Source organism: Cavia porcellus, unplaced genomic scaffold (genome assembly GCF_034190915.1).
Source record: "Cavia porcellus strain 051 isolate PalLab524CR breed Dunkin Hartley unplaced genomic scaffold, mCavPor4.1 scaffold_5, whole genome shotgun sequence".
Taxonomy (NCBI): Eukaryota; Metazoa; Chordata; class Mammalia; order Rodentia; family Caviidae; genus Cavia; species Cavia porcellus.
The window spans coordinates 41,181,494-41,253,582 of NW_026947488.1; the positions used below are offsets into that span (position 1 = coordinate 41,181,494).

Genomic DNA, 72,089 nt, shown 5'->3' on the forward strand with positions numbered 1-72,089 from the left:
CTGCATTATGTTTGCCAATATTTTATTGAGAATTTTGGTATCAATGTTCATTAGTGAGAGTGACATGTAGTGCTCTTTTTTCGTGGGATCTTTCTCACATTTTGGTATTAGAGTAATATTTGCTTCCAGCAATAAATTAGGGAGAATTGCTTCCCTTTCAATTTCACTGAGGAATTTGAGGAGTGTTGGCATTAAATTTTCTTTGAATTTCTTGTAGAATTATGCAGTGAATCCATCTGGACCTGGGCTTTTCTTTGTTCGTAAAATACATCTATAGAATGTAGAATGTATTTCGTTAATTGAAAATGGGTTATTCAGCAGTTTTACAACTTCTTGACCCAGCTTTGATACTTCATATGTTTCTAGAAATCTGCCCATTTTTTCTGTGTTATCAAGCACAGTACAGTAGAGGTTTTCAAAATAGGTATTGATTACATTTGCCTAGGGCCTTACAAATTTTATTTATTATTTTAAAGAACCATCTGTTTGACTCATTGATTTTTCATATTGTTTTCTTAGCCACTATTGCATTTATTTTTGCTCTGACCTTTGTAATTTCCTCCTTTCTTTTGGCTTTGTCTTTGTCTTGCTCTTGTTTTTCTAGATGTTTGAGGTGTAGCATCAGGTTGTTTATTTGTGTTTGTTCTGATGTGGGAATTCACCACAACAAATTTTCCTCTGAGGACTGCTGTCATTGAGTCCCACAGGTTCCAGTCAGATGTATATGTATTTTCATTGCTAATAGATATTGTTTAACTTCTTTAATTTTCTCTGTGATCCACTGATTGCTGAGGAGTGTATTGTTCAATTTCCATGTGTTTGTGGGGTTTTTGCAGTTTTTTTGTCATTAATTTCAAGTTTCATGGTGCTATGATCTGATAATATGCGTAGGATAATTTCAATTCTTTGGCATTTATTTAACGGTCATCTGTGAACTAGTATATGATGTATTTTAGAGAATTTTCCATGTGCTCCTGAGAAGAATATATATTCTGATGTTGTTGGGTGGAATACTGTATATGTCCACCAAGTTCATTTGTTCACAGTTCTTTGCTGATTTTCTGTCTAGTTGAGCCTTTGTATCAATGGCACATTAAGGTCTCTTGTTATAATCGTGTTATTGCTTATTTGATTTTTCATTTCTGTTAATATTTGTTTTGTATAGTTGGGTGCTCCTGAATTTGGTGCATAGATTGTTATCTCTTCCTCTTGAAGTTTTCCCTAACTAGTATGTAGTGATCTTCTTTATCTCTTTGGATCATTTTTGGTTTGAAGTTCACATTGTCTGCAAACAGAATAGCTACCTCTGCTTTTTGGGGGGATCCTGTTGCATGGAATATTGTTTTCCATCCTTTTACTTTCAGTCCATGTGTTTCCTTTTGGGTTAGATGGGTTTCTTGTATACAGCATATAGTTGGATGTTGTTTCTTGATCCATCTTGTCAGTCTGTTTCTTTTAATTGGTGAATTTACATTAATGTTTGCAACTAGTATATGTTGGTTTACTTTTGACATGTTATCTTTCTGCTGCTGATTCTTTACCTTTTCACTTTGTTTAATTGTTTGCCTTGCTTAGTCATTTTTCCTATGTCTATCTAGAGTGTTCGTTAGTCTTCTTTGCAGGGTTGGTTTGGTGGTCATTAAGTCCTTCAACTTTTCTTTATTTTGGAAGTATCTTATTTCTCCATCGATTTTGAAGGATAGTTTTTCAGGGTACATCACTCTGGGTTGGAAGTTGTTTTCCTGTAGGATCTGAAATACTTCACTCCATGTTCTTCTTAACTTGTGTTTGTGTTGAGAAGTCTGCTGTGATTCTGACAGGCTTTCCTTTATAGGTGATCTGTCTCTTCTCTCTAGCAGCTTTTAATGTTCTATTCTTATGTTGGATTTCTGGAATGTTGATTATTATTTGCCTGGGTTTAATTTTGTTTTGGTTATGGCTATTTCTGAGCTCTATATGCTTCACTGATCTGTATGTCAGTTTTCATTTTCATGTTTGGGAAATTTTCAGCTATTACTTCTGTAAATAGAATCTTGATATCATTTGTGTTGTCCCCTTTTTTGTTTATATCTATCAATCGTATGTTGTTTTTCTCTGCATCATCTTGCAATTATTGAATTGTTATTTCCTGATTCCTTGTTATTTTTAAAATATCTTTCCTTTCCTATTCACTAGCTGCAATCTTGTCTTCAAGGTCTGAAATTCTATCTTTACTTTTGTTCAGGTAGTTTTGCCAACTTTCAATGGAATTTTTGATTTCCAGTATATCTCTTTAAATCTGCTTCATGCATTTTGTTTGTTTCTTATAGTGTTCATTCAAGGTTTCCATCTTTTTGCATTGTTCCTCTAATTTTTTAAACTATGTCTTCTTTAGATGTGTTCAACATTTCTTTCATTACATTTATCATTTTTTTTTAACCTGGGAGATTATTTCTGATCTGAGTTCTTTTATAGCTCCCTGAAGTTGTTTCTTTATTTCAGTTGTTATCATTTCAGATATTTCAGGTGTATGGCTTCCATTTTCTTCTGTGTCCATGTTTACTAGGCTTGCTTGGATTGTGCTGGGAGTTTGAAATTGCATTTTGCTCTTTTGTTTTGTCATTTTCCTATATTTCTGCTTTTTGATTCATGTTTCAAAGCTTCCCCCACGTGCTGAGAATCACCTCATCCACTTTTGACTCCTGGGGAAAACTGCAGGCAATTGCTAGCCACTTGGAGGTCACTGGGCCTGGCCCAGTTAGGCCTCCAGGGACTTCTCATGTGTCCTTTGGTGATTTGGGATGCTGCTCATGGTTTTACTGGCTGGGAGCAATGTGCCAAAGCTTTCCTGTGTGTTGGGATTCAACTCACTCACGTTTGGCTCCCAGAACAGAATTGAGGCCCTTGCTATCCACTTAGAGGTCACTAGGCATGACCAATGAATTTTTTTAGTGGTCAATACAGTGAAGAATGATATGAAATTCATCTCCTTTGAATGAGATCATTGTAAAGTCATATTAAATATTTTATATATCTTTATTTTATTTGTATTTTAAAGAAAGCAAATAAAGCAGAAAAAAGCCAATCAAAACAAACCAGTGTAAGTGACAGGGACTTCAAAACAATACAAAATCAACAATGTTTAAATTATTGTCCTCAAAATGGCTGCAGATATCTTCAGACATAGTAAAAATCAAACAAAACAGAATAAAATATAACCAATAAAAGCAAAACATTGAATGCAATAAAGGACTTCAAAACAAGACAGTAGTAAATCCAAAATGGCTACCATAATATATTCTGTTATTTTGAAATAGTTGCCCATGCCATCAAATATAATAAAATGAAACAAAACGAATTAGAACAAAACCCAACCCAACAAAATGATGAAAATGATACAAGGCTTCAAAACAAGACAATAGGAAGTTAACAATGCTACCACCTTCAGAAGAAAATTCCCCCATAGATGCTACATTGCTTATTGTTATCCTCCAAATAGTTGATCAGACAACTAGCTTTTGCAAAGGCAGTGAAGCACTAAATATTACAAACATTAAATTGTATTTTACCTCATTAGCTATCACTGACGCATATGTTTCTCTGGATGAGCAGATCACTTCTGAGGTGGGGTGGGTTTTGTGTTGGCTCTTCTTATTTCCCAGCCTGAGCACCTGAAACAACTGACATCTCGTTCTTCCCCTACAGCCCTGTGCATGGTGCCAGTTACCAGGGAAGACTTGCTTCTTAGTGACTACTTATTCTCCCTTTGCATCCCAGAATCAAAGTAGGTTACATACTGAAAATAACAGGAGAAACCCCAAACTGAATTATACTGAATAAGAGAACAGGAGAGATTTGCCTTCTTCCTCCTATTTATCTTTTTTTCTCCTGCAACACACTTTGTCTTTGGGCAACTTTGGAATGTTTATTATGCCAACTGAATGATCTCAGACTTACTTTACATAGTTCCAAAACCAAAGAAGGTGAGATATTTTCAGACTTAAAAACTCAAGGTGAAATTTTGATGGATGAGTCCAGTTTCACACATGCAAAAATCTTGAATATGTTATTCACAAGGCATCAGTGAATGCCAAGCTCTTGCATAACCAAAAATGTCCAGATGTGAGACACCCATTTTTCTCATTTATGAAAGGAAAATTTGTTGTATATGAAAATGGCTTGTATATATCATGAAAATACTTTCTTGAAAATCAGTGAATCAAGGTCTCTGATAGACGAATCATTCTTTGCAAAATTAGAAAAAGTTTTAAGGATTCATTCAAATTCACACCACCAGAGTTTCAGAAATGCTTGTGGCATTCAAGATCATTTTAGCAGACTGAAGTGCTATGCTTGTCACTGAAGGGATGAAGTTTCTCATGTTGCTTCATTGCATAATGCCTGAGATGAAACAAAATTGAGAGGAAGTAGTATGGCACTCAGTAAGAAGTAATATTTTGTTGGTGGCTGTGGAAAGTCCTGGTTGAGTCTCAGACCTATACTGAGCACCCTTAGGAGAACAAATTTTTGTTTTAGTTTTACATGGTTCTTTTGTAATTACATTCCTTTTATAGGAACATTATTTTAGTAATGATGGATATTGCTGATGAGCAGGACCCTGAAGTCAATTTAGCATTTTAGTTTGGTTTTCTCCAAAATCAGTTTCTGAGAGAAGGATTCAAAAGCAAGAGGTTTATTGAAGAGGTGATCCTAGGAAAGCAGAGGCGTGGGAGGTAGGATATTAGTGAAGCTTAGGTTATCAGATAAAGGGGGCAGTGGAAATCCAAGTCATTGAGAAATTCTGGAAATGATGTAGAATATGCCCCAAAGTTATCCTTCATGGAAGGGCAAGGAGGATATGGCAGAAGGGAAGCAGCATGCCATGAAGGGGCATGCTGCAGATAGTGACATTGTAAGGACAGAATTACTTTCAGGGAAGCACTTTGGAGAGGAGAATGAGTCTGGAAAGGGTAAGAAGAAATCCTGCACACAGGAAGATAAACAGGAAGCAGCAATGAGAACCCTAAGGATGGAAGAACATTTGAAGTCTTGATTCAATGGTTATGGGAGAGCACTCAGTTAATCATAGCCACCTATCATTGCCAATTGTCCAGTATCCACAGAATGGTTAAACATTGATTTTCAAGTAAATAACTTTCCTGTTGCCCTCCATTTGATGCTATCCTTGATAACTGCTCCTGGTGGACCAAGAAACAAGAAAGGAAGACAAAAGAGAGGAAGAGGACAGAGAGGAAAAAGAAGAGGAAATGGAAGGAGGAGAAAAGAGAAGTGATTAAGAAGGAAGAAAAGGGTAAAAGACAATGTAGAGTAAAAGATCCCATGAGGGTCCCAAGTTTGTAAGAGTGGCTCTGTGGATTAATGCTAAATTGAGTGTCTTAGTCACTTTGCCATCATCGGACACCAAACCTGATACCCGCAATTTAAAGGAAAGAAGGATTAATCTGGCTCCTAGTTTAATCCATAGTCAGCTGATTCCAAGCAAAAACAGCAGAATGGAAGGGAAGGGTGTGGATGGAGGACAGTGGCTCATCTCATGGCAGCCAGGAAGCAGAGTGTAAGGAAGAAGGCAGAGAGGGATATTTCTTGTTCCAGGTCATTCGTGCGCCATGATCTACATCTTCCAATCAGACTCACAATCAGTACAGCACCAGTGTGATCCAGTCACTTCCCAAAGTCCCTCCTCTGCACACGTGAACCTTTTAGGGAACAGTCTAGATCTAAAACCATAACTCTGAGCCAAGTGTTTTCCTTCTATACCACATCAGAAAAGGGGAAATGGATGTGAAAGTGACATTTACACAAAGCTAAATTTATTCTCATATTCCATTTTTTAAAGATGTTGATGTTCAAATTTTCTTTCTGTAGCAGTAGGAAAGCCAGATGTAATATTTGATGGTATTTTTAAAACTACGAAATACTCTCTCAGGCCAAAATGAAGAATTTGAAGCTTCATGTTCTTCACAGCAAAAATCAGAGAATATATTTTGCTTGTATGGAAAATTCAGAGCCCTGGAACCACTAATTTCATGGACTGGCATGTTCCTTACATCATTCTGAAGAGTCAATAATTTCGACTTCGTCATCTTTAGCTGCCTTTAGAATGCTGAGAGTATAGTAGAGTGGATCAGGGCCCAGGCTATAGAGATGCTCTGACTCCCTTTGTGACCCCTTAGTGTCCATGAGAAGTTTTTGGGTCGTTTAAACTTATGTCTCAATTTACTCATCTGGAAAACAAATGAGACAATGTTAACATTTTCCTCATCAAATAAGTGAATATATATGGAGATCAATGTACATCTGGAACAAAATCTGCCCCCCCCCATTAAAGATATAATAAGTGCTACAGTTAACTAGAGATCCTGCTGTGCATTACTGGAAATACCTGAATCATACAGCTAGAAATTCCCCGCATTAAATTTCTTTGTGAAATAATTCCTTGATATAGACTTATTTGTTCTCTATACATAAGAACAGATAAAAAAGTTTTTAAAGTAAGGTATTCAATGACTAAACATAATTTTAGACACTGAGGGCAGGGATAATTCTAGAGATGAAGACTTTTTAAATTTTTAAATTGTTTTTATGCATTTAAAAACAATTTTCAGATGAATTCTACTGTAGGGGATTCACCTTTGTAGGAAAACATTTGTAAAATATTTAAATTTCAGCTCTTTTTCTGACAACTCGTTTTTACCTGCATTTGTTGTAATTGGTATGGAAAACAATGCCATTTTCTTATCAAGATACTCTGAAAATTGTAACTAGCTAACATAACTATATACTATTGTATTATAGCAACTGCATTACAAAGTAATATTCAAATAAAAAAGGTCAATTTTTGTTTTCAGAGATTTTTCTGTGGTTCCTATAACATTTTACTGGGCAGGAAGTATGTAAGAATTTAGGAGATGATAATATTTACACCATGAGTGTAAATTTAGGCAAGAGATTGTGAGACACAAAGTAAGCGCATAATTTCCACAAGCAGAAAAATGAAAGTAGAATTGATGTGCATGTGCTAATTCTGTAATTTCAGGTGGAGTTTTTTCCATATCCCACAGCTCCTCAGTAGGAAAAGATATTGTATCTGAAGTCATCACTTAAAGTAACATGGACTTCTTTCCAATTATCTTAAAGGAATCTTGGCCAGGTGTGAGGAGAGAGGGAAATCATACATGTCTGGGCACGTGAGCCTCTCTGTCTCCTATTGGGCAGGATAAAATTCGATTTAAATTCCAGGCAAAATCACATTAGCTGAATTGAGCAGAATTCCCCAAACACTTACCAGCAATCACTTCTCAAGTGGTCTTGTAGCTGGACTATCATCACAAGTGAACAAGTTTCCTGATTCACTACAGGAGGTGGCTATGGGACCTGAGAGAATGGGGAATGAATGCTGTGATGTTAATCTTATCTTATGGATTTTTGTTTTTGTTTTTTGGCTGTTGTTGTTTGTTTGTTTTGAGAAGGTCTCACTCTGCAGTCCAGGCTGGTCTTAAACTTTTGATGATCCTCCTAATTCAGCCCCTCTCTCTGTCTTTCTCCTTTTTTTTAAATCGTGGAGAATGCAGCTACTTCTGATGAACTACAAACCTAAAATACCTAAGCTATGAACCTTGGAACTGAGAGGAGCAGGGATTTCTAAAAGCGAGCATGGCCTCATCAGCACATTCTTTCCTCCTCACAAGCAGTGTCAAACCACGTGCCCACTGCATTTGGTGAGGAGTCAGAAGGGCTGTGTCTATAGACCCCGTCTTCCACTTCGTTTCAGTCTGAGACTCTTGTCTTCCTCCTTGTTGGAGGAATAAGAGGCAGCAACTGGAAAACCTACCAATGCTGAACAGATTATTCCCTTCACCTTTTCTGCTTGTAATCCACATCACAATATTCACTGTTTGGTTAAAATTGCTGAGTTCCACAAACTATATTTTCACTTTGACTTATGAAGGCTATTTGGCACCTTTCCACAGTATATAGTGATCCATAAAATACTAGTTGCCTTCATATAAAGTAAATATATAATATTTTCTGAGGGAACTGAGCCAGACACTACAAGAGGATGAAATCAGAAGACTGCTGCTTATTGCTGTATCACATATCTCTTGACACCAGGGATTTTCTCTCAGAATTTAGGCATTGGAAGGTTAACTTTGCAACTTCTCCACAAGTTCTTCAGGGGAGCCCCAACAGTAAGTGAAGTGGAGAGACAGGATCAAGTTTCTAATGCAACAATAGTGAAATTAGGGGCTGGATTTTCCATCAAGGCCTTGCACTGAGTAACTCTTAAAAACATCAAAAATAGGTGCTAGGAAAAAACATAAACTTATGAATCAAGAAAACAATTTAAAATAGTAAACCTATGATTTACACTCAGCAGTCATAAAAGCAGGGTAAATATTAACTAGGATTTTCCACGGTGTTATAAATTGCAGATGGCATTTCAGTGGGTTTCAAACACTTCTAAGGTGAACTCCCTTTTCCTTGTATCTTTTACTTAGAACACTAATAAGTAATTCAGGAAAATAAATTCTAAAGAAAAAAATAAGAATGACCACCCCATTTTCCTCTCACTGTTTTTAATAGGCATGTCTGATTACAACTGTGACCGCAAATCAGGAAGGTTAATTAACTAAAGCAAATATTTTTTCCTTTATCTTGTTCTTAAAAATCATTTTGGGCCAGAAATGCAGCTCAGTGATACAGCACCTGCCTGGTAAGTGCAAGGTCCTCAGTTTGATTACTGGTACTGGAAGAAAAAAAGTTATTCTTACTTTTAATATATGATCCATGCTTATGGTTAAAAAGCCCAAGAGCACAAAAAAGAGTAGACATTAGTGGTTTCAGGAAGGAAGCTGACAGTTTCCACATGTCTTCTCTCTTAATAAATCACCCCAAACAAGACAGAGAAACAGAAGGGAAATCTCCTTTAAGACAGAATTGGAGGAAATTAAAACACTGAGTCAGAGTGAGTAGGAAAGGATTCCTCAAAGGTACCGGACAAGAGCACCTGTCTGTTAGCTCCCCTATTTTGTCCCTGAATCATAGTGTGGGCCCCCAGTATGCTTTATTGTGCTGCTTTTAGAGATAATTTGTGCAATTACAAGCACAAATTCGTACTTCTTTTTCTGTGCTAACACCTTTATACACCTTTACATGCAATTCTGCGCTTGCATACTTTTAAATGTTCCCTTTTCGTATTAGTTGGAGTCACTTTGCAAGTTTTCTTTACTGGGTGTGTTTTCACCTAATTCATGTTGACATAGTCACATGGGGCGTTTATAATAATTCAGTGCTACAAGTGTTACTCCAAGGAATAAGTTGTGCACCCATCATTGAACACTTGCTTAAAGAAAAAATAAACTCCTATAAGGAGAATTGCCATTTTGACTGGTGTAATTTTGATACAAAACTTAATACATCATTTTCAAATGCATAAAAGTTGCTTGAATTAATAATTTAACTGACAATGAAAGAGTGAGACTCTTTACACTTGATATTTATTGAGCATGTTTTAAACTTTATGACTTTTCCTAATCTGTTAAGGCTCATACCAAAGCTTAATTTGTGGCTGCCCTACCATAAATGAAGCTACCATTTGTAATATTTTTGCAATGAATATGTTACATGTTTTGTTCATTTTTTCTACTGAACCATCTATTAAAATTGATTTGTAGAAACTTTGTTAATTATCTGTGATATGAAACTCAAATATTTTCATGAGTTTGTTTTAGGTTTTGAACTATTTTTATTATATTGTGAACTATAACACAAACATGGGATTTATACAAAATATAAATATACTACTTAAATAATTGAGCACATGCATAGCCAACATTAGATTGAGACAGATGTCAATGCCTCTGTATTCTCCTTGCAATAAAAACTTTCTCCTCACAAAGCTAATCATTGCTTTGACTCTTCTTTATTCTTTGTGCATTCTTAAACTCTAGAATTAATGGTATGCTCTTGAAGTGTATAGAAATGACATCATCTAATCTTTTGACCTTGGAATCTTTCAAGTCTGGAGTCTTTTATTCAGTAGTGGGTTTTTATTCAGCATCCAGTCAACTCTGCTTTGAATGTAACCATAACTTGCTCATTTTGGGCATTATGTGGTTCATATTTTATTGTATAACATACCATCATCTAGGTGGTTGATATTTTATTATATGACATAACATCATCTTATCATTTACTTTCTATTCTATTTTTGATGGGCATTGCCTTTTGCCTTTGCAAATAATATTGTTTGCCTTGAGATTACATAAAACTTTTATTTTACTAATTTTTTATCTTTATTTGCTATAATCAATGCATTTTTATCAATCTTTGTTTTGTTTTAACTTTAAGATCTAAAGTTTTGTATCATAAATTTATCATATATGTATGAAATTTGTGCACAGAAATCTACTAAACTTTTGTATGGTATTTATTAAATACACTTCTCTTTCCTTACCCAAAATTGTAGTAACTTTATAACAGTTTAATTGTTATTTGTATATACACATTTATGTTCTTGTGGTATTTTTCTGTGATTCATGGATCACATTATTCAAATTATTTTGGCTGTATAATACAATCATATATATATATGTATATATATATATATATATATATATATATATATTTGTATAGCATAGTCCCCTATTCCTTATTTCTTTACTCTTAATATTCAAGGATATGTTTGCTTCCTTATTTTTCTGTGTGAAGTTTATAGAGAATTTATATCTTTCCAAATAGAAGACTACAGTATTTGTCTATCAGTATATTTGATTTTTAGCATATCATTGATGATGCTTAAAAAGAAAGTTTTTCATATTAAATCTTCTTTTTTAAGGTCTAAAAAAATTTAAAAGACTGCATATTTTTTGCAGATTTATTGTACTTGCTAATCTACACAGTACCTGTTGGTCCAGAAGAACTTCCGATTATTTGAATGTATAAAGGCTACTGACTTTTTCCAGTACTTTGAGGGGTCAGAAATGGTTTGAACTTTAAAGTGTTTATAATAGTTTTGACCTAGATTCTAATTTTTTATATAATATTTGGGCATAATTATTTCATTTCCTGGTTTTTTCTTATCTTATTTTTTGTTGGGATTTCTGAAACTATATTATGTGATAGCAGTTATAGCAACTTATTATTTTATTCCTGATATTAATTAGAGTGATATTTAGTGTTTCTCCAGTGAATTTAGGCTATGATTATTTATGTTTAAAAGTATTACTTCATTCCTACTTTATTGTGTTTGTCTTTTACACACAAGAATAGATTAAATTTTTATACAGTTATATAGCATGAATGTTTTCTTTTGATTTGCTTACACAGTAAATTATATTAAAGAATTTGCTATTATTGACATTTTTTGAAATTTTAAATTCCATGTTGCAGTTCTGTTTTATTTTCCAAATACACTATTAAGTTTTATTGGGATGTTTTAAAATAGTATGTCTCATGATGGGATTGACCTGGAGCTTTATATTTTTATATTAACTGTAAGCATTTTGGTAGCTGTATTATAGCATTTCCAAAGAAAGAATTTTCAAGGTCTTTTTTTTTTTACCTTTTCTTGTGCTTTAGACATATTTAAGATATTAACCATTTAAATTAACTATGCTTTAAAAGTTAATCAAAATTTCCTGGAAAATCTGTGCTTTATGCTTTTGAGGAAGGCAGGTGTTTGAAACATACCCCCAACCCCCCACTTTTCCACCCCTATGTACCCTTCTCACCTGTTGCTTAAATTCTCTGTTTTTACAGGAATTTTGCTCAGCAGTGACCACTGAGAATCAGTTGACAATACAGAAATTATATTTTTAGAAGCACTGTTGACAGCTCATTGGGTACTTTACATTCCTTGGTTGAGCTTTTGTAAAGTTAAAGTTACAAAAATTGCAAATTTAAAATATGTGTCACAGCACTTCTAAGACAAGCTCAGAAGAGTGCTTGACGGTAACTGTGCCACTCACTTTCAACCACGGAGTTTGCAGGAAGATTGGAGTGACAGGAAAAGACGAGGAAGGTTTTCAAAGAGTGCAGACAACATTCAAGATCCTTCACAGTGTACACACACACAAAATAAGAGTCTCATCTGCGAGAAAGTTACTTGGCCGAAAGCAATTTACCACTTACTGTTCTAAAACTCGGTCTTTCACCATTGAAGATCACAAATTTCCAGATCTTCTTCACTCAGCTTCACATCATCATAACTATAACACCCTGACCTTTCCCACCAATGCCAGCCCTCTTATCATTTTGGATTATGGGCTCATACATAGTGTTGATCTTTTGCGTTACCCAAAATGTTTTGTGCTATACAAGCCTGTAGCTGAAAGTAAGTTAGACAAATGGAATGAAAGGCAGAGCAGAGAAAAAAAAATCATTTTAGATGGCCTACTATGTACATGGCAGGATAAATTATTGCATGTTATGCAATTTAATTTTTACCATTTCTATTGCACAGAGAACTAACAACTTCAGTGATGTTAAGCAGTTTTCCTAAACACATCTCATTAGTGTATAACTGAGCTGCTGTATCAACCCACTTTCTTTGTGGTATATTATTCTGTAACTTGAATGAGAACAGGAAGAGCTATGGGGAGAAAAAGTGCCATTCTTAGACTAACATAGCAATGACCCTAAGGAAAGGGTTTAAGAAATTTTATAGACAGTTAAAGCTAAGGTCACCCAATTTTCTCATTTTAGCCAATTATCTTTGTTCCTATTTTATCAAGACTTTTCACACTGGGGAGAAAAAATACCATTCTTATTAGTTGCTATTTTAAAGTTGTCAGACACATTAAAAAACAAAACAAAAGAGAGAGAGAGAAAGAAAATTATGATTTTCTTTTTAGCAACTTTCTGGTCAGAGTGGTAATTTTCTAGCTTGGCAGTTAGTTCCTGAGTGTGAAGGCTGCTATTTTGGTCTGATTTAAACATTGGCCAATCATCCACAAGAAACGTCTCAGAACCTTTGCTGTGAACAGGGAGACTTCACAGTGGAGTACAAAAGCCACTCTCTCCCTATGGTTTCAGGAACTAAATTTCAGTGAGGAAATAATTCATAACAGTACGACACTCATGGCCCACTTCTTGATGGACTAAAACAAAACAGGTATTTCAAGTTTTAGTTTTAATTTACACATAACCCTCAGTAATTGCCATAGAACTCAAAGTTTATACCATTTGTCTAACTGATGTGTTTCTTAGCATATTTTTTTTATTAACAAAACTATCCCTTTGTGATAATCTTGGTATAATATTGCTATAGTTAAAAATGTGTTTAGGAATGTTGGAAATCTGTCTCTCGGTGTTTCTTGGACACATATTAAAATCCTTAAAAATCTTAAAGAAACTCGTCTAACTTTGTTTGAACAAGAAGTTTCAAAATTATATTTGACCAACAGTTTATTTTTTCATAGAATAGCATCAGTTTTTCATGTGATTGTATATTCTTTGTACAAGTATTTTCTCTAAATCAAAGGTTGGCAAACAGTAGCCCGTGAACCAAGTATACTCAGAAACTCTGTAAACCCTAGAGTTAAGACTGTTTTGCACATTTCTAAGAGGTTATTTAAAAAGCAAAAACTATAGAAATGTATATCGTGAGAATTTGAATTTAAAGATAATCCCTACAAAGTTTGCATTCTTTGGTTCTTTATAGAAAACTGTGGCCTATTTCTGTGAATCTAAATTTAAAAATCTAACATAATTTAAGTAAATAAATAAATATATAACAATGATTAAAAGTTACACAAAGAAATAAAAAGTTTGCGTACTAAATAAGGTAATAGTTTATGTTTAATATTACTCTTGTATGTAGTACAAAAGTTTAAAATTCTCTTCTAATTGTTCTGAAATATGTAATTCAGTAACTATAGACACCAAGTCATGCAATGGAAGAACAGAATTTATTTCTTCTAAATAATACTTTTTATCTCTTGACCAAACACCCCCTTCCCTGTGAACTCTTCTAATCTTTGATAATCATCATTCTCTTCTATACTTCTATAAGTTCAATACATGAGGTCCCTCATGTAAGTGAGAACATATAGTTATTTGTTTCTCTGTGTGTGGCTTATTTCACGTTACAAAATATCCTCTAGATTCACTTGTATTGTGAAAAGTGACAGAATTTTCTTTATGTTCTTGAAGGCTGCATAGTATTTTTCCCTGTATACATTATATACTGCATTGCAATCCATTCATCTCTTAATGGGCACCTAGATTATTTTTACATTCTAGGTATTGCAATACTGCAATGAATGTAAGAGTGAATATATCTCTTCAACCTACTGATTTTCACTGACACTTCTAATAAGTAGTCTAATTTGATTATTCCACTATGTACATATGTAGCAAACCATCACATTGTACTATATATATATATAATTATTTATCAATTAAATATAAGATAATTAAAAATATTATTCCTTTAAATAATTCAGACTTTAATTGTTGAAAGGCATGACAATGAAAGATTAGATGGTTTAGAAAGATCTTAAAAGTTGAAGTCTTCATATTTCATGTCCAAATTCAGAAGCAATATTTCATGGGATAAAATAAAGGTTAATATTACTCGGAAATAATTTTAGGATAGTGGTACACATAAGCCAGTCCCCAGGAGGCACTGGTGGAAGGATAGAAAGGGACCAGCCTGTTCTACTTACTGAGTTCAAGGCCAAACTGAGATACATAATGAGATCTGGTCTTATATCAATCAGTTAATCAATAAAATTAATAAGACAAAATCAAACAAACAAACAAAAAAACCCCCCAAACCCTGTGCTAACTGAAGAATTTATATCCTCATGAGGTCACTTGCTGCCTCCTATAGTCACTTGTAAAATAAGCACTTTGAAATCATTGCTTAGTTTAAGAGGGAAAGTTTCAAATTAGCTGATAATTTAAATACTTATAATTCTTAAGATGAACTGCAATTCAGTCCTGCATTAACTGTATATCTAGGGAAGTAGCTGGATATGGGAACCTTTTCAAGACATGGGTCTTTTTGTTAAAGCCTCCTTTTTGAGATGCAAAACTTTTAAGTACAAAGAAAGTCCTATATTTATAGTTTGATAGCTTATGCAGGGACTCTTTTCTGCTCTTTGCTTTTCCCTTTCTTTCCATTACTGTGTAACAACAACCCCAACAATGTAATATACCCGTATCTTCTTATGTCTTATGGTTCTGTGAATTAATTGAGATTCATGGGTAGTTATCGTTCTGTACCTTTGATGCAAACTAACCACACTCGCAGGCATGTCTAGTGTGCTGCAGACTTGTCTCAGCAGAACATCATAGAGGAATAGTTCCTAGCCTTTGGATACCAAAGAGAAACTTTTTGTAAAGCAATTTTCATATTGACTAGTCTGCAGAGATGATTTTGATATAATTTAAGTCAATTACATTTCACATACGCTTTATTTCTATTATTATTCCAATGTAATATACAATTAAATGATGATACATCTCACCATAGTGTAGGACTATCTGATCTTGTTTTCATGCAACAAGAGGTTCCCATCTGGGGGTATTGGAAGACAGTGACATTTAAAATGCGTTGTTTTAAATCCAATCTCCTTTATAATCTCACTTTGGGTGCTGTCATTGCAGAAAACCCTGCTTTACAAAGATTGAATTGTGGAAATGTAAGCAGGCTCTTCAGTGCTTTTGTGACAGTATGATAATATTTTATCTTGACTTTATTTTTTATCATATGTGTACTGCACATAATGATTACCTTCATCATGGGGAGTTGATATCTATCTTTTAATCTGTCTTTTTTCTCTTCCTTCCCCTCCCCATCTCTAGTTCCCCTTCCAATTTGAACATTTTCTTTTCAGTTCCCAATATCTATCATCCACTTTGGTCCTTATTTGTGCTTTTGGTTTCTAACACAAGAGAAACAATTGCTATCTAAACATGTATGTTTAATCATTCCACTTAGGTTTCAAGTTGCATCCATTTACCTATAAATATCTCAAGTTTATTCTTAATGGCAAAGTAGTATCTGTATGGAGATTCTGCAAAAAACAAAGACAAACACAAAAACAAAAACAAAACAACTAGAAGTTTCATTGGACTCAGGTATTCCCCTTCTTGATATCTTCTTAAAAGAGTTAAACACATCGTACCACAGCAATATGTACATGACTATGTTTAGAAACACCTATTACAATTTGTAATAGTCAAATCTTGGAAACAGCCTAGATGCTTATCAACTGATGAGGGGATAACGAAAATGTGAATTTTATATACGGTGTATCTCTGTTCTATCTTCTTTAATGCTGTAGGTATGGAGATTTAAAACTGTCTTGTTTGTGTCTTGTAAAGCCACATTTATTTGCTCTTTCCAGTAGTTTATCACATTGTAGCACAGATAAACTCGAATCACCTGGCTTATTCACAAATAGGTCATGGACTCATTTCTCCCAAGTTCAGAGTCCTTATGTGTTTAGAAAGTAAAGCTGAATCTTTTTTGAAAGCTGAGATAGGTTAATCTTGCTCCAGCTTGGAGAAAGAAGTCCCTGGTATAGTCTCTTTCTAAATCTCTCATAATTTTTGAAACATATCAAAAATCCCAGTTTCATTTGTTGCCTGCATAAATTGTTTGGTTTTAAATTCAGCCACTTTACCTGCAAATTTGAACATAGTTGTTGTCCTCTAAATTGACAGTTTGGGTGACTGAGCAGACTGAGGTCACTGAACAGATTGTCACACAAGTAAGGAAATTTTGGGATTCATTCTTTGTCACTGAAATGTTCTGCAAAGTGGTGTTAGGTTTTCAAAAGAAATCTGTGGATAGATCTTATAACTCAAAATCTCTGGTCAGTTTTCTACTTTAGGAAAACTATCTTGCTTCAGTGCATAAGAGAAGATTTTTCTCTGAGGCCATCTGCTTACAGACCTGCACAAACCAATGTGAGTTAGGGCATGTACTTAAATGTGGTTGATAATTTTAATCACATCCTGCCAGATACTGTTAAATTCAGATGACATTTTTCAGCTATGTAGCACTTGTCTACTTCTCTACGAATGACACAGTGCTACATTCACACTCAGAAGCAATCTCTTTGATGTGCATGTATAAACCAGAAAACCATCCAGTCATTTGACCAACTCAGTCTCTCAGATATGAATCATTCAAAGACTGGAATAATTGTATTGCTGTGGTGTTGGGTGGCAACACAACTGCATATAACATATAATGTACTTTTAAACTTATCCTGCTAAGATGTATATATTGCACAAAAGCAAAAATTATTGCCATGTTGCAAATATTGGTAAATTCATCAGCCTGGATTGGATACCATGGAAACTCATTCATCCTCTGTAGCAACTGTATCTCAATTCTTCTGCTATTTCATTAGTTCATCTAGTTATGATGCTACCTGCAATAGGAACATGTGTCACCATGTGAGCTGGAGCCTTACTTAATGTTTCATGACAAATGTCCTTAGCAGCAGGCCAAACGAATTCTTAAATTTTAAAGATCACCTTAGCTTTAGAAATGTAGTTAATCCTGAGAATGATGTTCTTAGTTCAGCTATACTTTATAAAGAGGTAGCCTTCAATAATTGTTCCTATTCTTTCTGTTCATGTTTCTTTTCTTCGAAATTCTCCAAAGGCTTTTCTTTTTTTGTACAGTGCTTGGTCCTCATGTGACAAAGAAGTTTTGAAGGTTTCACTGTTTCAATAAGCCCATAACTTAAGTAAGACTCCAGTATTTTCTTCTAAATATTTTCTTCTAAACTTTTTGTTGGTAGTCTTATGGTATTTTGTAATTGAATCTTTCTCCCTTTTCAAGGAAGCCTTTCAATATTCTTTGTTTTTAATCATTTTGGCCAAGATTAGCATGTGGGTTTACCAAAACTGTGACTAATGTGACAAACATGCAGTTAGGGAAAGTGGTAAATAAAATAATAAGTGGACTATACATAGGCTAAAATAAGTGTCAAATTCTGATTTGACAACAAATATAACCATACAATTGAAGTACCTCAACTCACTTGAGAGTATAAAGCCTACCATACAGTTTAATTATCTTTTGCCCCCTTTTGATAAAGTCTGCAAGCAACTGATTTAGTAGGGTCTCTGTGTATTCAGACCTCTCTCTCAGTGTTAGTCTGTGCTTGCATCTGCTCCCCAGTGCTGACATCACCTCCTCAGCTCCACCTGAGATCATCAGGAAAGGCTCCTCATCAGGAGTGCAAGCCTAGATACCCAGCTTGAGCTTTTGTAGTAGGGTTAGTACTCCAGTAGGAACCAGATGCTGCTGCTTATCTGACTGAGGAGGTGCTCAGGTGATAAGGTAAGTGGTAAGGAGTGTCTGTGAATAAAGATTCACACTTATTCCTTGGCATCCTGCTCACTTCCTGCTGTGTGTTCTTAAAAGGTCCAGAGCGAGAAGGAGACCTTAGAAGGTTTACTCCCATGGCTGGGTTGATGCTAGAAGTAGACTGGGAACTGAACTGAAACTTCAGGCTTCAAAGCCTGCAAGCAATTTCTCTGTGCAACTTGGACTTCTCATCACATTCACAGGGAAGAATGTGATTTAGAATGGATTTAGAATGTGAGCATGTAGGAGACGAGGAATTCTGAGGGGACTTTTCCTCAGAATTCTGGAGTGTCATTTCTATAGCATCCCATGGTCAAACAAGTTTTGAGGGTAGGAGATTTAGCTCCCACATCTGGGAAGAAAGGGGAAGTCTGGGGGTTCATCATCTTTGAAGTCCATCTTTTGTATTTATTCATCTAAAATGCTTTATCATTCCAACACAATGGCAAATACCATGATGAAACATCCTTCTAAATTTCTTATTGCAGGAGATTGAGGCTCTCACTGCAGTGGCAGAAAAGAAACTAAAAACTTAACTGAACTTTCATTTTCTTTTAAGATGGAGTGCATTAGGATGGCAGAAGGTTGAAACTGCTTTTATTTTTCATGGCACTTTTCGCTCATGTTTTAGATGACTTAGGTAACCATGGAATGTCATGCAATCTAGGTTATACTCTTTACATTGTTTCTACAAATCTAAAATTGATGTGAGTCTGCAAACACAAGCAGTATATTCAAATAGACAGTGTATTTATTTGGGGTAGGTATTTAGAGCTTATTTGTTTATACAATTAATTAAAAGCTATATTTAGATAGACTGGTTCATTGTTTAGGAACAATTCCGAAGGCAGTTGATTATTTTAAGTGTGTGTCTGCATTTATGCAGCCAGATTGTAAATTCTTCCTGTTTTGTAGGCTAAAATGAGGGGTAAATTAAGGAGACAGAGGACCATTAGGTCATGGCTTCACATCTATGAAACATCTTAAATTTAACACTAGAGATTGTTCTCCAAATGAAGTTATACAGTCAGGGAGATAACCAGATGCAGATGAAAAAGACCCTCATTTTAAAATAGTAGAACAGAGTTCTTAGTTCAATTCCTAGCTTGAAATTCATTGAAAATCTTGTAATATTTGAAGTTGTTTTTTCTGTGCTGGGGATGGACACGAGAGCCTTGTGTATGCTAGATAAATGCTTTGCTAGTGAGCTAAACCCCTCAGCTCTACAACTGTGTTTTATTAAAAATGAATCCTACAACTATCTTAATGACTTGTTTTGCAGCAGCAGGGATTGAACATGAGGAATTCACCCTGAATGTCATCCCCGATCTTTTTTTTTAATCTTTTATTTTAAGACAAGTCTACCTAAGTCATTAAGTTGCCCATCCTGGGCTGGAACTTGGATCCTCTGGCCTTGTAAAGGGCTGCAATTACACTCTCCCAGAGTGTTGGTTCCCCAGGCTGTGAATTGTATTGTTATGAATTCGAGTGAGTGTGTGTGTGTGTTTGTGTGTTTGTGCATGTAGTTGTATATGTTAACATTGTTATTTTTTCCCAAAATTAAAAAGTTGAATTGGTCATGATGTTTTGACCTTTATTTTCTTTAGGACACAGAGTGCCTCAAAAAGATGACAGTGCCTCATCTTGGCTTCTAGAAGTCACATATTTCCTTTCAAGAGGCCATGCCCTCTCATTTGCAATTTTAGAGCCCGAACCTTGCTAGGAAAGGCTGCTGCTTCTGTCTAGTGTGTTGGTAAGCCTCTTTTATTTTGTACACTTACCTCCTTAGAAGGAGATTTAAGAAATCTGTTTGCCGGGAAAGCCCAGCTCTTCTGAAAAAAGCTTTTGATATGTGGCTGCTGCCTAGAAATCAGCGTTAGGTTAGCCTCCACATTCACATAAAAGATGGAAGAGAACATTAATAATTCTGTAGGAATCAGGGACAGAGGCAATTGAACAATCAGTATAGAGTGAGTTTAAAGACAGAAAAGACCCCTATATCCAAAGAGACATAATTTATTGCATGCTGAATAACTGCTTGCTAAAATGCTTGCTTTGGTAAATTCTACATTACTGATAAATCCTTTTGTGTGAATGTTCTTTTTGAGAAACTCAGAAAAACAAATGTAACGTTATGACTGGCAATTTGAGCAACCATACAATGGTACAAAACAGTAGGGTGAGGAAGGGTTATAGTGTGAGACTCAGCAGGACAGAAAACAAACAGTCTGTGCTCCTGGATCCTGCAGCAGAGGCAGCGGCCAGAGGACCTGAAGCAAAAGGCAGGGATTTTTTTAATCTGCAGGGGACATAACCTTTTATTATCTTTGTCCCATTGATGCCAAGAAGCTTACAGCACTCTTTGCTATGGAAACGCACTCATTATGGCCTTAAAACCAGTCTTTGGTACTACTCAGACCAGAACCCACAACCTGGCTCTTTCACATGGTAACACTGTCATGTTTGGTAAGTTTCTTATCTCTTGCCTCAGTTTCCCCCAGAGTGCATTATGCTTAATGACACCCAGTTGAAATTGTTTCTGTAAGACTTAAATGTCCAAAACATTTCTTCCATGAGCTAGTGTGGGTTCTTTCAGAATTAGTAAGAGTTCTGTGCATGATAGCTTTCACCACTAGTAATAGTGATATCACAAATATGAACAATGTTCAGTTAGTTTCTGGTACACTATACAAGTACCTTTTTTTGAAGGAACATCATGCTCTGGGAGTTTCACATTTTCATGGAGTTTAGCACTAAAAACTCAGAACTGCAATAGGCTAAAGCAATAGACCTAGACTTGGTGAGTTTTTAAAACTCAGCTCTGGCACTTTGAGATCTAGCATTTGCTGAAATTAGGAATCAGGCTCTAGATCAGAAAGCAAATATGAAGATCCAAGTAAGTAAGACTAGTGTGGAGCAGGACCAGTGGGGCCTCACAGGAAGACCAGAGAAAAATAAACAAACCTGTTAGATTTAGAGCCAAAAGGCACCGAAGTGAACAAACTTTAGAAAATTCTTTAGGTCAGATCTTGGGGATTAGACCCCAAGGTCAGGATCAGTGTGTGCCCAAGAGGAACTAGGCAGGACGTAATGAAGAAAAACAAGGGAAAAAGGACACAAGGCAAGCAAGGGTGCTGTTTTGAAAGTTCCAACTCAGCCTGATCTCATGGAGCTGTGCAGTTAACTTGCAGCTTGCTCTAATCGGATTGACTTTTGTTACTCTACATCTGTGCATGTTTAGCACTTTCCAGCTCTCTCTATAGGGAGGCTACAAGAAGCAGAGTGGAGACCATTTGCTGGAGAACAGTCAGAGTTTAAACACAGTCACTCATGGTATGATGTCCAGCTGGCACCACCAAGACAATCCGACTAGTCACTAAAATGAAATGATTCTGCACAGCAACAGGTTGCTAAAGAGCCATTGTTCTGACTCTCCTGAATGGCCTTCGGCCATTCTGCAACCCAAACCCACAATCAAGACTCTTCAGATCTCCCCAAAGGCTGCAGTTGCTGAGCTGATTATTCACTATCCTACCATCAAGGCAGCAGAGGGTTTGGGACATCATCTGTTGATGGAGTCTATCAGTGTAACAGATATCTAACAGACTATCAGTGTATATTCTCTTACATTGCTGGCCACTCCTTAATGCTATGGTATACAGGTTCCTAAACTCTGTCACTAAAAGGAATAAATTGCAAAGTGTTATAACAGATGGCAAAGGCAATACATTTTGGGCATTTTTATAGATTAATTTTTCTTCCGTATATAGGGAGACCTATATATCTTTAATAAAGTCCAAGGTGCAAAGGCCAAGAGCAAGCCCTTTCTGGAAACCCAGATATTCAAAGGGAAACTTGAGAGAACCATCCAGGAATCACTGTAAACTGACACACCTTGAGAAGGGAGAGGAAGGTATTGTGATACCATTTAGGACAACATGGCTTACAGCTATATTTACTCCTGTGAGTTTCAGTGAGCTTCTTATAGTGACTGTTTTGACAAGGTAAATCTACCATCCATCCAAGTTGGCAAATAGAGTTATTTAATCATACCTTGGAAAACAGAACACACCTGTAAGCTGGAGATGGGATAACCAGGGACATGGGATGTGCACAGATGGGTTACACCCTTTCTTCAAGTTATTTTCTAGTTAAATTCCAGTGGAATTTGAATTAGGCTGGGCTCTGTTCCATCATGCTCAATAAAAGATGAGATACTTGTTTTCCAGTTAGTGTTTGCATTACTTCTAGTTGACGTACAAAGTAACACAGTTGATGGCATTTCTTCTGGTTTAATTGTGTGCACCCAGGTGTATGTACATACATGCAGGGGTTGCATAAATCAATAGACCCTAGAAAAAAGTTCTGAGTGCCAGTAGTTTAAATCAAAAGTGAGTCCAGAAGCCCTTGAAGAGCAGAGGGACTTGATCTTGGGAAGAATACAGGTGTGCCACTGAGAAGTTATCATTGGTCCACTGGCTCTCTGTCCTGCTGAGAAAGACTGAGAAGCAGATTCAGACTGAGTATCAGGGTATCCTAACGAAGGTGGCACAAGTATCCCTATGTGTTGACAGTCTCAACTCAGGCTGTTGTTGTACACCTGTCTCATCAGCATGCAAATTTTAAAGTCTGTGATGGATTGCTAAGTCAGAATAAATGTGATCAGATGCAATTTACTTGACATTCTTAATATTTGAAATCAGATCTCTATAGCTCAAAACACAGAAACACTGGAAGCCTGTCTTTGTAGAATCATCAATGTTATCTCACTAGTAATAAACTTATGATATCCATTTTCATATTTTTGGGTGGATGTCCTTACTAAGAATTCTTTTAGAGAGGAAAAAGATATGAGTATCCCTCAATATCTTCAAAGCTGCATGCAAGACAAAGACAGATATATCTTAGACACAATACTCAACAATCGTAAGTCCATAATCCACTGGTTCCAAGGCAAGATGGCATGTCAGAAATGCATGTAGAAGAGATCTTGGAGAGTCACTCAAGGCCTGGTATCCAAGAAGCAGAGTCGGGGGGGGGGGGGCTGGTGTAAAATCTTCCAGGACACACTCTCAATGATCCAACTCTTCTGAGTAGAGAAGTCCCCACTTCCTAACAGCAAGGTAGCTATACAACCCCATAATCTAATCACTTTCCAGAGTTCCTCCTTATGATCAAATGAGGCTCTAGGTAACATCTGGATTTAAGCCACAACAAGATACAGCTAAAACAGTAAGAGCAAAATTTTGATAGTAACATTTGCTGTCAAAGAAAGAAACCAGAGAGGGTTTTAAGGAACAGAAAACATGAAGTGGAAGAAAACTGACGCAACTGCAATACTGTTACTGTAAGCTGACCTAGATGATAAAATGAGGCCTGGGTTGGGGCTCAAAAGGCATAATTCTGAGTCTATGATCTGTGTTATGGCTGACGCACTATGTTAACTTGAGAAGTTTAGAAATTTAACAAAGTAACTCAGCAGAAGCCCAGGGTCCTCACTTTTGAAGAGGGCAGGGAGATGATGTGAGTGCTACAGTCACCCCAGGTGAGTAACCTGCTTCCAATATGAGAGAACAACAGGCTTGTTCTCCTACTTTTGCTCTTGCCGCTTTGACTGTGTTCTGCCACCTTTAACTGTTGACCCTCTGCCATGCCACCCTGCTTTTGAGCCAGTGATTTAGGGACTGAAAATTCTATAAACTGTGAGCTAAAGAAGCTTCTCCTTTCTTAATTTTGGGCTTTCGGTATTTTGTCTTCACAATGAGAGAAAAGTAACCAAGACAGTTTGGCCATTGAGAGCTCTGGCTAACATTACCTGTATTCTTTACCTCTCCTGGAGTAAATTTTACCTTTTAATGAGAAAGAACCTGTTATGTGATCTCTTCTGATGCCTAAATTTAACAATGTTATTCACTTTTCTCTCTACTTAAATTTATTTCAGAATATAAGATAATGCAAAAGATAATTTTATTACATTTCATTCCTTCCATTTCTCTATTATAAAAGCAATTCCACAGATTTAGGAAACATTTGGAAAACAGAAAAAAAAAAGGAAAGAATTCTTCATGTACTTTCCATTCTGTTTTCATGCACCTTTTTATTCTTTCTTATTGATGCTATTTTTATGTCATCAAAATTACGACACATTTTTTAATATTTTTATACAGATGTGAGAAGAAAACCAGAAAGGAATGTGATAGCTTTTCTCGCATACCTCAAAGGCTGCCACATGGAACAGATGATAGATTTGTTCAGTGTGAGTGAAGGACCGGTGATCAGAGGCAGCACTGATTTTGTCTAAGTATAGGGAAAAGCTCTCTTAGGAAGGATGATGTTGCTCCTTTGAGGGAAAGTATCATCCTAAAGTTTTGTCATTCACAGTCATTTTCTGATTTGCTAACTGGCCCCTTGCATCTCTTTACAGTCTTCAGTCTTAATCATTCCACTGAAAATTTCTGGCAGCCATTCAGATTTCCATATCTCTGGGCTGATGATTTTACTAGTGATTCTTGTAGAGAAGGGATAAATGTAAAAACTCTTAGACATCTGCATAACTGTGCTCAAGGCAAAGGAGAATGAGATTTTTTCTCAATTCCTCTATATTCTGTTTCTTTAGTTTCTGTTACAAGGTACTGTAACAGAATAATGTTGAATAATACTCTGACTTTACCTTGTAAAAAGTGAAAATTGGTTCCTTTTAATATACTTTAATATTCTGCTTTGGTAGAATTTTATGGGAAATGCCTGATATTGCTTTTAATGGAGTACTCACAATTATGTAGGTCAAACCTATTGTGAGTAAGATAGGTGGCAAATGTGATAATATATGCAATATCAAATCAACTGAACTGTTTCTTAAAATCATGTCCAAATTATTCTTGAGAAGTGGGTGAAAACAAGAACTCTCACAAGTTTTCCCTTATTCTTTCTTTTCCTACTTTTTTTTTTTTTGGACACATTTTAATTTGCCCAGGAGTTAAACTGATCATTCAGTAGAAGCTAACTCTGTTCTGCTTGGGAACTCAACCAGAAGCAGCCATTTGGGCATTCAAGACGAGAGGAGTGTGAATGGGAGGAATTAAATCTGTTACATATGACTGCAGAAAGCAGTTAGCAAAAACGTTTTTCTGAGTTCAGGAGAACATGGCGGACAGACAACAGCAACTTCTGAACGCTCTCTAAAGGCTCGGCTCAGAGGCCAGGAATGATGCGGACTAAGGAGATACGAACCAGTAGAGATATGCTCTGCTGACTCAGGAACAAACTGGGCTGAGAGAATCCAACTTGGAATACAGTCCTGGCGCTAAAATAGGAACAGAAAAATCTCGGTGTGGAGGCTCGACTCCGCGCCATTAGAAACCGCGGTTTGGATTTCCTGCCGCCGCCCGGCGGCCGGCTACCTCCACAGCGGCTCAGCAAGGAGAGACGCGACCGCCGAGCTCTGGGAACGGGAGTCCCCGAACGGAGTCCCCACGCCATCAGAAACCGCAGTTTAGATTTCCCGCCGCCAGGTGCCCGGCTACCTCCATAGGGGCTCGGCAAGGAGAGACACACAGAGGCTTGGGAACGGGAATCTGCGAACAGAGTCGGAAACGCGACGGCCAGGGAGGAAGGCTGACTGGTGGCGAGGTGAGCGAGGAACTGACTCCCTACCGCAGTTTGACTCCAGCGGAGGTTTTTCTGGGTGCGGGCAGTCCTGTAAGAGCAGGGCGCGGTGGCAACTGCAGCCGCACATTTCCCTCTCGGACGGGATTGGTGAAAGGTGCCTGGCCGGAGGGACGCTGCTCGCGGACCCCCTAGGCTGGCCTAACCCAGATCCCAGAGCCTAACGGTGGCCCGGAGGAGCGACCGACTCCTGCGTAGGCTGCCTCCTCCGCAACTCCCTGGGGCGCAGCAGTGAGCGGGAACAACTAGCCAGCGCAATTTGATCAAGCTGTGGCTGGCAGGCAGGGAAGCCGGGCCTCCTGTGTAAGATTACATTTTATAAGGAACAGAAAATATGGGGAAGGGAAGCAACAAAAAAGGCTCCTCGACCCCCAATCCTGAGAATCAGGCAATTGTGGACACTGCACCATTATACATTAAGCGCCATTTAGAGAGCCTCATAGACCAATTCAGGAATGAAGTTATCAATGACCTGAAGCTAGAAGTATGCAGAATAGTTAGAGAAATGCTAAGCACCACCCAGGAAAAAGCGGATGGTGGAATAGAAGAACAGAAAAAGAGGGGAGAATTGCTTGATGGAGAAAACAGAGAAAGCATTGAGTATGTGAAGCAGGTGCAAAGGGACTATCAAGAAATTAAGAAGTCTACCCAAGACTGGCATAACAGCTTGAAAGAAACTAAGGACAGACTATCTGAATTGGAGGGCAGACTTGAAACATGGGAGAATGAAATGAAAAACTTCTTAAAAATAACAAAGAAACACACAGCAATAATACAAAGACAAGAAGATGATAAGAGGAGCCATAACTTAAGGATTAAGAACATAAAAGAAGAAGTAGGGACACAAACAAGTGAACTACAAAAGCTACTCACAGAAATAATCCAGGAGAATTTTCCTAATTTAGCAAAAGGTAAAGATACTCAAATGTATGAGGCATACAGGACCCCAGCTACCTACAACCCTAACAGAGAAACACCCAGGCATATAATAATAAAAATTCCAGAAATTCAATACAAGAACAGAATATTAAAAGCTGTAAGAGACAAGAAACAGATCACTTACAAGGGAAGACCCATCAGAATTACAGCAGATTTCTCTTCACAAACCATCAAATCACGAAGAGCATGGGGAGAAATAATTCAAGCTTTGAAAGATAATAATCTACAGCCAAGATTGAGATATCCTGCACAACTGTCCCTGGAAATTGATGGAAACACGAGGTGCTTCCAGGATAAAGAGGAACTGGGGGAATTTGCAACCACCAATTCAACCCTACAGAAAGTATTGCAGGATATTCTAAAAAAAGAAAAATACAAAGAACCCAGAAATAGGGGCAGGGAGGCCACAACGAATGGAGCAGAGAACAAAATGAAGAAGACAAACTGACAGCTACTGACAGAAAAAGAGCTCAACAGAAATGAGACAGAAGATTGGATGATAGGAACAGCTTTTTTTTTGGAGAAAATGACATCTTAATAGGTAATACTGATTTAGTACCATCTTATTTTGAAGCCTCATCTAGCTTTTGTTCTTCTGTCTCCAATGGTCTAAACAGGTTGTATCTTATTGGATTTTGTTATGTATGATAGTATAAGAAAAAACCTTTTAAAGACAAGGAGATTATACAGAGACCATTGTTCATTTTCTGTTAGTCGATTCTAAATACTCTATAATGCTGTCATTCTCTTAAATGGATTTACATTGTTTTGATATACTTAATGCTACAGTATATGAAGTTGTACTCAAGGACTTCAGGGAGGGAGTCAATATGGTAACTATTTTTGGGTCAGGATTAGTTGGTGGTGAAACACTATTCTGCTTAAATGGTTATGTTTTGATCTGCCCTGTTTCGCTGTTATGCCCTCCTTTTTCTCAATCTCCACTCCATTATTTACTTTTTTATTTTTATCCATTTAATTAAAGGGAAAAATATAGCAGGATATAATATAGTAACCCACTTTGACTTTCTATTATCTCGATTTGAAGCCCTGTATTACTCTCACCATCTTGTTTTTGACTGAGGTTCCTATATTCTGTTTTGCTGGATAGTATCAGGTTCGAAAGTTTAGGCATCAGCTGAGAAGATAATGAGATTCATTATAACGCCCATTCTCGTTGACTTTTATCTACTTTTGAAGACCTACAATATCTCCAATGTTTTGGTTTTGTCGGTTTTATTCTTTACGGTTTTGTTCAATTGTATTACAACTAATGATATAGGCAATTCTATTAGAAATAGCGGGAGGCATTATGGTAACCATTGTTGATCACCTTGTATTATGTTCTTATATTATCTATTATGTCCACCCTTTCGACTTGACTGATTCTGTTCTGTTATGTCACATTTGGTTTTACTCTCTTCCAAAAAAGCAACAAGAACCGTGGGAGCAATGAAACCCAAAATGTGTAATAGTCACTGTACAAAAGAGAGGAAAAGAAAGTGCTCTAAACTATATAACTGCATGTATATTTAAATGTATAAGATAGAAAATGATATCACAGAGTTTTATTGGATCATTGAACAGAACTGTTTGCAGTATCATTGTTGGAATGTCCACTCTACAAGCTTTAATTTCGTGACTTAAACAATTATTTCTAAGATGGCAATATGTAATCCATTAACTAGTGATTTCCTACTGCGCATTTTTTTATTCTGTAAATCTGTATAACTTGTACCCCTTCACTGTTTTTTTTTTCCTTTCTTTTCTTTTCTCCTTAAATAAAAATTTTAAAAAAAAACGTTTTTCTATAAAATTGTTTTTTAAATGTTTTATTGGGACTTACAACTAAGAGGTTTGAGATGGCAACCAGAGAAAGGCAGAAACTCAGGCATAAAGTAGAATGGGCATGTTTAAGAAATACTAATTTCAGGTATTTTAACTTCTCTGCATTATAACAATTATTACTTAGTGGTACATATATTAAAGCTTAGTTCTGTCCTTTCTGTTTTAGAATAAATACATTTAAGTAGCAACTATTTTCCTTGAGGGTCATCTTGTTCAATGTCAAAGATGCCTTTACTTAGTCATCTGAGCCTCAATGTCCACATTACTCTAAATTCATTCCAGGGTGACTCATAATTTGATAATACCAGCTGGCAATTCTGACTAGCTTAGAATGATGAGAAGTTGATTGGTGGTTGCCAAATATGATTCTACTCTTCTTTAAAATGTAAATTTCTAATGTCTCATAAGGGACGAAAATATGGAAAATATCTATGATATATATGACAACTGTATCTCTGTATATACTGAATCCCAGTTCTGATCTCTGTATGGGACCACTAAGTTAGTGAATATGCATCATTTTGTGTAACTGTCCTATAGTGTTGATGATGTCTAACCTTCCTAATTTTTTAAAAAATTTTATTTAAAGAAAAAATAAAACAAAACAGTAAAAGTACAAGTAATACAGAATTTCAAAAAAATAAACAGTAAGAAATCACTAGTTAATAGATTAGATATTGCCATCTTAGAAATAGTTGTTCAAGTTACAAAATTAAATCATACAAAGTGGGCATTCAAACAGTGAGACTGCAAGCAGTTGTGTTCAATGATCTAAAAAAAAACCTTAGTAATATGGTCATCTGATATCTTACACAACCAAACACACTTGCAGTTGTATCCTTTAGAGCACTTTCTTTTCTTCTCTTTTTTACAATAACAATTACACATTTTGGGTTTTATTGCTCCCACAGTTCTTATTACTTTATTTTTGGAAGATAATAAAACCAAATACGACAAAGCAAAGCAGAGTCAGTCAAAACAAAGGATGGACATAGTACATGATGTAGAAACAAAATACAAGGTAATCAACAATGGTTACCATAATGCCTCTTGCTACCTTAATAAGAATTGCCTGTATCATCTGTTATAATAAAATTGAACAAAACAGTACAGAACAAAACCAATAAAACCTAAACATTGGAGACATTACAGGACTTCAAACGAAAATAATAGTCAAACCAGAATGGGCATTATAATGAATCTTATTGCCTTCAAAGTAGTTGCCTGTACCCTCAAACTTGATACTATCAAACAAAACACAATAGAGTAAAACAAGATTGTGAGAGCAATACAGGACTTCAAATCAAGTTAATAGGAAATCAAAAAAGTTACTATAATAAACCCTGCTGATTTTTAAAAAGTGTTTCCCTTAATGAAAAAATAAAAAATAAATTAAAAAATCAGACCCTCAAAATTCAAAGATACAATCCAAAAATGGGCATTTGAGATGAATACACAATTCTCAGATGAAGAAATACAAATGGCAAATAAATACATGAAAAAAATGTTCATCATCAATAGTCATTAGAGAAATGCAAATTAAAACCACACTGAGATTCCATCTCACTCCTGAAAGAATGACCAGGATCAAGAACACTATCAATAACAAATGCTGGAGAGGCTGTGGGGAAAAAGGAACTCTCCTGCACTGTTGGTGGGAGTGTCAACTGGTGCAACCATTGTGGAGGTCAGTTTGGAGATTTCTCAAAAAGCTGGGATTGGAAGTCGCATTTGTTTGAGCTATTCCACTTCTAGGCATATTCCAGAAGAACTGAAAGCATCATACCACAGTGATATATGTGCACCCATGTTTACCAGCAGCACAATTTGTAATAGCCAGATCTTGGAAACAACCTAGTGTCCATCAAATGAGGAATGGATAAAAAAGTTGTGGTATTTTTATACAAGGGAGTACTACTCAGCTATAAAGAAGAATCACATTGAGATATTTATAAATAAATGGGTGCAGCTTAAGACGATACTCATAAGTGAAATAAATTGAACTCACCTATATGAGTACCAAATAGTTTCCCTAGCATAAGAAATTATATAAATACATAAAAATATGTGGTAGTCATGATTCCCCATTATATGGCTTTGAAGCCCTATAAAGTTTTTACTCATTAATTGGAATGGTTTTATTCTGGGCTGTTTGGTTTTATTGTCTGTGATGATATGAACAGCTATTTTGAAGAAAAGAAGACATCATCATAGCTAGTGCTGATTTAATATCATCTTGTTTTGAAGTCCCATCAAACTGTTTCTCTTCTGTCTCAATTGGTTTTATCATGTTGTATCTTATTGGATTTTATTATATGTGATAGTATAAACAAAAATTTTATAGGTAAAGAGATAATATAGAAACCATTGTTCGTTTTCTGTTAGCTAGTTCTGAATACTCTGTAACACTTTCATCTTCTTGAATGCTTTCACACTGTCTTGATTTGTTTGATGCTATAGTATACGAAGTTATAATAAAATATTTCAAGGAAAGAGACACAATGGCAACTACTATTAAGTAGAGTTATCTAGTGGTGAAACACTATGTTGCTTAAATTATTCTGTTCTGACCTGTATTGTTATGTTGTTATGTCCTCTTTTATCTCAATCTTCCTAAATTCTTGACTTCTGTGGGTAGCCATTCAAACACAACCTCATCAGCATTTTCCATCTGGAGGGCTCAGAGTTCCTTTAAGTTTATAATGTGCCACAAGTCTTGGTAATTCTTAGTTGAATAATATGACATACTAGCTTTTGGTAGTTTATCAATACTCCCCAATTTAAAAATTAAATCTTTTATTCTGTGATAATTCGAGATAATTTGTAGACATGCAAGCAGTTGTAAAGAACAGAGATTGTCTGTATACATTATTTCTAATTTATTTTGTCTTCCAAAGAAATTCTAGAAAGTATCTTGTGTGACTTCAAGAAAAGTGATTTGGTTTTGACGTTAGTTGAATTAAACCTGTATAACTATCTGCTGAGAATTGAAATTACTATATTACGCCTTTCAGTCTACAAAAATGATATTCCTCTGCATTAATTTATGTATTTTATTTCTTTGTTCAGTAATGTGATGTTTTCAGCAAACAAGTCCTACACATATTTCATTATAACTAAATCTAAGTATTCTGTTTTTGAGTGATTGTAAATAGTGTTATACTTAATTTTGCTGTTCACATTTTCATTCATTTATTCATTGAAATATACAGCTGAGTTTTTTGTGTTTATCTTGATTCTTGCAATCTTGATGAACTCATTAGTTTTAGGAGCATGTTTTGTAGATTCCTCAAGACTTTTCACATAGACAATTATATTGTCTGTAATAAGGGACCTTTTTATTTCTGATTGGTGTGCCATTGGTTTTCTTTTTTATTTATTTATACATTCATTTTTGCAATGGTTTACACTTCCACTACTCAGTTGAATAAAAGTGATGAGAGTGTATCCTTGCTTAGTCTCAATCTTAGAAAAAATTCTTATATACTATTGATTTTAAAGTGTTACAAAATTTTTATAAGTGCACCTTCTCAGTTTAAGAAGGCTCCCTCTTTTCTCTACTTGACTGGAACTTTTCTCCTGAATAAGCGCTAAATTTTGCCAAGTGTATTTTTTGCATTGATTGATATAGTTCTGTCATTTTTCTCCTTTAGCCCTTTAATATGGCAGACAATGTAGACTGATTTTTGAACAATTAGCTAGCCTTCATTTCTGAAATGCATCAGATTCTGTCAACTTTCTATCACTGTGAGAAGATGTCTGAGAAACACAATTTAAAAGTGGTTGTGATTAGTCTATGATTGGCTGGCTCTATTTTTTTCTGAGGTTGAGGCATTTCAGACATCATAGTGAGGAACACATGGTGGAACAAACCTGATCACCTCATGATGATTGGGAAGAAGAAGGTGCTAGACATAGTTCCAAGGTCAAGGCTTCAAGGACACACATCCTCCTGTCCTATAGGAGGCCCAAACTCTTGTAGTGTTCACCGTCTTCCAGCAATGCCATCATTTGATGGACTCATCATTGGCTAAAGCCATTGATGAGGTAAAATCTTTCCTGATTCAATTATTTTCTAAAATCCACCCCTAGACTTTGCTACATTAGAGACAAAGCCAGAGACAGTAAAGTCTTTGGGGGAATACTTCATGTCTGAATCAAAACATTGTGTCCAAAAGGTCCATGTTCATCTCCTAACAAAAAATGCATCCTCTCCATCCCCAGAAGTCCTCAAATATCAACAGTTTCAGCGTTGCTCAAAAATCCAAATCTGGTGTCTCTTCTGAGATCCAAACAAACTCTTAGTTCTGAGTCCAGTAAGCATGAAACTCAGGTTACATACTTTAAACATGAAATGGAGGACAGCCCTGGAGTAAACACTCCTGTTCCACAATGTAGGACTAAGGATGTTGGATGTAGGAAATGGACCAATGTAAAACTGAAAGCCAGCATGGCAAACATTGCATCTTGTAGCTCTGTATTAGTCAGCTTTCCCTTCTGTGACCAAACATCCAAAATATCCTTCAGGAGAAATGACTCACAGTTCCCACAGATTCAGTGTGTATTCAATTGGCTTCAAGGTAGAAATATCGTGTTTGAAAGCTGTGATAGAGCAAAGCTCATGGCAGCCAGGAAATCGAGCAGGAAAACAGCACCTGAAAGGAAGGGGCAGGGCTGGATATAGACCCAAAGTCTCACATTCCTGACCCATGAAACACACCCGGAAGTTTGCTTTTCTGCCTTGTGACTTGTATGCTCTTAGGGTGGGCCAGTTGCCATGTTGTGAGCTGATCAAAGGGGAAAGGCAGTTAAGAAAGGACTTGGGAGTCTCTCATCAAAATCTAGGCTGCAGGTCAACATCTTATGAAGAACTGGATCCTATCAAAAGCCATGTGAGTGACCTTGGAAATGAATCAATCTTTTGTTGCTCTCTGAGGTAACGGCACTGATACCCTCTTGCCTGCAGCCTGTAAGGGATATAGGACACCAGAGCCAGAATCACTAAAGCACACCAGGCTTGGGACTCCCAAAGAATTAGCAGGTTGAATCAACTAAATTTGAGGGGCAATTCATTGCATGTCAAGAAGTAATAATACAGTATTGGAAAAATGGACAGATTTCTAAGACCTACTAGTAGTAGTTCAGTAAATATTTCTGTTCTGAAATCTGCCCTTCAAGGCCCCATTTGAATTGGAGAAATATGCACAGTAAGACCTGTGTCTGTGCTCCTATCTGGTACCCTGCCTCATGTTTACCTGATTGAACCTGAGTTACAATAAGCACAGTAGTGAGGCTAAACAACACAGCACTAGAAATGGGGAGCAGAGAAAGGGAGGAAAATGAATTAAGATTGACATTTTACATTTTTAAAAAATCTGACCTTTTGGAAATATCACTGTGTACATTTAAAATATTAATAAAGGCTCTAGCTGTTAGTAGGCAAAGGGAGTTGTTGTCACATGTGACCTTTCATTGAAACAAAAGAAAATTGACAGTTTTATTAACAGTGGAATATCAAATGAGAAAATGTAAAGAAGGAAGGAAGGAAGGAAAGCTGCCACAGTTAGTAATTAGTCACCCAAACTGAATACTGTTAGGTATCTGGGGTTTTAGACAAGGGACACTAAAATCCTCCTCCACTGAAGTCAGTGTAAATGATGACTAGATTGGCAAAGCACTGTTTCTATATTTTGTATTGCAGGGGTGTTACATGAAAGTATTTTTGTTTTCACTTTTTTCCTTCATGATTTGTCAAAACATTTCCCCTAAGGATAATCACATAGAAAATCTTCTAATAGCCTGTGACCAAACATCCAAAATCTACTTCAGGAGAAATGACTCACAGTTCCCATGGATTCAGTGTGTATTCAATTGGCTTCAAGGTAGAAATATCATGTTTGAAAGCTGTGATAGAGCAAAGCTCATGGCAGCCAGGAAATCGATCAGGAAAACAGCACCTGAAAGGAAGGGGCAGGGCTGGATATAGACCCAAAGTCTCAATATGGATGGCTACACATTTATATATTTATTTTACTAATGTAAGTATTCACAAATTGTGGGACTTTTTTATAGCCTTATAGGAATGAATGATGAAAAGATGAGATTCTTCTCTTTAAGGGACATATACTACTGTAAAGATGACAGAGGAAAAAAAGCTCATTAGATAGATGTAACTGCAATGCTAAAAAACTTAAGATCTAGAAAGCTTTATAAAATAACTCTGTTTTCTTCCCATATTCAGACTCTGTAAAAGTTTTACCCTCTCTGCATAAACTATTACTTTAAAACCAAAAGTTTCTCAACATATCCCATAGACAATCAAATTTTTTTACATTACTTTATGGTGCAATACTGTCTTATTCTGATCATAAAATCCAAACACTTACCTACTTCACGTTCGGCTACAGTATGCACTGTGCCAGCCTGGTGAACTGAGGGGAAGGAGTGAGTCATAGACAACTGCTGAGACAAATCTGTTGCAGGGAAACAAGCCATAAACAACTGTTGCTTTTCTTTTTCATCTTGTGCTTTTCGTTTCCTTTTCCTGTAATTCCTTCGTGAGCTCTGGTTTTGTCCTGCTCTAGGATGGACCAATGCAAACAGTTCAATTTCTTCTGAGGCTCCTCGAAGGACTATTTAGGGGCACAGATGATATTCTCTCTAAGATCTGATTTCTAGGTTCTTTTCTGCAGAGAGATTGCCTTCAGAGAAGTTACAGGCCCCAAATTTTCCATGCCTGGCCCTTTCACCCTATGGAAAATGGGTCAGGCCATTCCCAGTATGACTGCCTCTCCTGGAACCACTATCATGACAGTGTGTGGCGGAGACAGAACCAAGTTCCTTCTGTGAGACTTTCCACCACAATGTTTGGTACTACCTAGGAAACAGTTTCCAGAATATTCCCCGAGGCTTCTCTCAGACAGGAGTCAAGATATTCCACCCTTCTCTCACTTAAGTGAAGGAAGAAAAAGCCATAGCAAACCAGTACCTCTTGTCATCTCTCTTTTGAAATGTGTACTCTTAATATTTTTATACTTTTCAGGCGAATTTGGACTTAGGTTACAAAAACTTCTCTTTTCCCTAGTGTTTTCTGCAAATTATGCAATAGTAACCCAGTGCCTCCTTTTAGAGCGTATGGATACTTGCAACCTCTTATTTGTTGTCTCAGCTTTTTACAATCTTAGCCAAACTGGAGACAGAAAGAATTCTAATTAAATATATATTTACTTGTATATGCATCTGTACATCACTTATATTTTCCAATGATTTTAGCGATAGTTAAAATATTAAAGCGAAACATAATAAAGTGTGTTATTAGGATTGTAGAAAAGTCATGTAAGGACTTAACCCTGCCTCATTAAAGGAATTTCACCCAAAGGAAACGGAGGCAGGGGTGAGGTAGTAGTACTGAGATCACCTTGTGTTTATTTTTCAAATAGTAGTTAAACATTAACTTGAAAGATGGGATTACAACTCATACTTCTACTGCTCTGATCATTGTCCCTAGTTCAGCACTGTGCAATAACAAATGTTTAATGACTGGTTTGCTGACTAAATGATTCAGAGCATGAAAAGCAAATTGGTTTTTTGTTGATAGTCTTGGCAATGTGCAATGCATGCCCATTAAAGTATGCCATTTTTATTGATGGGTGCCGTTTTGGGGTTCTATCAATGTTTGACAATTTTTCCTTTTTCTTCACAATACATGCAGCCTTTCTTTTTTCAAAAGAAGCAGTTAGAAGAAAAAAAAAACCAAAAAGTTGATGTGCATTTTACAGATGGTGAATTTCAAAGAGAATTTCAGCCTAAAGTTTAGGCCTGTCTTGGATTGATATGCAATTCATATTTTTCTTATGTATTTATAGATGTAGGAAGGAAAGTTGGACATTCCTTATTCTTCTTTGAAGAAATGTCTGTCAAGGAGTTGAGAGCCTAAGTACTTTTATAGGAGGAAAAAATAGCTGTCATAGAAGTCAGAGTTAAGTGAGAATTGGAAGTGTAAACGACATGGAATCTATTTACCAGATAATAAATCTGTGTTCTCTTGAAGGCCCTGAGGCAGCCACAGGTGGTTCTTACAGGTGATTTCAACTCAGTTGGAAACTTATTCCACAGCTCGGGAATTTCTGTCTTCAAATCAGCTGCCAAATAGAATTCAGGGACAGTCTACTAGTAAGTTGTTTATATGATTTAAGGACTAAGAATATGCTATTAAACCAATGGACATTTAATTTCAAGAATTTAAGACTAAATACATGGGAATTTGCTAGGCAAAGGCAACAGTCTTTAAAAGTCTTAATTGTCTAATACCAAATAAAGACTTCTGATAGTTATTTGTTGATTTGTGCACTGTTCTTTCATTCAGCTTATATTTATTGTTCATATATATTTTGCCAAATTCCATTTGGCAGCTGATTTGAAGACAGAAATTCCGGAGCTGTGGAATAAGTTTCCCACTGAGCTGAAATCACCTGCAAGAACCACCTGTGGCTGCCTTCAAAGCTCTAGATCCAAAGCATACAATGGTTGCCAAAGGCGAAATGAAGGTCATACATTATATAGGTCCTTCTTTATGAAGAGCATACTTTATGTAGGTATACTGACTTCAGTAAAATGTATTCTTAAATTTGCTTTCACTTGTTTGACTGCTTAAATGTAACTACTAGGAAATTTAAAGTTATACAAGTGGCTTACATTTTATTTCCATTTGACAACATTGCACAAAAGATCTGCTCACCAAATGCTCAGGCCATCTTTCTGCCTCTTGGGCCCACACTAGTGAAAGTCTAGATGTGGGTTTTCTTGCTATTCACTGACAGTTTGAGTACATTGTCAAGGGTCTCCAAGAGTGGCATTTAATTTCTAGCCTGGACTCTATATGGACTCTTAAAATGCAGCACTCAAATGCAATACTGTTTCTGATAATATTTTTTGAGCTATTTTTTTCTTGGACAAGTATGGGACAAACTTTAGGGATAGTGTCTTTTGGAGAGAATATAAACCTCTTATTAAATATTTGAGAAAATTTTTGTTCAGAATAATTATCACAAATGTTTGCCTGTGCTATATCAGTTATTATTATATAAAGAATAATTTTGCTCAGGTTAAACAAATAAGACAGAAAAGATAATATGTGGTTGGAGCATGACCCAAATTGAATGATCAGTTTCTTTTTGTTATCTATCTATCTATCTATCTATCTATCTATCTATCTATCTATCCATTTGGTCCTCAAACTTGCCAGGCGGGCTCTGTGCTGCTGAGCTATCTCGATGGCTGAATGAAAAATTTAAAGAGACAAAGCCATTCCCCAAACTGGTTACCAATTAGCAACAATTACAATTATTGACACTGTCCACCTTCCTTTAGAATTTCCTAGGTGCACTTTTCCTAATTTGTGGAAGTTCTAAATATTTCCCTTTCCTCTGAGTGCCCAGCATGGGCAGAGAGAGCCAGGTGAAGATCTGCTTCTGCCTGCTGGGTGCCACCACTGGAAGGCCCTTTTCTCTGCATGCCTAGAGCTGGAGGAGCGAAGACAGACAGATCCACCTCTGCATGCTATGCACTGCCACCAAAAGGCTACATCCTGCAGGAGGTCAGCATGGGCAGAGAGAACCAGCAGATCTGCCTCATCTTCAGGGAGTTGCCACTGGAAGGCTTCTTCCTGTAGGCAATCAGAAGGAGCAGGGACACATAGCCAGGTAAGCCCTGTGCATCTGTAGGCCCCCATTGGAGGCCCTTGGTTCCCTCAGGCAGCCATCATCCACTAGAAGAATCAGACAAACAAACTCCTGGGTGTCTGCCACCATTGTGGGAGTCCCAGTATAGACACAATAGGTTAAGAGAAGCAGCCCAACCTCCACGCACCCCTGATCATAGGGAAGCCACAGTGTAGCTGCATAGGTCTGGAGAAGCCTGCACCTCGCCCTGCCACTCCTTGTAAATCTGGAATTAGAGGAACCCAGGTGTCTATCCCATCTCCCTACACTGCCTAGGGGCAGCCAACATATAAAACTGGGGCCCCACAACCAGCTTCTTGGGAGGAACGCAGGAGAATGTCAAGATGAAGGAGCAAAAGGTAAACTCAGACCTCTAGCCCACACACAATAAGTCTGGGAGACACAGTCATGGAAGAAAACAAAAGTCACACACCTGAAATTTCTGAGATGATAGCAAGTAAAGTAAGGAAACAACTTCATGAGATTGTAAAAGCAGTCAAATAAAAAATAATGTCTCAAGTAAAAAAGAAATCACAAACACACTGAAAGAATTGGTCAGTGGGTCTAAAGAAGACATAAACAAAAAAGAAGAACATAGGAAAGTGGTGGAAACCTTGAATGAATGTAGAAAAGAATTATAAAGCATGAAACAGATTCAAAGAGAGATGCAGGAAATTAAAAGTTCAATTGAAAACTGACAAAACTGCTTAAAAGAGACTTAAGATAGACTTTCAACCTGAAGATAGGATTTCAGCTAGTGATTGTGAAAGGAAAGATCTCTTAAAAATAACATGGAATCAGGAAATAACAATTCAGTGGCTGCAAGATGAGGCAGAGAAGCATAATTCATGAGTGATAGGTATCGGTGAAGAAGCAGGGGTTAATAAAAATGAAATTAAAAAGGGTATTCAAAGAAGTAATAGAAGAAAACTTCTCAAAGATGGGAAATATATCTGGCATGCAGACAAGTGAGGCATATAGGACCCCACCTAGCCATAACCAAAGTAAATAATAATCAAGAAAACCAGAAATTCAGCACTATAACAGAATATTAAAAGCTGTTAAGAGAAAAGAGATAGATCACCTATAAAGGAAAACCAATTAGAATCACAGCAGACTTAATCAACACAACCCATCAAGTCAAGAAGACTTTGGAGTGAAGTGTTTCAAATTCTGAAAGAAAACAACTTCCAACCTAGATTGATCTACCCAGAAAAACTATCTTTCAAAGGTGATATTTCCATGATAAAGAACAACTGAAGGAATTCATGACTACCAAACCAACCCTACAGAGAGTGCTAAAGAATATTCTAGAGAGAGATAAAGATGACCATGATTCCAGGAATAGCAGCAGAGGAAGAAAGCCAAACAAGGCAGGCAATTGAATGAAGGGGAAAAGTGGAGGGCCTACAACAGGAGGATAACTGATGTATGCTGGTTGTAATCATTAATGTAGACAGCCTCAGGTCAGCAACAAAACGAAACACAGGGAGAGTGGATCAAGAAACAAGATTCATTGATATATAGTATACAAGAAACACGTTTAACTGGAAAGAAAATTCATAGACTGAAAAATCAAAGGAGAGAGAGCATTGTTCCATGTGACAGGAGACCAAAAAACAAAAAACAACAAAAAAAAAAAAAAAAAAAAAAAAGCAAGAGTAACTTGCCCATCAACTGCAGAATGAATAAGAAAGATATGGTATTTTCATGCACTGGAAAGCTACCCAGCTATGAAGTAGAATAATCTCAAGGCTCCTGTAGATAAATGGATGCTACTGGAGATCAGGTCCATGGCTGAAGCAGTTAAAACTCATACGTGTGAACCCTAGCATAAGAAACAGGCGTTAAGGGATCTGAAAGCAAAATAATGTAAGAGCAAAGGAAAACACACCTGGGAGGGAAAGGTGGAAACTACTCTCAATTTTTTATTGTCTTATCTTGAACTCTTGTATTATTTACACAATTTTGTTAGGTTTGATTTTGTTCTACCTTGTTTTGGTAGATTTTTATGCTGTCAGGTAGTAGGGGAAGCTATTTTGGATATAATGGGATATACTATGGTATTCATGTTTTTCTATTATATTGCTTTGAAATCTTATAATGCTTTCATTCATTGCTCTGATTGATTTTACTCTGTTTTGTTTGATTTTATTATGTGTGATGGTGTGAACAGCTATTTTAAAGAAAATGAGACATTATGTTAGCCATTGCTGATTTCCTAACATCTTGTTTTGAAGTCCTTCCATGCTTTTGTTCTTCTGTTTTGATTGGTTCTATCCTGTTGTGTTTTATTTGATTTATTACATTTATTCTATTACCATTGTATAGACAAATTTTTTGAGGAAAATGAGATATGATGTAGCCATTATTTCTTTCTTTCTATTTGAAGTCCTGTAATGCTTTCATTCTTTTGAATAGTTTTGTACTATTTTGTTATGTTTTATATTATTGTGTGTTGAAAGTATGCTCAACTATTTTGAAGAAAAGAGACATTATGGTAGCTATGTTAATGTCCAGTTGTCTTGTTGTGAAGTGCTGTGTTGCTTTCATTGTCCTGTTCTGATTTACTTTGTTATTTTCTCTTTTATTTTATTCTCTTTAAAATAAATAAAAATACAAAAAATAAAGCAATAAAAAATTAAAAAAAAACAAAGTTAGGAAATCTGTTTGTCATGGATTGCTTGCAAAAATGGCTGTGCTCCCCTCTCTATATCTATGTCCACTTGCTATACAACTTTGCAACTTTTTTTCGCTGAATGATGGAAACTATTTCTCATCCCAAGAGTCTGATGTGGCTGGTGACTTGCTTTGCTGAACATCACAAAACTGACTGTCAGTTCTAAGTCTGGAATTCAAGAAACCTTAAATGTATGGCTGCCATGAAAATAATATCAGGCTATCTGAGTAAAAACTTTCAAAAATGAACTCTCCCAGGTAAGATCATCCTAGCACAGCCAGCTCTTGCTATTTGTCAGCTGGTCGAGGACATAGGGTTTAGCTTATTTGAGACCAGAAGAGCAACTCATTTGAGCTCAACTCCACTTACTAGCCCACAAAATCACGAGATAAATAATGATTACAGTTTTAAGTCATCAAACATTAGATGGTTTGTGTGCAGCAAAAACTAAGTGATAAAGTCCTTAAAATGTTTTATTTTCCTAACAACTCCCCCCCCCCGGACAAAAAAAGGACAATAAAAACCCAACTATCCCTAAGTTTTGAAGGTTGGATTAAGACTGCTGATTAGTTTCTCTAAATATTTAAGTGGTGATCCTATTAGAACATTGAAATCCTACTTCGTGTTTACAAAATAATTTAACTTTACATTATTGAAATTTTAGTAGGCACAAAGGTAAGAGGCTGGAAGAATTCTGGTCTTTACATTCTTTTAGTAAGGTCAATTGATTTTAAATGTTCAAAAAATTTTTCTCTCTAGGAAAGTTTTCACTGAAATAAATATATATGTACATCACATCTTCAGTGATTTTGACAACTCCAAAATGTCTTACTCTGTTTTACTATGCCCTCTGAAGATCTGAATATAGTCATTAAATGTCATCCCCTAGCAGACAAATTGCTGATATTATTTCTGTTTGAATGAGATAATACCATAATCAGGGTGCATTTTAGAGCTGCTCTTTCTTCAGGGAAATTGTGCTTACTTTATTGTAGCTGGATTGAATATGAAGGTGATGAATCATATGACACTTGACTATCTTAGAGATTTGAAGAAATAACCATTCTATTTCAAATATACACATAAGGCAGTGAGTTCTTTTAGAAACATTTCTTTAAAAAATATTATTCAAGAAACAAGCCATTGTTTGCACAAAGTGGTTCTTGATTGAGTAGTTTTTTTCTTTTAATGAAAGCATATGGAGCAGGGGTGCTAGAGAGTAGCTTCCATGGGGCAGTGCCATGCAGGGCAGCCATATGGAAGGATTATGGGTCTTTTAGAGTCTGGCAGAAAATGGGCACAGAGTAGAGGGGATAAGTGAAATGCTGAAGAGTTGAGCCCAATACTAAATAATCGCTGTCCTTCAGTTAGCCACAAATCCACTCAATAACTTCCTTAAATATAGGAAGGTTCTGGCCATATTTCTTGGTAAGGCTTGGAGCTTTATGTTTGAATGTTTAAAGGGCTGACATGAGCATTGAAACAGAGAAGAGACGATATAATTATTGGATGGTAACAATGCAGATTTTATGAAATTATGGGGAGATACTGGAGTCATCCACAATAAGAAATTTCATATTCCAATTAAGATTTCTGGGCCAGGGATATAGCTCTGTGGCAAAGTGCCTGCCTGGCAAGCATAAAGTCTCTACAATTCTGATTGACAATACAGCTCAAGTTATTCACAAAATAATGCATTTAATCAACAAACAATATATCAATACTAACCAAAGTAATACATCATTAAAACACTTTCCATGAATTAGGTAGAAAACAAAACAAAACAAAACAAAAACAAAAAACAACAAAAACCCCCCCTAACTGTAGAGATCAATAAACCAAACCCTAACACCAACTCATTTTACAAGAAGTCTGTAAATACTCCTTGAAAAATGGATCCACAGTGGATGTACTGATCTTTACAGATGATAGATGTAAAAACTACTTTGAGGTTTATGTCAGAATCTCTGAAGAAATACTTCCAGTGGATAGTGCAAATGGACCCAGTTGCATGACAGTCCTGAAAGCAGATGAACCAGAAGCATGGAAGAGCCAGGAGAAAGATGTGAAATCGCCAGAATACCTTCTGAAATTTCAGACTCCAAGTTGGTGTTGTTTAAGGAGTGCATGTGTGTGTGTGTGTGTGTGTGTGTGTGTGTGTGTGTGCACACGTGTGTGTGTGTGTGTGTGTGTGTGTGTGTGTGTACATGCATGTTGGAAGTGTAGGGTAACCTAGAACGAAGAAACCTCACAGTGAATCTTTAACTGTTGTGAGAAGATTTCCAACCTACTAGACATGAGGCTCTATAGGTTCCAGAGCTGATTAATGAAATTCTGGTTGATGATTCACATTTCCAGAAATTGGAGATATCCACCAGGAGTGTGGTGCCGCAAAGCAGGACATGCTAAAACCAATACTAGGATACTGTTTATCAAACTAAGGGTTATGGATTCTCTAGAGAAATTTTTTCCTTTGGAGTTTCCATTTGACAAATGTCTAAAGAGATCACATTGTAAAGCTATTTAGGATCCACCAGATGACTGCTCATGAGTACATCTTGTCCTGCAAGTGCAGTGTCAGCATTTGCATACACAGAGATAAGCAATAATACTAAGAAATCACTGCATGCTTTCTATCAAGATTTCACAGATGCAGGCCAGGGATTTAGCTCAGTGGCATAAGCGCCTGCCTGCAAGCACACAGTCGTGATCCCTGGTAAAAGATTTCACAGATGCATATTAAGAGAAAGGTTATGGGATAATTGAGCCACCAAGTTAACATAAACACGTAGGGTGTGTTAAATTCTGGACCTAAAGCTAGGGCCTTGAATTTTTATCTTTCTTTGAAAACATATCTGCATATTATTATTCATACCTGAGAAATCCTCAAGTAGAATATGTTCATGAAATGCTGCAGGAGGAGAAGTCCTGTGAGGAGGGATTGTTAAAAAACATCTGTGGCCTCACACTGAAATTCTTCTGCACAAATTTAAATTCAAATACAAATGCATTTAAATGCAGAGAAAAAGAAATAAAACTTCAGCTCCTCAGTTCCACCGTTCATATGTTTCAGTTGCCACTTTTCTCCAACCACACGTGATGAGTTCAGTGTCTACATGGACTGAGTATTAATTGCATTTCATAGTACAGTGCAGATGGTCCATGAACTATAGTTTTCTCCAGTGTAGTGTTAAAACAATCTTTGTTTAGTACTAATGATAATTTTATTTTGAATTTTGTTCTTTTCTTGGTTTAGCAATATATCATATAGACCTTGTTCGTGATGCTGGGCAATGAACCCACCAACAATCTAATGTGCTTTGTGGCTAAGCTAAGCCATGAGTATTAAAATGCAATTTTAACTTAGGATACTTTCAACTTACCATGAGTAATCAGTGGAATGTATTCATAAACCAATGAGTATCTGTACATAAAATGGCTTCCACAACAGAATTTCACCAGATAGTATTGTTCCATGGTCTCCAAGTTTCAAAATTCTCTACTTCTTTGGAGAAAGGTGTAAAAACACTTAGCCAGGTATGTGACAATTAAAAGATAGAGCTTGGAATGCTCTATTTTCTTGGTAACCACATGTAAGCAGGCAAGTGAAAACGTGTGTTGAGATGTAAAATATGTAGCAGGTATGACACATGTTGGAGAACATAATCTGGATAATCAGGCTTGACTGAAGTTAGTCATAAGAGGAATTACAGGCAATGTAAATTTCTGTAATCACATTTCAAAATTTGCATACATTTTGATGTACATTTGAGAGAAAGAAAGAAGAGTGTGGCACAGACAGTCTTTCAAAACTAAGAAGGGATGATGAGCAAAGTTCCAATGAAGAGCTGTGGTTCAGTGTTGGATAAATTCGGTGTTGAATAAGGTGACTTAGTTTCTTCCAGTTTGACTCTCAAAGTAGAGGGCCAGAGAGCCTCAAAGATTAGAGTTGATAATTGCACCCTAGGGAAGTCACCCAACTCAGTGAGTAGGTTGTGTGGTATCTGTAAGGACACTGATCTCAAAATGCTGGGACTTCCAACGTCTACCAGGGTTCCCAGGCATAATTATGTCATCACTGCCACAAGATACCAGACTTAAGAAAACACAGAGTAGAAACCATTAATAATCTTCAAGACTCTTTGTGAGAGTGTGTCATGCATCTGAAACCAGGTCATGATCTGAGGGGTACAGATAAAAGTTGCCTGTAGAAGTTTTTTTGAGATCTCATCAGCATAGGAGTTTAGAATTATATCTAATTTGTGTTAAAAAGAAAATAAGAAATAAAGAAAACAAGCAAACAAACAAAAAAGAAATGTAATAACCTTACTTATATACCATTGAGAACTAAGATTCATTTTCTACATAACCATCTTGTACAGAATCAAGGCGCCTTATATTTTTGCCTCATCACTGGAATGAAATATTAAACACGCACAATGTAGTGGAAGGGGGTGATATTTTGACTCAGACTGTTGAGGATTTAGCTTACAGTTGGCTGGCTCCAAGGCAGAAAGGGCCCAGGGGGCAGACAGTGCCTTACTGTCTGGTGATCAGGAAGTGAGGTGAAGAGGCAGGGGCTGGGATGAGAATGTAGGTTTCCAGGTCACACTCCTAGTGACACATGCCAACCAGACCACACATGCTAACAGCACATTCAGATATAATGGAACAGCATATATACTAGGCTGCTTAAATACCAGAAATTAATTTCCCGCCATCTGGAAGGCTGGGATGTCCAGGATTAAGATGTTAACAAAACAGCTTTATTCTATAGGGCTGTTTTTTCGTTTTTTTGCAATGAGTATCAAACCCACAACCTCATTCTTGCCAGGCAGGTACTGTGCAACTGAGCTATATCCCTGGTTCTCAAAACAGGCTTTATTCTGTGGTCTCTTGTTTTAACTTGTAAGATGGTCTTGGTTTTGTGCATTCACATGGGTTTCCCTTTGTGAGTGTGTGTGTATGTGTGTGTGTGTGTTTGTGTGTGCACGTGCATTTAGAGGTACTGGAGGATGATTGGGGGCAGGGTGTTCAAATGTTTGTTTCTATGAGGACAGTAATTTTGTTATGATAGCCTCACTCTCATGAAATAATTAAAACTAATTACATGCCACCCATATATCAAAACATTGGGGTTTGGGCTTCAGTGTACATTTTGGGGAGATGTTGTTCAACTCTTAGCACAGATGTAGGGAGCTCCATGCATGCTTTCTGTAGAATATCAGGGAAGCAAGGGATAGGGTTGTCCTTTAGCACAGACAGAAGGAGGCATGGATATTTGGAGTTGTAGGTTTAGGAATTTCCAGAGATTAGTGGGTACCCAATAGAGAACAGAAGCAAAAGAGTGAGAGGGCTTTGAGTCAAGATAGGCTAAATCCATGCAGATCAACAATTAGCAACTTGTGCTGTTTTATTTTAATAACTACTTTATAGTGTGTATGTATATTTTATACAACTGTGCTCACCATCACCTTACTTTGTTATTTTTCTTACAACATACTAAGTTAACAAACATTTAAGTTATGCTTAGTGTATATGAGCCACAGTAGTAAATGTTTTATAAATTTCAACTCATTAAATTTTTATAAAAATACCAGTGTGCACAGAAAATTGCTAGTCTAGAAATGAAGACTGTATGGGACAAAGAGGTCAAATAATAACCAGCGGTTCCCCCAGATAGGGGTGGTTCTGCTGAGATTTAAATCTAAGAGTTCTAGTTTCAGAATCCAGGCTTTTCATCAGTTTGCTTTTCTAATCCAACCTCCCTCCCTAATCCTTCATTCTGCTCTTTGATGGTTAAAAGCTACAGCTTAATAGCAAAGGTCAGTTCATGTTTTAGCAGATTTTACTGAATTCGAGGAAAGCAAAATCCCTGCTAGCCTGTTAAAAACATTTCTGCCCAAGGAAGTCACAGCTAGCTCATCTGTTTTCTGTCACCCTTACTCACTCAATAACAGTGGAACCATTTTAACCAAGGATTTAGTAGTTTTAAACCCTTTCAGAGGTCTAGCTGAAAATTCAAGTCTCCCTTTTGGAGCTAGCAAGGGTTCACTGAAAAACTGAATAAGAGTTTTCATTTTCTAGTTAAGACGTAACTCATACATCATATAATTCACCTTAGATGGTAGACAATTCATGGTGCTTAATGTGCTCACAAATTTTTACAAACATTCCTACTACTGAATTCTAGAACATTTTTATCACTCTCACAAAGAAATTCCAGAGTCTAGCAATCAACTCTGTCTACTCCCCTTTAACCTCTTGTATGCCAGTATACTTTCCATCATTTTAACAAATACCCGACTACCCTGAATTTTGAAGAGAAAATGTTGATTACAGCTGATAGTTTTGGAAGTTCTTGTCCATGATCAGTTGGCCCTGTTACTTTGGGCCTCTGATGAAGTAGCCCATTATCACAGAAATGCAGAGAGGAATAAAACCACTCATTTCACTGCCAGATAGCAAAACAAAGCAAGGAGATGACCAGCTCCCCATAAGAGGATTCCCCCAATAATCTAAAAGCTCTCAGCAGGCCTCATCTCCCAAAGGATCTACCACATCGAAACAGGCCTATCCATGGGCACTTTCAGAACTACTTTTAGTCTTTATGAATGTATCTATTTTGAACATTTCATATAAATGTGACCATTTAATATTATTTTTTGTCTTTTTCCTTTTTATCAGTACCAGGGATCGAACTCACGACTGCCTGCTTGCAAGGCAGGCGCTTATGCCACTGAGCTAAATCCCCAGCCCTGTATGTAATATTTTTTTATGTATGACTTTTTAAACTTACTATAATGTTCTAAAGGTGCAGCTGTGTTGTAGCATACATCAGTGCTTGATTCTTTTTAAGGCCAAAAACCCTAGTGTAAGGCTATAACATATTTTTTTTATCCATTCATTTGTTAATAGACATTTGTTGATAGACATTTTTTTCTGTTCTTTGGTCAATATAAATAATACTGCTATAACACCATGTACCAGTTTCAGCACATATGTAAAGTTTTCAGTTTTCTTGGGTACACATCTAGGAGTAGCATTTCTGGCTCATTAAGTAACTATGTTTAATCATCTAAAAAACTGATAATCTTTTTTCAGAGGGTTGTTCCATTTTAGCTTCCTGCCATGGATGCAAGAGAGTCTTATTTATTTTTATGTCCTTGTCAATATTATGAAGCATTATCTCACCATGATTTTAATACACATTTAAATAATGGTCAGTGATGATTTTTTCATGTGCTACTGATTATTTGTGTGTTTATTTGGAGAAAAATCTGCATATTCTAGTCATTTCTCTATTTTTATAGGATTGTTTTTATTAATGACTTATAAATGTTCTTTGTATATTTCAGATACAAGATTTTTATAATATATATAGTTCAAATATTTTTCCCACCCTATGTGTTGTTTCTCACTCGTTCATACTATCCTTGAAAGCTGAAGAATTTTAATTTTGACTGAATCTAATTATCAATCATTTCTTTAGAAGCTTATTCTATTGATGTTATAGCTAGCAAGTCACTCCCTAGGTGAAGATCATAAAAATTTGTAATTTAAAATGATTTTCTTTTAAGAGTTTATAATTTCAATTCATATGTTGAAGTGTATGTTGGCTAATTTTTTACATACAATATGAAATTGAATCTCAAAATCTTTCTTTTGTATACGGCTATTTAGTTGTTTCAACATTCATTAAAAGGGCTTTCTTTTGCCCTTGAATTGTCTCAACATTTGATAAATATTAATCCATTAAAACATGTATATTTATTTCTGGACTTTTAGATCTATACCACTGATTATAATAATGCAATTGCTGTACAGTCTTGAATGATGTAGCACTATAACAGAGTTTGCAAATGGAAACATGAGTCTTCTGATTCTTGTCTTTAAATATATTTTTATTTTTTCTATTAGGACTTTTTACATTTCCACATGAGAATTAGAATTAGCTTATAAATATGTCCTAAAAAGTTAAACTGAGATTTTGATAAGGATTGTATTGAATATATAGATATGCAGATTAGCTTGGGGACTATTTCAATAATAACAGTATTACATCTTCTAATTTATGAACATAATATATTTTCTACTTATTTGGGTCTTCTTTCATTTCTATCAAAGATGTTTCATTGCTTTCATTGTACAAGTTTTAAAAAGTTGACAGCCACTGTGTGTGTGTGTGTGTGTGTGTGTGTGTGTGTGTGTGTGTGTAAGAGACAGAAATACAGACAGAGATAAAGACAAAAAAACGTGAGATGTGAGAAGCTGATATCCAGCCATTTTGCATTCATTCATTTAATTAATATTTATTGAATGCTTATGCTCATGAGGAATATTCTCTCAATTATGCCAAGTATTAACTAAGGCAAGAGAACAGGGTCTAAAGAAAACAGAAATGATCCTAAATGTCCATTTGTAATCAGTCACTTTAATTCCTACCCAGGCTTTTTAAAACATATATAAAGAAAACTGATTACTCTGAATTTTATTACTTCTTTGCATCTCTCCTCAATAGTGTGATGAAAAATGAAATGGTCAAACTGAGGATCAGTACAAAGAGAGTCAAGAGAAGGTTATGATCCAGCAACTATTTAATTGCTACCTGAGAAAGCATGAACTATAAATGTTTCTCTTATCTCTATCAAATTGCTTAGAATCTAGCGACAGCTAAAAAGATAGAAAATTGTCAGTTCTTCAAGATGAGGATGGATAACTTTTCAGAATCTTTGCTGATCCAAAGCTCTTATGAGCAAACATAATACACCATCTCTCAGATTTATTTTCTATAAAAGAAATGAGTGTGAGAAATTTTCTATTCATTGTGGCAGCAAGAGAAAAATGTTTTTTCATGGAGTATATAATTTAAAGTTATGAACCAAATACTTATCTGAAAATTATGTCCATCTTCTTTTTAGAGGAAATACTGTATGTTGTTCCACTATAAAGTCTATCTTTGCCAAGAATATGTTTGTACAGTATTTAGTGATCATGAAAAGATGCTCATTTTCTATCGAACTCTGCTTATTCATGAATGAACCAATATAGAATCTTACAAAGAGCACTTACCCGGAATGACACTGGCCTCGGGAGTATCTTTCTGGCTGAAAGAGAGAACTACAGACTATTGTTTTCTCTCCAAGGTGCACAGGTGAAACACCTACTTCCCCTCTCTGTGTGTAATTGCCTATAAAGCAAACATCCTGTGATCCTTGCTGTAATGGAACAGAGCACTGGGCTGTGCTGTTCTGTGATATGGTTACCACGGCTGGAGGTAAATCCATCTGTGGACATTTCAGCACCTGGCTAGTTCTTCTGTGTGAATTTCGATGAGGAAGTGGGACTTGGGATGAAAAACCAATATAAGACCAGTGCTGTTTGTAGCCTGGAGTGGAGCTCATGAGACAGAGAAAATGAAAGAGATGAGCTCTTCAATATGTAGTGTGGATTATGTGAGGATTACTAGCAAATAAAAATGTATACATCAGGGAGAATGTTCTGCCAGAGATTAATTTCCTCTTCTCTTTATTGGTCATACTTTACAGAGAGATCATGACTCATTTTGGAGCCACAAAATCTATTTCTTTACATTGCAATGACAGGAGGTTTGGGTGTGCATGTGTATTTGTGTGTGTATCTGCTTTTATAGATCAGAGAAGGAAAGTTTTCAGGCAGATAACTTTGGAGATCTAAGAGGATCTAAGAGGAGGGGCTGTGGCATCTGAAGGTTGAAGTAGAAAAAGTTAATTGTGTGTAGATACTTTTGCAGGGCTTCAGAAAATGAGCAGCTCCTGGGACCTGATAGCAGTGCCCAGATAAAAGGTCCCCTCCCCACATGCAGATCTGAGCAGAGCTGAACAGGCAAAGACAGGTGGTCACCCGATTGCTGTTTCTCTCAATATATCGGTAATCTGGCCATATCACCTGAGTGTCCCCTAGGCATCTTGTTGTGCACCTCAGAAAAGCCCTGGAGTGTGGCAACTGTAAAAGGATTTTTTTTAACATTTGTAGGTGGAGGTTATTGGTCCATCTATGTTGGTATTACTAGCTGGTGCTCAGAGTCCCAAGTTCTAATACTGTGGCAATACTTGGGAGAATTGATAGAATGAAGGAGTAATCTCTATTTCTTGTTTAAATGCTGCCAACAAATATGTGCCCTCATAGAAACTTGCAGATATATGTTTTTTTTCCAGGGGAAAAGATTCAAATTTAAGGAAAACTGGCCAGGTGTGGTGACTTCTGCCTTGAATCCTAGGGTTTCTGGGAGGCTGAGTCAGGAAGGTCACAAGTTTGAACCCAAGTTGGGAAACTTAACAAAAGAGCAAGACGTTGTCTCAAAATAAAAGTTAAAATTATAAAAAGGCTGGAGATATAGCTCAGTGTGAATGTGAAGGCCGTGGTTACTTACACACACACACACACACACACACACACACACACTACATTCTCCACTGTGAAGACTTACTATTGTGCTATAATACATAACACAGTTGAATATCAATGAAAAATAAACAAACAGTTCAAAGAAACAGAATAAAAATGTGGAAACACACAGGCACACACACACATGCATAAACAAGTCAGTCAAGGCGCAAAGGCAGGTGGATCAAGATACAACAATCTTCAACCACTGTTGCTGCAACATTTGGACATCCACATGATAAAAGGCCTGAGGAATTATATTATATGAAAGTTAATCCAAAATGTACTAGAGAACTAAGTACAAAATGCAAAATTATAAAGTCCATAGGAAACAACAAAACACAAAGCTTAGGTGAGCTTAGTTTTGGCTGGTATTTCTATGACACAGGAACAGAAGCAGGATCTATAAGAGAAAAAAATTGACAATTCATTAAGATAAAAATCCTCCACATAGAAATAAAACTCCAAGCAATGGATGAAGAGAAGATATTTGCACCTAAAGTCTACAGAGAATTCCTAACGCTTCAAAATAGAAAAAAAAAAAAACAAAAAAAAACCAAAAAAAACCCTCACTAATTAAGAAAGGGCCAAATAAATGTGCAGAAAACTCACTGAACATCTATATGAAAAGATGTTCAGTTTCATAGGTTATTAGATTAAAGTAAAAACACTGCTGCCACCAAATGCTGACAAGGAAGTAGAATGACAGAAACTCTTACGCACATTACTGGTGAGAATGCATAATGGCACAGTCACTTTGCAGGTCTGTCTGGCATTTTCTCATAAATCAGAACATACTGTTACCTAGGACACAGCCATCATGTTCCCCACTATTTGCTGAAATGAGTTGAAAATTTAAAGATCACATAAAACATATACATGAAAGTTTAAAGCAAGTTTATTACAATTGCTGAAACTTTGAAGCAACCAAGATGTCCTTTAATCTATGATTGATTAAACAAATTGTGCTGTACCTATGTAACTGGATGTTATTCCTGCACAGGAAGAAATGAGTCATGGAGTTGGGGAAAGACAGGATTTTTCGAAGGCATAGAACGTGATGCCTGGGGGACACGCAGTGGATATGATTATGAATTGCTAAATGAATGAAGTTCATCTGAGCAGGTTATATCTTCTTTGGGCTTCATCTCCAGTGCACTCAGGAAAAGACAAATAAGCTAGGAGAAAGTAGAATGGTCAGTAGTTGGTCAGAGGTTTTGGAAAGAGGAGAATGAATAGGAGGAATATGGGATTTGGAGGGCAGTGAAGCTATTTTGTATTATATAACAAGGGTGGAGACCCATTGTTATGCATTTGTAAAACCCAAAGAATGTGAAACACAGAGTTAATTTTGACACAAACTTTGGAATCTACTTTATAAAAATGTATCAATATTGACTCACTAATGTTAACAAATATACTATACATATACTGAAATGCAATATTAAGAGAAACTGTGTGAGGGAACTCTCGCCAATAGGGCCATAAGAATGTGCACAATATTGATAATTGTTAGGGAAATACAAATCAGCAGCTCACACTGGTAAGACTGGCTATTCCAGGAGAGGACTCGGGGAGGGGGGGTGCAGAGAGAGACAGAGAGACGAAGACAGGGAAAGGCAAAGAGACAGAGAGACAGAGACCAACAGATGGAGCAAGGCAGAGAGAGATAGTGAGAGAGAGAATAAAAAGAATTGGTGAGTAATGAACAAATTCAAATCATGGACATTGTGGGTAGAATGTAAAATGGTACAGCTGTTATTGAAAGCCGTATGGTGACTTCTCAAAAAATTAAAAATAGAATTACCTAGTAATTTCATTTCTAGGGGTATAATCAAAAGGATTGAAAGCAGATTTCAAAGAGATATTTGTGCAGGCATGTTTACAATAGTATTAGCCACAATAACCAGAAGGTGAGAACAACATGAATGTCCACCAAAGGATGAATACATAAACAGAATGCACTCCATACTTAAATATATATGCAGTGTTGTTCAGTCTTAAAGAGCAGAGGAATTCTCTAACATTCTACAGCACGGAGTAAATTTAAGGGCATTAATCTTAGACAAATAAGATACAAAAAGACAAATACAATAGGGTGCTATTTACATGAAAAAGCTCATGAAGTCAATTTCATAGAGACAGAAATTAAAATTAAAGTTAAAAGAATGTTACCATGGACTGTGAGGAAGAGGGAACTGGGAGTATGATTATATGTAATGGGGACAGAGAAGGGATACACAATCTGGAGCCCACAGGCCACATACTGTCCTGGATGGCTACTAATGTGTGCCTGAATGTAATAAACTTTTAACTTTATTTATGTTAAAAATTTTAGTGACAATTTTCATAATTCAATTGCATGATACTCTTGTGTGGACCTCATAGGGGACAATGGAACCAGAGATTAGTGTACCACTTTCACAAAGTGAGATTAAACAATCCCACTAGATTTATGCTTATGTTGCCTCTTTGCTTTAATGTTATAATTATAACAAACATTTTTAAAAGGAAGTTTTATTATTTATATCATTGACTACATCATATATTTTATATATAGCCAAATAAAATTCCTTTTGCCTTACGTGGCCCCAGTAAAAGAGATTGGGTACCCATGGTGTAGATTATCAGTTTTACAAGGTGAAAATTCCGGAGATCTATTGCCCAGTAATGTGAGTGCACTTAGTGCTACTGAACTGTATACTTAAAAACTGTTTAAGAAACAGAGAGTACAACTCAGTGGTATGGGGCTTGCTCAGCAGCTAGAAGCCTGGGATTAAGCCTTAATTAAAAAGGTTAACAGTAGAATCCAATATGTGTTGTGATTGTCAACATGATTGGATAGAGAAAAACCTGGAAAGTTAGTAAGGCACACGTGTGAGTGTGATCTTGCAAGTGTTTTTAAAGGCAGCTAGCATATGGGACAGCAAAGTAAGGGGGGACCCTCCTCAAGTGTTGGTGGCACCATTGATGAAGTGGGGGCCTAAGTGAACAGAAAATGAAGCAGGAGGAAATTTGAGTGTGGCGCTTTATTTCTGTCTCTCTGCTTCTGGTTGCCACGAGGTAAACACCTTTTTTTCCACAGTGTCATCCCACGATGATATCCTGGCATGGAACCAGCCGACCATGGACTGAAACTTCCGAAACTCTGAGCCCAAATCATTGTTCCCTCCTGTAAGGGGATTTTCTCAGGCATTTTTTCTCTCTGATGGAAAGCTAGTACTTGTGAGTTTTGTCTCTATAAAAAACAAGGCCTATTAATTAAAAAATCATTCAATAGACTTCCATGTCAAAATCTACAGGTAAAGATATCGTAATTGTTCTTTTCATCCTTGTAATAAGAAAAATAAACAAAGAAAAGTCATACTCAGTGATTTTTCTTGAGTCACAAGGCAGCCTTACCTTAAAGTCTAATGATGTGGATAAATCCAGTGATGAAGCCAAGGTTTGTTTACTGGAAACAGAAGACACTTCAATCAAAAATCAGAATATACCAATGTTGTCTACTGTTGGAAGCCAAGTTTATACTAATGTGAAACAAAGACTTTTGGGGGACCCTCAGTCTTGAGGAGCCAACACATTTTTATGGCTTTTACCTTTCAACCCCCATTAAATTCTTGGAGTAAGAACTAACAAAGAGCTCTTTGTGGCCTTGAGAAGCAGGGAATAGTACTTATCAAGAAGTGCACACAGAACTTTTCCCATAACAAAAATCCACTCTCCAGGCAAACATATTTCTAGAGTTTTCTACAGAAATGGCATTATACCTATCCAAACCCTTCTATAGTCCTATCTCATCTTAAAGGGTAGAGATCCAAATAGTTAATGGAGGTCAGGACTTAGAGGAAATTGACTTGGAATGCCAGGGAGGGGAATGGAGGGAATAAGGAGACAGGGAACCTGCACCATGGGAAGAGAAATGTGAATTTGACGGTTGGCATACAAAGGCCCAGGCTAACAGGTACACTGAGATTTAATTGAAATACTTTACAATGGCTACCCCAACAACAACAACAACAACAACAACAACACACACACACACACACACACACACACACACACACACTCACTCACACACACGCACATCCCTTTTACTGTCAAACCAATACCATCCAGATATTCAATCTTTAGTTTTCTGATGCTGGGATAATCCCCAGGGCTCTGTGTATACTGTGATGCATTGAAGTCAAAGGAGCTGCTCAATGCAGACTTCTAAGGGGAAGTGTTTACAGAAACTTATCACCAAGAAAGGAGGCCTAAACAAGTGGTCACTCAAGAGGACTTTAAAATCTTTGGATCTTCAGGAAATGTTAAGACTGGCAATATTATAGCTACATGTATTCTATTTTCTTAAAGAATGCCTATTCACAAGTTCCTACTAACCAATTCAGGTGTGATTCTCAAAAAAGAGAGGTTAACAGTCACACCAAAAGGAAACAGGAGACAAGTGATTTTTTTTAAGTAGGGGGATAATAATGAGGTGAAAAGGTGGTAGTGTGAATGGGAAAGAGGACAGGGAGGAAGTAGGGAGCAGAAAAGAGAGGGCAGGCCAAAAAATGAAGGAAAAAATGGAAACCAAGCTTTTGTAAGGGAAGGGAAGGGAAGGGAAGGGAAGGGAAGGGAAGGGAAGGGAAGAAGAGATAAAGGGACAGAAAAGGAACGGGGAAAAAGAATTAGAAAGTTTCTTGTACAGGCACAGATTCCCAGTGAGAAATGTAATCATTTGCAAGGTAAATATATATTCCTAAAAATTGTACTAATATGCAACAATAAATATAAAAACACATGAAGGATATGGCTTTTTGATATGACAGGAAATTTCTACATCAAATTTGGTTATTTTCACAATGCACATCTATGAATATACAAAACTAACTTATATATTTTGTATGGACAAAATGAATACTACGTGAATTGTATTACAAAAAAGGTTGCTTACAAAAGATTCATTTAAAAATGTAAAGAGATAGAGAACTATATTTTAGGGTACACAGTAAACTAGAGAAAACTAACATAGCCATATCAAGTTAAGTCAAAGTAGATTTCAGAACAAGATACATTAGTAAGTATCATAAAAGGGCAATGTATAAAGAAAAAGGAATCACTTCATTCTTGTTTTAATGAATCCAAGATGTGTATGCCCTTAATAACACTGTCAGAATGCATGACGTAATAACTGCTAATACTAAAGAAATAGATAAATTTACTGTTTTGTTGAAGGCTTCAGTGTACTCTTTAGTATCAGGTAAAGAAGAAAATTTTAGGAGAAAAGTATATGAGTGAAAGCACTTGACGACTGAGTTTATGAAAGTTTTTAAATAAAACACGAATAGCATAGTCCTCAAAAATATGTTGATGTACTGAACTTGATTGAAACTAAAACTTCTGCTCTGTAAAAGGCACTGTTAAAAAGCACACCACAGACCAGGAGAAAATTTTTGCAAAAATGCATATTTGATAAAGGATTTACATCCAGAATATACAATGAACACTTGAAATTCAATGATAACAAAAATTTTTCTTTAAATGAGCAAAAGATCTGAAGAGATACTTCATTTCTAAAGATACTGAGAATGGCAGATAAGTTTGTGAAAGTTTCAGCATATTTATAATTAAGGAATTTCAAATCCAAACAATAATGAGGTATTACGATATACTTAATGCCTTAAAATGGCAAAAATCCAGAGATCTGACAACAATGATTGCTGGAAAGAATGTGGAACAACAGGAATTCTCGTTCCCTGCTGCTGGAAATGCAAACCTTGAAGTTACCTTGAAAGCAGTTTAGCAGTTGCTTACAGAGTTAAGTATAATCTTACCATATGATTCACCCATTATGCTTCAAGGTATTTACTCAAATGTTTTCAACACTAATATCCAAATTAAATGCTTTTTGTGAACATTTACAGCAGCTTTGTGGTTATGAAGTCACAAAAATGTACAGGCAAGCAAAATGTCTTTCAACAGATAAACGAATAAACAAGCTGTGGGGCATCTTTGCCAAAGAATATATTATTCAGTGATAGAAAGAGGTGAGCTATCAAGCCATGAAAAGATATGAATGAATCTTAATTGCACATTCCTAAGTGAAAGGAAGGAGTAAAAAGACTACAAACTGTATGGTTTCAATTACATAATAATTTGGAAAAGGCAATACTATAGTGATGACAAAAATGTCAGTGCTTTCCTAAGGTTGGCAGAAGTGGAAGAAGGTTGCATAAGTGATGTACAGGGAAATTTGAGGGCAGTAGAAATTTTCAGTTTGACAACGCTATGATGGATACATGAGGCTGTGCTTGTATTAAAGTCCATAGAAATTCACAGCACAGAGCTTAAATATTAATATATAACTTTTAAAATTCATCTGGGTATGTAGGAGAGTCCAGGATGGAATATTTAGATTGACAAAATAACCTAACTAAATTATACATGGATGAAGCAGCCTGACTAAACCGATTGAAGGAAAAAGATCTCAGCTTACTAACTTTAGATATGAATAGAATCTAGAAGACTGGAGGCAAGAGAAATTACATGTAAACACTATTCTGGATGACAATGTTATTCTTCATAAGTGCATGGGTTAAAAATTTTGATATCAATACACATATGTACTAAATTTGGATAATCATGTCAATATTGTGGGTGGCAAGAAAGTGATTTGAAATTGTTAAGTGTGATACTATTAATAAGTAAAGGGAAGAATACAAAATACTCTGTGTGATAATAGAATAGAGTAAGAAACATGAGTACAAGCTCATGTTTAGCTATACACACACATATATTTATAGGATATACATATGGACATGGATATTATTAGCTATATCAACATATGTACTATGGCTAGGTACATGTGTGCACAGTATGTGCAATGATATTTGTAGTGGCAACCCACACACGTACCACTTAGATTTTGGTTTCTAATTCCTTTCACAAAAGTAGCTCCTTATATAAATTATGGATGCTAAGATTAACTTGTAAAATACAGATGGATCTGGGGAGTCTGATATTGCCAGAAAGTGAAGTGTGGGGAAACACATCACTGAGCAGGAAATACGGCAAAGGGACACAGGAGGTCCTTTAAACAGTTTTCAGTGACTGAGCCTGGAAAATTTAGAGCAAAAAATAAAAGTAATGTTAGATTATAGTTCAAAGTACAAAATACATATCCATGATATCCTGTTGCCAAAATAAGGTAGCATAGATGATTAAGAAAGTTGGGAAGGGGTCAGTGCAGAAGAATTCCTGGTAGTTTTCATAGGTTGTCCACTCTCAAAGAGACGAAGAATAGACTCTCCACTTTGGTAGGGGCAGTGTATATTGGCTTCTTTCGAGTTCAGTGTGGAAATAGTGGGGCAAAAGGATCACGTGAAAAGAAAGAACAGACAAGGTCCACCATGAAAGCCAAAAATAGTAAGTCTATATTTATATGTGTTGAAAGTGGCATTTTATTTCTGTGATCTTCCTTCTCTACACACATAGCCTATGTCTAATAATCAACAAATATCAGAACAGCCCCAGTTGATGGATATTCTAAAAAAATAGCTGATTCAGCATGCTTAAAAACCATCAGTATCACTAAGACCTCAAAAAGTTAAATAAACTTGCATAACCAAAACTGTCTAAAGGAAAGAGAATCATTAATGATGGTATGGTATACTGGGTAAAATCCCGGAACAGAATGAAGAAATCTGAATGAAGCATGGACTTTATTGAATAATAATGCAGAATTATTGGTTCACCATTTGTAACAGATTTTTATATTAATGGAACGTGTTATTGTAGGTGAACCTGAGTATGGCATATATGGAAACTCTCTATGGTATTTTCTTAATTTTTTTGTAAATACACAGTTACTGTAAAATCAAATGTTAAGCTTAAAATAGATAAATATAATATAGTTAAAATATACATTATCTGTCTTGATTCTTTCTATTTTGGGGACTTATATGTCTTTTCATATACTTTTATTTTTACCTAACACTTTAGTTCAAATTGTTTTTAGTCTTACTTACTCTTTAAGACTAAATCAATTCTTTTGAAGATCAGCTCTTCATTTTAACCTTCCACATGTGCTAAACATAGGCTGATATGTTCTCTTATATTTTAGTATATGTGCTGCTGAGGCGACCAGAAGGTGGATTCTTGAGCCCTACCTGTGATTCCACTCAGAGAACTCTTGGCTTTGTAATTCTATATTTTCTCTCTTCCCAGAGTTGTTTCTCTGAAGAGTTCCTGTTTTGTTTTTTGGTTTTTTTTTGTTTGTTTGTTTTGGTTTTTTGTTTTTCTGTCTCCTCTGATTTTGAATTCAATTTTAAGTCTGTATTGTCTAAATATCAGTCTACAGTCTTGATCGCTGACTGCTAGGTTTTGATGGTTATATAGTTATGTGGCTATATGGTCATTTTACTTTAGCCCTGCTATTCTAATAGCCTCTCTGGAAAACATGCCAATCTCATTCCTGCCTCAGGCCCTTGGTCCTTCAGACTTTCTCCTTTGGAACACCCCTCTCCCAAACATTCCCTTCTTATTCTCCTCCCCTTCATTCCAGTCTCAGCTTGGATCTCAGGTCCTTAAAGAGAACTTTTCTACTATCTTATCAAAAGTAAAGTGCTGGTATCTATTTTTAATTGGTTTATTTTTCTTTTTAGTATGCTACCATGTTACTCCTCAAATAAGAACTCACTGGAAAATAATGTCATGAAAACTAGTGGTCCAGAGTGCCAGCCCAACTCAGCCCATCCTTGCCTTGCTGGCCGTACTTACAGAGCAGCTACTGCCAGAAAAAGTGATAGCCCATAATGTTCAGTTGACTGGGGCTCGCATTTTTTATCTCTAGCTTTCAAGCCTGATTATTTTCTTTCTAGGTTTTATTTTCTGTGAAGGAGTATACAATGTTTTTAGTTATTAAAAATAGCATTTTATTTATTGATAATATTTTATTAGTTTATGGTCAATATTTTTCCACAAGACTTCTGTCTGTGTATTGCCTGATTCCTAGGGTTTGCTATAGTACCTTGGGTACTCAAAACATATTTAACATTGAATAAACGACTCTTGTCTATACTAACGTTGCCCTTTTTTCCTCGTTCCAAAGTATGCTAGGAACATTTTAACATTAGAATAAAATCTCCCTCTTCACTGCTTCCAGACCTCAGGCTCTTTACCTGGAATGGGCACCAGGTCTCTTGTCCTGAGCTGCTTCTTCTCTACACCCACTGCCTGTGTATTTAGATCTGATTTCTATTGGAGAATGACCATAAACTCAATCTACTGGATGTTTGTGGGTTGTGCTCATGTATCTGACTATAGCTGTATGTTGTAAACAGGGATTGCAAGGAGAACAAGACACTACAGGACACATAACTTATGGTATTATTATAATACAAACACACTAAAGATCTAGAGAATCAGCTGAGGGCCTGGATCACATAGTAACATCCTGCATGGGTCTAGTTGAAGACCTAGAGCCCATGACAGTGCCTCCCATGAGTCCAATTGAAGTTCTAGAGTCCACAAAAATGACTCATGCAAATCTGTTTCACAGATCTGTTCTGGGAAGGCCCAAAGGTCAGCGGTGGAAGTGAGAAAGTCTATGCTAAGGGTGAAGGATCTGTGCTAGTGAGTAGAGGGTTCTTCCCTAGAGCTGAGAAGAGTGCTCAAAATAAGGACCAAGGCTCCCCTGAAAAGTACCACAGCCATCCTCAGAAACGACAAGGTCCCAAGCTCCTCCGATGATGAGAACAGCTGAGTCCATATTGGGGAAGCCAGCATGACCAGCTCCTCCAGCAGAACCAACAGCTCCAAACAATAACATTTAGGAGAGCCCACAAGGTCATTTCCTTCCCCTCCACTTCTTTTTATGCTGGCAACAGTCTTCAGGTGGACTTTCTACACTCAGCACCACACTGATGCAGTTTAGCTGGTGTTTAAGTTGAACATCAGTTTTTAATCTACCACACTGCCCAAACTGAGGAGCACAGAATCTGCAATAGCAGAGAAGGCAGAGTTTACTATATACCTTTACATCTTTTGATGGAGAGCTTCTGAGCTATTTACCTCAGCTGCAACCTCAGGTGGATGAAGCCATGCATTGAAAGCAATAAAAAGGCATTTCCAATAAGACCATCAAGAATGGATAGAGTAAAGCTCAACTGGCCAAGCAGCTTGGAGAACGCATAAAAATCGTAGAACGCTGTCACCCAGTAACAAGTCAGAGACCACTAAGCATGGTCCCTTAAGATGCTTGAGATCTGCACTACTGAAATAATGTTCTTGAAAGCAAAATTTCTTATGCATATAATAATGATGGGCTAAGAAGATCCACACTATTAACATACTTGGGAAAATTCTGTTAATAAACTCAATCCTTGGGCCCATCACCCAGATGTCAATTTCATTTCACTTACTTGTTGACTGACTCCAGCAACTAGTAACATTCAGTTCATCTAGTAGATAATGTTTCTCCACAGACCACAGACTTCCAACTATCCTGCACCCTCAGCCCATGATTCACAATTGAGTAGAGCTAAAAGGTAAAGCAGATGACTTCTGATCAGTGATTCTTGGTTAAAGTCCGGGAGGTCTTAGCTTCATCTCCCTGGGTGGCTGAGGTAATGGTGCAAATTCAGACCATGAATACAGACAATTGTATATCTAGCCTAGCTCTATTATGTGACATGGTGTGTTTAAGGGCAGATACCTATTTTTTTATCAGCTTTCCTCTGTTCATTTACAAGACAGGATAAGTAACAGTGCCTACCTCATGACTTTGCTGTAGTGTCTATAAAATAATCAATATCAGTAACTTAATATGGATTTCACCATCATCTTTTCTTAATTTTTCAGTAAGAATTTACTACCACAGGGAGGTAATTCATCATTGTTCTAGAACACTAGGTACATTTTCATTCCCCTGAGTTTTGGTCAAACTGTACCTTTCATACAGATCTGATCTTATGGTCAGTTGATACATAAGATGAGAGTAATTTCTCCTGAACATCTCTGTGAGTTGTCTCATCTTAACTCATGATGTTTAAAATCTGTGCAGACACAGCTATTACCTGTTACCTTGATTTTGGTGCATTTACCTTTATTAGACAACAATGCAATGTCTGACACACATCAGTCCTGTAATGGATGTTGAAAACACAAGCAAGACCTCATTCCTCAGTTAGATGTTTTTACCCCATTCAGCTATAGTTAACTAAAGAAATGATTTTATACATAGGAGAAGATGGACAGAAAGCATGTAATTCTTGATGAGGTTAGAGGATTTGTGGAGATGATGCCTTCACATCCTTTTTGTCCTTAACATTCCACAAGTTCCTTAAAGCTAAGACTCTCTCAGGTTTTATAACTCCTTTGCAGGATTACACATAGTAAGAACTCTGTAAGGCCAATTGGTTAAGGTAAGTAATAGTCACTAAAATAGATTCACAATAATTTTAAAAATAATATATTAATAATTTGAAATATAAAAATTGTGCTAAGAAAGGCCACTGATACAGTAGAAGATCCTTAAATTAACAGGCCCAGCACATTTCATGTGAAAGCTGGGCAGTGCCCTGAGGATAGGCCTCTGAATGCCAGCAAGATCCACAAAGATGTCTGTTCAAGCGGAGCATATCCACAGCCTGTAGGCAGGGAAGACTGCAAGCAGGTAGAGCACTTGCTCTTTTAAATAATCTTAGACCAGTAAAAGGGTCTTCTTGCCAGAGTTCCCCACTTCAACCCCTCTGCAATTCTGTGTTTGACTCTTGCAGTGATTCAGTCATGGGTGAAACTCAGACTTCCCCAAATAAAGACTGAGAAATCGCTTCCTCTCTGTTTGTTCCGCCTGCTTGATGCACTGCCTTCTACAGGCTTGGAGGAAGGCAAAGAGCCAGTCTTCTTTGAGAGGCACTTGCAGCTCCCACCACTTCAAGAGAGTTCTCTGCTGGTCTGTTGTAACCCCTTTGCTGCTGTGAGTTCAGAGGTAGTAACTGCAGAAGCTCCAGGCAGCTGTGTGGGAACAGGGAGGGAGGGAAGTCAGATTTGAAACTGAATTCAAACTGGCATGAATTCCAGTTCTATTGTTGCATCCCTGTGTATTTTTGGAAAAATCCACTTATTATCAGATTTCTTGTCTTCTCACTGAAGGCCACAAAGTTTAAGGAAGACGTGATAGATCAAGAGTCTGCTTGGTGAGCACTCAATTGGTGATACTTTTATTTTTGGAATAAAAAAAGAAAATAATTTAAGCAAATTTTCTTTACTAATTATCTGTCACTTCTCTAAAGTCAGAGATTTGAACTTTAGATTTGTCACAAAGCTTAGCTACGAGTCCAGAAACCTACACAAACTTTGAGACTGTGTATTAACTTGTTAGTTTTTAATGAATCTTCAAAAAATCAGGGACTTTGAAACAATCTTTGAAAGAGGTTCTTTTACTTTCAGTGTTTTTTTTTCCCTTAAGGTATTCTGATTGAATTTATGATTTTTGACACTGGCAATAAATTGTAAAGTTTTGATACTAAAATATGAAGCTTTTTTTCAGTAGTTCTTTTTAAAATAAATGCATTTTCAGTTTATTTATAAGAATATTTTTTATTTGGAAAGAAGACAATTTATCAAAGATGCCTGGTGAAAATATTTACTTTAAAATGTTATTTTATTATACAAAGTCAAGAAATAAATCAATACATGAAAAGCTAAAAGATATCTCCTCTCTTGAAAATTTATTAAATTTTACCTTTTTTCCTGTCTACTATGAAGTTTATGGGCTTACAATGATCATCTAATTTCAAAGAATGAGCAGCATTCTTAATTTTGTTTTAAGAATAGGTGATTTGAATATGGAATATAGGTAATTTCCCCAAAATTTTAAAATTGTACTTTAATAGTGGTATCCATGCAAAGGAAGGATTCATAAGGAAGCAAAAGAGAACCAGAAATACTTCTTCTTAAGACCACAGTAATACCATAAACAAGAATAGCTGCATTCATATCTAAATCTAGAACACTTTTAACTATAAGAAATAGAAAACCAGGCTCTAGGTGGCTTGTGCAACAAATGTAATGTCTTAATTTATTAGCTCATACATCCTGAGAAGAACAGAGGAAAGTCAGGCTTCACACGCTTCAACCTCCGTTGCTATCTTTAGCTTTGTGCCTGAGCTGTTCATATGCTTGGGCCCCTTAATCTAGAAGAGACTGTCCTCTTTTATTAAGACACAGACAAGTTGATTTTGCCTCCTTTTGTCATGCAAGTCTTCCTCCTAGAACTAGTCTTGTGACCAGGGAGATGTGACAAGAATCTTGCCTACGTGTACCTGAGTCCTATGGCCACCCCTGAATTCTAGAGTAGGTTTCCTGTTATCAATTACACATGCTGGTGGTGGAGGGATGAGAGTTCTATAGGGGGAAATGAAATAACTGTTATTGTGAAAGGAAGATGACTCGATTAATCAATGTCTAGTTTAAATTCTACTATCTCTGATTATACACTACAAAGTGACCACCTCTCCCTATGAATACATAATGTACGCTGTGATCAATGTGCTTAGTAATAGTTTTTCTCTTATTTTTTGTAATATTCTTTAAATTTTACTTCACTGAATACCTGTCTTAGTCCATTTGAGCTACTTTAACAAGGACAAGTAGCTGGGTGACTTACAAACAACAGGCATTTTAGTTATCATCAATTCTCAGGTTGAAAGCTCCAGATCAGGTTACCAGCATGATAAGGGTCTGGTGAGGGTCATTTTCTGGCTTGCAGGCCACCAACTTCTTGTATTTTCCTACAGTGGATGGCAACAAGAGGTTCTCAGGCATCCCACTTATAAAGGTCCTCTCTTAATCCATTTACAACAAAGTACCAGAGACTAAGTTATATAGAAGAGAGGTTTATTTTGTCTCATAATTCTGGTCTTAGGCGTAAGGCAACCCTAGTGTTACATGAACACAGACAAGGAGGTGGTTAGAAACACAGCCAAGATCATTTTAATAGTTGACCCACTCTCCAGCCAATTGATTAAGCCATTAATCTATTAATCTATTCATCTACCTGGTCTCACCTCTTAATATCTCACAACAGGCATTATATTTCAGTATTAGTTTTAAAGATAACAAAGGATATTCAAACCATCTGAGGCACTAATCTCATTCATAACCTCTTATCTCTCCTAATCTACTCTCTCCTCTCCTTCTAATACCATCACCTTGAAGGACAGAATTTCAATGTGCAAATTGTTCTTGATGTGACATTCAGATCACAGCAATGATGTTGGTGGTTCTCATTCACAAACCTTTTGCTGGCTGGAGCACCCATCCCCCAGATGCTCTGTATTCACTGCTAATGTCTCACAGCTGTGTCCTTTTTTCATAGACTCATTAGGATAAGAAACCATTTTGGCTACAGATTTATGCTCTGTACTCCCACTTGAGGTCAACCCATAACTAACAGTTCTGTTCCACTGAATATGGAAACCTGATTCTCTTGTCTTAAGCCAGTGCCAATGTTGTGATACAAGTCACACTCTGAAGTTCCCTGTATGATTGATCAGGGCTGCATGCCAGCTGGGACAGCATCCTCATGAACTCCTAACCGTCTCTCCTGTCCTGTTTTCCTCCCCCTCTTCCTAAAAACCTCTCTCAACATATCCTATACACCCACATTTCTTTCTCATACTCTAGATTGAGGTAATTTGACCTAAGATTATTCACCTGGAAATACTCACTTATCTCTAAGCTATGAGGTTTTTTGGAAAGCAGGGGCCATTGTTTTGCCCATCCATGGTTTTTAATATAATTTAAGTATTCTTGTTTATGTAATGCTTTTCCAGTTGCCTTGAGATGACAGGAAAGGATCAACTCTTTTACTATAATATTCTTCAAATTTTAATGTTCATAAAGATTCCTTTAAAATGTTATCAAAATAGTTCAATAGGCCTAATTTTAGCCTTTGGGATATGCATTTCTAAGAATTTCCCAGGTGGTGCCACTGTTGCCTGTCCATGGACCACACTTTGAGTAGCAATTGCACTGTGCACCAATTGTTATGAATCATTCACAGTACTTAGTACCATGCCTAGTGCCCGTAAGCACTCAAGAAATATTTGTTGTTGGATTATGAACTCACTGAAAAACAAAGGAATTTAAAGTATTTTTATTGAAAGAAAACTGATTTAAAAAGTATGTTCCATAAATAATCTTTGTCTTAATGTATTACTCTCAGTAAGTTACTAAAGGAACTTAAGCAATAAAATTTTTTAAAGTTTCTAGGCAGTCTACAAAAGAAGTATTTCCTGAACCTAATTTCTTCTGTTCTAGGACTCAGAGATAAGGGGCCAATTAATAATGGGAAAGTATTTCTCAGAAATGCCAACAGAAATTGGAAATGGCAATTTTGAGGAGAATTAGAATATGATTTCTTATCTAGCATGAGAAAGTCTGTGTCCACACTGGGTTTTAGTCACTGAATTTAATCTTAAAGTCAGTCATGCTTGGGCTTATGATTTATCTCCATAGAAAGGATAATGGCCAAAGTCAGCTTCTGCCAGAATATGCATTCCAGGTCCACAGAGCCGTGGGTGGCTTGGTCCCAGTGCTCACAGTTTAAGCATCCTTCTGACATTATCTCCTATTAATTATAGATGACATACCAACTAATATGTCATTCTGAAATCCCGTAGTAACTGACTGTTCTCATCAATGATTCAGTGTTCTTTAGCTTTAGTACCAAATCTTTCTTTTGGACTAAAAATTTCTGATCATTGTACTTCTTTCTGTATAAATCCTAATTTTGGTATCTCAGAAGTGTGTAAAGTAATATGTTTTATTTAGTATAAATATATGGTTATTACATTGGGGGCAGAGCTCAGGTATCTCTAGTCCTAATAAAACTCTACAAGGGCTTCTGATCACAGGGCTAAACTTTACTGGGGCAAAGTGGAAATTCTTAAAGTTTCACAGATTTATTTGGAATGATTTCTGAGCTCCACTTCAGGTATTCTGACTCAGCAGGCTGGGAAAGGCACCTGAAAATTAATATTTATTACAAGCTTGGATTATATTAGGATTGCTAGTCCAAGAATTACGTATTACATAGCACTGCTATGGCTGCATAGAATAATCATCTGGACAAGGCTTTTAAGTCCCTATTTTCAGCATAAGAAGCATCAGCATCTCTGGGGGTAGGATTAAGGGTCAGTATGTTTTGAGTAGTTCATTTCTTTGTATGACTAAGGCTGAGAAATGGGTGGAGAGCAATATGAAATCTATGTTTCTTTTATTTTTTGGAATAAGGCTCTTAGAGGAACATTAATGGTGAAGCACACTAGCTCTGTTATAGGAATATGCATGTTTAAATATTGTCTGGCCATCCAATAACTGGTGCCCTGAATGGGCCTTATATGATTGTTATCATCCTCAATATCCTCATATATAAGACAAATATTACAGCAATAGTAACTTTTCAAAACAATGTGATTATGAGTCAAAGCTTTTAGCTCAGTGGGTGGTATGTAGTAACTGCTCACTAGACATATATGCATGGATATATTTGTGTCCTTTTTGTCATTAGGATAGTTATTACATGAGGAATTCTACTAAAATAATCCCCTTGACACATAGGGTACTTTTTCTAACTAAATGTTTATGCACATTGTTCTTTATTTTGGAAGTCTCATAATGTGGGCATAACAGGGGTTTAGATTAAGTATTCGAAATTGTTTTCCATATATTAGAATGGCATGTTTAGCCTTACCTATCACTTGCCTCTTTGTTAATATATTTCTTAGCTCACTTCCCTATCATACATTTTAAGGGCACAAAGGGTAAAGTCTGAGCATCTTGCAGTTTCAGTGCACCTGAAAAGGAAGAGAAGAGAGAGACTGGTTTTAACAGTGACTCCAAGCCTTCACCTTTTAAGAATCTATAATGTTCACCTTCCCCGTTAAGAGGAGGGATCACCTTTGCCACGCCTTGAGTTCAGGCTCTCTGTGACTTGCTTTGGCCAGTCAAATACGATAGAAGTAGAGGAGAGCAAGTTGTAAACCTTCAAGAGTTTCAAGGGACAACGTGCACTTTTGTTCTCCTTTTTGTGCTGTTTTCTTTATCATAAACAAATGGTAAGCCAGCCTGCTACAGGTATGAGACATTGAGGTAGGGTCAAGGCCACCAATTGTCCCAAATTCAGTTCAAATTAATATAGTCTCCTGGGTGACACACTTCACAATAGTTGCATGAATAGTTAGCTTGTATCAACAAAATCATTTACTCAAGTTAGAGAATTAATAACACATGGTTGTCTTAAGTCATTAACTTTGGGTAGACTTTGTTATATGGCATTAGCTAACTGACATAAAAAGTTGAATGGAAAAATTATTTTGGAATGTGAAGACAAAGAGGACTAGGAATAAATAAGGCTCCACATTACACTGCCTTCTCAAAAGTTGGATTGGTATAGGTCTGGGTGTGAAAATGGAAGCTTCACACAGGTGTGGGTGACACCACCCAAAAGTATCCTGGATGAGACAAAAGGGAAAGAGAAGCTTCTGCTGCTGCTTGCTGCTTGCTAGCATGGACTGTTTCTACCTTTTGATATCCTCTGCCATGCTGCCCTACCTTGGGCCTAGCTGAGTATGAGCTGAAACCTCTACAAAGTGTGAGCTGAAATAAACCTTTCTTCCTTTAATTTTGGGTGTTGAGTACTTTGCCTCAGCAATGAGAAAAGTAACTAAGACAGTTTTAGTACAAGAAGGGGATCATAGCTATGAATGAATCTAACCACGTGGTTCAGGAGTCTTTGGAACTGGTTTTGGGAAGAGTTTGGAAAGCTTTGTAAATACAGATGAAGGTGTACCCTCAAATATTGTAAGCTGAAGTTGATAGGAGATTCTGCTTGGCGTTCAGAAAACCAGAATTCTGATAGAAGTGCATCTGGTAAAAACCAGGTTCAGGAAATTTCAGTTAGGAATAAAGACTTCATTGGTTGTTGGACTCCACATATATTATGCTTTGGCAGAAAATTTGTCTGTATTTTTTTGTGTCCAGAAAATTTACCTAACACTGAGATTAAGGATAGTGAAATAATTAATTTTGTGGAAGAGATTTCAAGCCATTCTAAATTGAGGGCAGTGACATGGCTATTGTTCAGAGAGTTTAGCCATATTTGTGTTGAAAATTAAGAGCACACAGAATAAATGGAAAAGTTTTACACTTGGCTAGAAAGAAGACTTCAGTAAAGTTGCCTACAAAGTTGGAATGGAGTAGAATATAGTTGCTGAAAAGATTAGCAATAAAAACCCAAGACTATCAGAAGAAGACAATAGAAAAAATGTCTTGAAGTCATCATCAGGATCAGAAGAACTCCACCCTCAACCTCAGAACTGGAAAAGTGAGAGACTATGCTTGGAGTAGAGAGCCCAGAGTACCACATACCAGAATGTTGGTGGCCTACAGAAGTTGTTCTTGGTTCATTGTGTGGAATACAGGTATTTGACATCTAGCCAAGATAGAAGAAAGCCTGGCTGCTTCTCCAATTGGCAGTATACATGAGTATCATCCACATGGTGGTGATTTTAGGTGGTCAAAATTTTCAAGATTTGTGGGATTAGGAAGTTTTTCACCCAGATTTTAGAAGGCCTCACAGCCTAGCCAGTGTACTCCATGACAGAGCAATGTGTGAAGCTGGGGATATGAAGCTGAAGGTGCTGTGGAGACCTGAGAAGACGGGAGAGTCAAGGAACATAGACTATCTGAGGATAGCTCAAGAAGTGAGCAAAGTTTGAAGAGAGAATCCATGAGTGTTACAACCACCCATATTGTCATAGAGTGGAGCCACCAGAGTTCACATCTTTTCACAGATTCTTCCAGATGTTGGACATGAAGAGATAGGGCTTATTGCATGATCTGCTGAACTTTGATCTTGCTTTTGTTCCATTCCTTTCTATCTTCTTCTTTGTACTTTTTTGAGTGGAGATGTTTATCTTGTGCCTCTGTATATTGAAAATATCTTTCTTTTCATTTATACAGAGGTTTTTAGGTAAGAGTTTCCCTTAATTCTCAGGGGAAACCCTGGACTTGGACTTTTGAGCAATGCTGAAATTTCTAAGACTTTGACAACTCATAGAGATGGGCTAAATGCCTTTGGTATAAAGGAACGTGCCTGAGTCTTTTGGGGGTCAGGGGTGGAAGGTTATGACTTGCAGCTAGATGTGCTCCCCAAGCTCTTAGGTGGAACCTTTTGGAGGCAGTCAGATCATGAATGTGTAATGGTTGATTAGGGGATATGATACAGAAATTAAGGTAGTACAATAGCATAGATGGGTTTAGCATAGATTTGGGTGTGAATAATGGAAACTTCACACTGGATATGGGTGGTGCCACCCAAAAGGTTTGTAGCTTGAATGAAATAAAAGAGAGGGGGGCTTCTGCATGCTGCCTCCTTCCTGCCTTACCATGAGCATTTTCTACTCTGTGATACTCCTCTGCCTTATTGCTTTGCCTTGGCACTAGGTAACTGTGGACTGAAACCTTCACAAAATGTGAGCTGAAAGAAACCTTTTCTCCTTTAACTTTGGGGGTTGAGTACTTTGTCTCAAAAACAAGAAAAGTAACTAAGACACTGGCTTATCTATAATGTCTTTCCAAGTAGTGGGGATTGAGTATAGGGGTCACCTAGGAAACTACTAATTTTGATTTTTTTTTAAATTGCCTCCCCAAAACATGAACACATAGAATTTTCTTCACAGAGCCATTGATAAACCTACAAAGAAAACAGCTTTGAGGTCAGCAGCGGGTCTCAGTGGGCACTTGTCATTGCTAAAATCCCAGATAAGTTGATTCATCTCTCAAAAGAGTTAATAAGAAACTACATGTATCCTTCTGCACACAACTGTCCTTTTGCAAATGTGCTTTGGCTATTAGATTCCATATGATTCCAATGCTTAAGAATGGCAGATCTAGTTGCTCTACACAAATTAAGTTGATAATTTTTAAAAAGGAACTAGATAAATTTGGCAAATAATCTTAATATGGTAATTCAGTATACAGAATACTGTACTTTCGGGTGGTATCTGTGTGGGATTTGATTTAGGTAATTTTTAATCTATAATGTAGAAGGCAGGGACAAGACAGCTAAGAAATAAAATGGTTCCTTAAATTAGTGTGATAACAACGCCTATAGCAATAGTGTCACAACCCCAGGCATCATGGTTTATTTAACAGGTGATTTATAAATTATCATGGATTTTATTGAGCATATTCTGTATGCAGTGTGACTCTGTAAGCTGGGCTGGAGTGATTAATAATAAATGTTCTCTGCCTTTACAACAAGGTAAAATTAAAAAGGAAATCAGGCAATGTAAAAATGACTTAAATTAGTTCGCAAAATCCTACTAACAACCAACCAATGACAGGAGTTTGGACTGAAAAAGGGACATAATTAGGAGAATGACTACTAGAACATTGAAACTGCTTTTGGAGAACAACT

At 36.5% G+C, this 72,089-nt stretch overlaps 1 long non-coding RNA gene across 1 annotated transcript; it reads right to left on the bottom strand.

The window, feature by feature from the left end:
• Window positions 1-6,088: 6,088 nt before the first annotated feature.
• Window positions 6,089-50,399, bottom strand: LOC134475883 (uncharacterized). Its single transcript, XR_010047211.1, has 3 exons — window positions 50,264-50,399; window positions 7,286-7,374; window positions 6,089-6,224 (listed from the first exon to the last, which is right to left on the bottom strand). It is a non-coding gene; the product is annotated as an uncharacterized LOC134475883 (long non-coding RNA).
• Between the last annotated feature and the right edge of the window lie 21,690 nt (window positions 50,400-72,089).